General features: G+C 43.3%; 2 protein-coding genes and 1 long non-coding RNA gene across 5 annotated transcripts; 2 read left to right on the plus strand and 1 right to left on the minus strand.

Moving 5' to 3' along the window:
* Positions 1–28073: 28073 nt before the first annotated feature.
* On the minus strand, positions 28074–48865 carry LOC139539148 (uncharacterized). Its single transcript, XR_011667876.1, has 2 exons — positions 48507–48865; positions 28074–28359 (listed from the first exon to the last, which is right to left on the minus strand). It is a non-coding gene; the product is annotated as an uncharacterized lncRNA (long non-coding RNA).
* LOC139539146 (G-protein coupled receptor 183) lies at positions 28537–40913 on the plus strand. 2 transcript variants are annotated; one of them, XM_071341968.1, is made up of 2 exons: positions 28537–28673; positions 38950–40913. In XM_071341968.1, the coding sequence occupies exon 2, from the start codon at positions 38983–38985 to the stop codon at positions 40081–40083; it is 1101 nt and encodes a 366-aa protein (XP_071198069.1). In that variant the 5' UTR covers positions 28537–28673; positions 38950–38982; the 3' UTR covers positions 40084–40913. The 2 variants fall into 2 exon arrangements, with proteins under 2 accessions (XP_071198069.1, XP_071198070.1); XM_071341969.1 differs by lacking the exon at positions 28537–28673 and adding an exon at positions 37090–37451.
* gpr18 (G protein-coupled receptor 18) lies at positions 47584–53131 on the plus strand. 2 transcript variants are annotated; one of them, XM_071341971.1, is made up of 2 exons: positions 47584–47739; positions 50697–53131. In XM_071341971.1, exon 2 carries the CDS (start codon positions 50726–50728, stop codon positions 51770–51772), a length of 1047 nt encoding a protein of 348 aa, XP_071198072.1. In that variant the 5' UTR covers positions 47584–47739; positions 50697–50725; the 3' UTR covers positions 51773–53131. The 2 variants fall into 2 exon arrangements, with proteins under 2 accessions (XP_071198072.1, XP_071198071.1); XM_071341970.1 differs by having other exon boundaries at positions 47603–47739; positions 50694–53131.
* The last annotated feature ends 18958 nt before the right edge of the window (positions 53132–72089 follow it).

Consider the following 72089-nt stretch of genomic DNA (forward strand, 5'->3'; position numbering starts at 1 on the left):
TGCTTCTACACCTGCATTGCTTGCTGTTTGGGGTTTTAGGTTGGGTTTCTGTACAGCACTTTGAGATATCAGCTGATGTAAGAAGGGCTTTATAAATACATTTGATTTGATTTGATGTGTTATTATTTTGCTATCATCCCCTATTTTACGAGCGCCTTTCACTCATGTGTGCTGTGTTATTAACATCGATTGCCTTTCACTTATCTCCTTACTTTCTCACTTGTGAAATTGAATTGGATGAACTATTTGCTTACTTTGCATGGTGTGCTGTGATTCTACAGATTGGCATGGAGCATATTGGCTATGAGACATCGGTTGCCATTCCCTACCCACTCCTCCCTCTACAAAATAATTGATTAACACACCCCAGAACTAGAGACAAAAGGACACTTACCTTCAATGTGCTGTTCGACCAGAAACCTCTCCACGTGTGGACTCCTCGCTGCTTCCGCAAAGAGTCCATTGCAACGCTCTCTACAGCACTAGTAAAGGAAAGTGCATATTACGAATGTGTGAGTGTGACTCCCATTGTAGATCAGTACATACTCTAATTGTATGTGTGTTGTCCTCTGCGGCTACAGAGTAGAGCCGAACCAACGGACATCAACCAATGCTCTGAGTGAAGTAACTGCTGTGTTAGTTTTGCCTGCCCTGTGCTCATAGGGTAGCCTCTGGTCCTTTGAACCTTTGGTTGTACTTTGCATGTCTCCGTGGTTGTGTTTGCAGTGGGATCTTAGATTTTTTGACATTTGCCATAGATATATTCTTCCTTCCTTCTCTTCTTGATGTTACCATTGATAAGAGCTCTGGGGTTCCCCTTGGTATATAGGATCAGCTTCCTCTACCCCAATCTTAACCTTAACCATTATTGGGGGAAATGCTAAACAGTCTCATCAGTCCCATCAGCCTGTAGGGAAAGTTAACCCTAGTATAGAGCCCCACAGTGAAGGTGTCATAATACCCATAAAACCTAGCGGTCACACAGGGAAATGGTTGCAATAGTTCTTTCCACCATTCATTTTTCCATTAGGACATTTTAGAAACACTTAAAATAATGGCTGTGTTTCGGGTAGGCAGACCCTGGCATGACGTTTTGATAAACATGTAAATCTCTCTCGGACAAGGTGTGACCAACCGGCTCGATTCGGTCTTATTTAACAAAATTTGAAAATGTATTTCTTACATTAGATAGAAGTAGAGACTCAGAGCTAGAAAATGGTATATCACACAATACAGTTGAGGAACAATGGGAAAGTAATTCTGCTCTGAAAGTTTTGGTACACCTATTGGAGAGCTCTTCTTTCTCTACACCCATTCAGCATCGTTCACACCCTCTTAAGCTTTAGCCCCACCAGTCTCTTTAAGAGTTGATCCAAGCGTTCTGTCCTAACAGCAGTCAAACACCAAAGCTAACTGGATAATGTTGGCTAGCTTGCTAGCTACTTCCAGACACAAATGAGAGAAGAGCTCACTCTGACCATTTTACTCACCCTAGCAGAGCTGGTTAGGCTGTTTTTATGTTATCCAGTGCGTTGGTGACTGCGACTGTGCTGCTGGCAACAATTTCAGTATGCTTTTTTGCCAACGTTTACTGACACCGGCCATGTTCAACAGGTGTAGAACATTCGTAAATTCGTCATTTATTCTGTGCTCTGGCACACTCAGACGAGACTGCTCTGAAATCTGAGTAGATAGCCAGAGCGAATTTACCAACTACGTCTATCAACAGCTGTCATAGTGACATCATGAACATTGTATTGAAATTAATAGTTGCATATTGGAGTTTTTTGTTAAGATATGTAGCTAGCTATCTATACAATGAATCATAATCCCAACTCATGACGTTACTACCCTGCATGAATCTACAGGTAGCTAGCTAATATTAACTACCAAAGCAAATGGCTCTGAGATACGAGTAATATTACTATATACTAATAATACTACTATTACTACACAGATCATACATGTAACGTTAGCTAGCTACCTAACAGTACACTTTAGCTTGAAATGAAAACGACTTTCTGACAAAATTAGAAACGTGTAATATCTGAAAATGTAGCTAGCTAGACTCTGGATGGATGGACACATGGATGGACACTTCTCCCTCTCTGTCACGGATGCCATGGTTGCCCTTAGTTTGAAGATGTAATCCGGAGATAGTTGTTTTCTCCATCTCCTTCGCTATCATACACTGATTCCACTGATTTCAAAACTCGGTCCTCCTGAAAGTAGAGAGCAACACTTATGCAGTTGTAATGGATGTGAAATGGCTAGCTAGTTAGCGGGTACGCGCTAGTAGCGTTTCAATCAGTTACGTCACTTGCTCTGAAACCTAGAAGTAGTGTTGCACCTTGCTCTGCAAGGGCCGCGGCTTTTGTGGAGCGATGGGTAACGACGCTTCGTGGGCGACCGTTGTTGATGTGTGCAGTGGGTCCCTGGTTCGCGCCCGGGTCGGGGCGAGGGGACGCCTTAAAGTTATACTGTTACACAGTTCTACTACGCTATATATATATATATTAAAAAGCTGCGTTAGACAGGATTACCTACACATACTGAACAGCTCAAACAGACAGAAGCGAGCTACATGGCAGACCAATCCGAACTCATCTCTCGGCATGTCCAGCCCACTCATTATCTCAGCCAATCATGGCTAAGACGGTTGCTGAGGGAAGGTTGCTGACTTTTCCTGTGGCTAAACCAACTAGGCTCGTAATTTAACAATTGTTTTTGTATTTACAGATGGCATACAAGTTTGTTATTAAGGCACATGAATGGTCACATGAAAGTTCACATGTTCCAGAAGGCATTTCTGACAAAAACGATTTTGATTATTTTTTTTTATGTAAAAGTTTACGTTCAAATGGCTCTTATGTGAAGTAGTGACGCGTGACATAGGCCTAGTCTCCTGAAACGTGTCACATATATTCAGCTCTATTTATTCTCAGATTCGAAAATGCTAATTACATCATGCAAGACTACAAATCCCTGCATGCTCCTGCACTTCATCTCTAGCTGAAACCTTTGCTAACAGGTATTGTGTCAATTTTAAACTTGCACAAGACAATTCACAGAATTGTAAATTGAAAGAAATGTTGCCTATTTATTCCTTACTAAATTTAGCTACCATTAGTGTGACGACCCTCCCACTCTCTCTTTGTTCTTGTTTCCTTATTAGGATGCCGGTGGGCGGAGTTGGGAGGGTCGTCAGCTACATGGGAAACACCTGGGCCCGCTGTGTCATAGGATAAATACACCACTTCCCCATTCATGGGAGAGACTCTCTCCATGCAGACACCTTTACAGATTTTGTTGTGTATCTTGGTGTTTTTTTGGGTTGTTTGCTTTGGCACCTTTCAACACCCTGCATTATCACATTCATGCATTCAAAACACTCACTTACACTACTGATTACTGATTACACACACCATTGTATATTGTACTTAGTTAATAAATATATTTTGTTATTCCTTATCTCCACGTTGTCTCCCTTTTGTTACGGGCTTTGAGCCGGTTCGTGACATTAGATTGTTAATCCAGAGCTTCTTATCTTTGCCTCAATTCGGCACTCTCGTCCAGATCATCATGGCATTTGTAGTTCTTTATGATAGCTACATTAGCAGCTATTTAGCATTTCATTTTTGGGGGGTAAATACAGGCAAATATATTGATAAAAGTCCTAGAGACATTTACACGGTTATCAAAACGTAATGCCAGAGTAAGCCTACACAAAACACAGCCCTTATTTTAAGTGTTTTTAAAATCCCATATGTGAAAAATTAATGGTGGAAAAATTATTGGAATCATTTCCTTGTTTGACCGCTAGGTTTTGTGGGTATGATGACTTTGTGGTACTGTGGTACACTCTGTTATTCATTTGTTTTGTTGTAGTACTACTTTCCACCAGCAGAGAGAGGCATTGATTTGAACAGAAGGAATATGTGACATTATTTATTAGGTTGTCATCATTGCTGACCAATGGCCTGTTGATGAGAACCATTATGAATGTTCTATTGCTGAGTGCTATTCAACATGTATTTAAGCATGGCTTCCTTGAAAAGTAGATTTCCATGTCAATCACCAATAATCGAAAATATGCCTATGGTACAAATTTCAGACTGATTAACAGAATAAGGAAAATGCAACGTGTGTTTGACAGCTTGACGTGTCAACGTGTTAGTTTTTAAGAAGTCATCAAGAACAACCGCAGAGTTTCCTGTGAATGTGTTGCAATGTTTGCCACCTGTGCCTTCACAAAAACTGTCAAAACTGTTGTCACGCTTGCAGCACAGAGGCCAAAAGTATCAATGTTAAGACATACCAACACCAAACTGCACATAGTTGCCTACTTTCAGTTCAATACATGTCATTGTTCTGCTGTGGGTAGTTTTAAAGTGTATATCATAAGGTGCTATTTGGATCAAGGGATTAAAACAATGGGATGCTACACTTATATTCCACACTCTACGCAATGTACTGTTTCTGATTCAGAAAAAGGAAGGCCCTCTTGCCAGGACAATCAGATAGGTTCTAATTCAATGCAGATAAAAGACCACACTGCAGGCTAACTCAGAATGTTTGCGATGTATTTTACGGACAGGTGACGTTGGTGTTGGTTTATGAGCTGTCATCACAGCTCAATTCCAATGTATTCTGGTCTGATACACATAAACAAGACTGACAAATGTACAAACAGACCCCTTTCAATATTGCATGCAAACACAAGCAGGTGCAACAGATTTCAACACATACTGCTCAAGAGATAATCCTCCACGAACACACCCCTTTATAACTTCCTATGCAGGTTCTGCAGATCGCTGATTTGCTTATAGCTAAAAGTGTAGGTGATCAGCCGTGACTGTGAAGCATTTAGTTCTCTCCCTGTCAGGCCTAGAAGAGATAACGATTGCCATTAACTATGAAAATTGATCCATTTTGATCAACTCCTTATCAAAAGCCCTACATTGTCTTGTTTCCTTGTTAAAACTCAGGATAAAACTGGGCCTTCCTTCAGACTCCACCAATGTGGTCTATGAATAGCCGTGTGTGTGTGTGTGTGTGTGTGTGTGTGTGTGTGTGTGTGTGTGTGTGTGTGTGTGTGTGTGTGTGTGTGTGTGTGTGTGTGTGTGTGTGTGTGTGTGTGTGTGTGTGTGTGTGTGTGTGTGTGTGTGTGTGTTGATAAGTGAGTCAGACACATAAGGCCCGGGCAAAGGGAAGTTACCCGCTTCCTCTGCACCAAAACTAGACTTGTTTTCAAAGACACTTTCTAACGCAGCTTTTTTTTTTTAAGATATCAAGTAGTAGAACTTCAAAAGTGTTGCTCTCCACTTTCTGGAGGACCGAGTTTTGAAATCAGTGTAATGCCCGGTGGAATTAGAGAATGATAGCTAAGGAGTTAGAAAAAACACTGCAGTTTGATTGCAAATATGTCGAAAAGAGAACACACAAAAGGCTGTTGTATACAGTGCCTTGCAAAAGTATTCACCACCCTTGGCGTTTTTCCTATTTTGTTGCATTACAACCTGTAATTTAAATTGATTTTTATTTGGATTTCATGTAATGGACATACACAAAATAGTCCAAATTGGTGAAGTGAAATTAAAAAAATTACTTGTTTCAAAAAATACAAAACGGAAAAGAGGTGCGTGCATATGTATTCACCCCCTTTGCTATGAAACCCCTAAATAAGATCTGGTGCAACCAATTACCTTCAGAAGTCACATCATTAATTAAATAAAGTCCACCTGTGTGCAATCTAAGAGTCATTCATGTCTAAGGACATTAATCAGAGAGGCAACAAAGAGACCTAAGATAACCCTATAGGAGCTGCAAAGCTCCACAGCGGAGATTTGAGTATCTGTCCCAGTGTTGCCAACTCATTTTCAGGGGAAGTTGCTAGAGGCAGGTCGATTTGTTGCCAAAAGTTGCTAAATGACGTTGTGATGTCATTGCGTGATGACGTCATTACGTAATAACGTAAAACTGCGTCATTACGTAGAATACACAATAACGTTACTCAAATTGACTGGCCATCTTGGCGAAAAATATGATTTGACATTTGTTAGTTTAGATTGGTTTGTATATTATCATGTATTTTTATTTGTAAAAGTAATATAAACACAACACATTTTATATGATCACATTTTTATTTTTAAACACAACACATTGTCACGCCCTGACCTTAGAGAGCCGTTTTATTTCTCTATTTTGGTTAGGTCAGGGTGTGATTTGGGGTGGGCATTCTATGTGTTGTATTTCTTTGTGTTTGGCCGAGTGTGGTTCCCAATCAGAGGCAGCTGTCTATCGTTATCTCTGATTGGGAATCATACTTAGGCAGCCTGTTTTGCCACCTTAGTTGTGGGTAGTTGTCTTTGTTAGTGGGCTGTAAAGCCCTAGTAAGCTTCACGTTTGTTTTTGGTGTTTCTTGTTTTGTTGGCGACATTCTTAATAAAGACAAACGTACGCTCACCACGCTGCACCTTGTTCCGGTCATTTCCCTGACGACTTTCGTGACAGAACTACCCACCACAAACGGACCAAGCGACGTGGCCGGGAGGAGCAGCATTTTCTGGAGGAATGGACATGGGAGGAGATCTTGGAAGGCAAGGGACCCTGGGCAAAGGCTGGAGAGTATCGGCGTCCAAGGGAGGAGATAGAGGCGGCGAAAGCAGAGCGGAAACAGTACGAGGAGTTGGCACAGCGGAGCAGGCACGAGAGGCAGCCCCAAAAATTATTGGGTGGGGGGGGCACACGAGGAGATTGAATGAGTCAGGTTGAAGACCTGAGCCAACTCCCCGTGCTTACCGCGGGGAGCGAGTGACCGGGCAGGCACCGTGTTATGCGGGAAAGCGCACGGTGTCTCCAGTGCGCATGCACAGCCCGGTGCGCTCGGAGCCAGCTCTCCGCAAGTACCACGCTAGAGTGGGCATCCAGCCACGAGGAGCGGTGCAAGTTCTAAGCACCAGATCTCCAGTGCTCCCCCACAGCCCGGTTCGACCTGTGCCTGCGCTCTGGAGGTGTCGTGCTAAAGTGGGCATTCAGCCTGGAAGAGTGGTGCTAAGGATAAGCATCAGATCTCCAGTGCTCCCCCACAGCCCGGTTCATCCTGTGCCTACTCCACGGGTCAGTCCGGAGCCTGCAGCGACGGTCCCCAGTCTGGAGCCTCCAGCGGCGGTCCCCAGGCCGGAGCCTCCAGCGACGGTCCCCAGGCCGGAGCCTCCAGCGACGGTCCCCAGTCCGGAGCCTCCAGCGACGGTCCCCTGTCCGGAGCCTGCAGCGACGGTCCCCTGTCCGGAGCCTGCAGCGACGGTCCCCTGTCCGGAGCCTGCAGCGACGGTCCCCTGTCCGGAGCCTGCGACGAGGGTCCCCAGTCCGGGGCCTGCGACGAAGGTCCCCAGTCCGAGGCCTGTACTCTGGGGGCGGGATCGATTTGGAGGTGGAGGGTCCGTCATGGTCTGGGGCGGTGTGTCACAGCATCATCGGACTGAGCTTGTTGTCTTTGCAGGCAATCTCAACGCTGTGCATTACAGGGAAGACATCCTCCTCCCTCATATGGTACCCTTCCTGAGACAGGAACATCCTGACAAGACCCTCCAGCATGATAATGCCACCAGCCATACTGCTCGTTCTGTGCATAATTTCCTGCAAGACAGGAATGTCAGTGTTCTGCCATGGCCAGTGAAGAGCCCGTATCTCAATCCCATTGAGCACGTATGGGACCTGTTGGATCGGAGGGTGAGGGCTAGGGCCATTCCCTCCAGAAATGTCCTGGAACTTGCAGGTGCCTTGGTGGAAGAGTGGGGTAACATCTCACAGCAAGAACTGGCAAATCTGGTGCAGTCCATGAGGAGGAGATGCACTGCAGTACTTAATGCAGCTGGTGGCCACACCAGATACTGACTTTTGATTTTGACCTCCACTTTGTTCAGGGACACATTATTCAATTTCTGTTCGTTACATGTCTGTGGAACTTGTTCAGTTTATGTCTCAGTTTTTGAATCCTGTTATGTTCATACAAATATTTACACATGTTAAGTTTGCTGAAAATAAACACAGATGACAGTGAGAGGACGTTTTTTTTGTTGCCGAGTTTAGGAATGAGCAGATGTTTTAGTTAGTGTGGTCACGGGACGTTTCCAAGTATCTGAGCCAGGTAGCAAAAGTTTGCATTACGCATAAATGGTCCTAGGCCTTGCTTTGTCCCACCCAGGTCAACTGCACGCCTCTGGAAAGCCTATCTCATTGGGTACAAGACTGTCAAGCTGCCATAGTAGCCAATCCCCTGTGTAATGGATGCCTACAGTTCGTAAGCAGGCAACATCATATTTTTGATGCACAACGATATAGTCGCTCGGTGAACATTCGATTTTGCTATTAAATCATCATCAGATAACATTGGAAATACGGTAGATGTGTTCCTATCAACCTAAGTATACCTACATGTAGCTATAGCTCAAACACATACCAAATCAAAGCTTACCTTGTAAGAAGTTTGCTGTTTGGTGAAAAATATGGACTCTCGGGGCTGGTGATCAATGACGGTAGGTCACAGGCAGACAAATAACATATCCTCATGATCTGTAGAGTGCCGGCTTTCGGTGTGTATCAACGTATTGCCGTGTTTATTTTGATTATGCTTCACAACGCTAACCGGAATGTAGGTAGCAGCCATCTTGAAATGAGGACTTCGGCTTGGCCTGCCATTATACAGTTGAAGTCAGAAGTTTACATACACTTAGGTTGGAGTCATTAAAACTTGTTTTTCAACCACTCCACAAATTTGTTGTTAACAAACTATAGTTTTGGCAAGTCGGTTAGGACATCTACTTTGTGCATGGCACAATTCATTTTTCCAACAATTGTTTACAGACATATTATTTCACTTATAATTCACTGTATCACAATTCCAGTGGGTCAGAAGTTTACATACACTAAGTTGACTATGCCTTTAAACAGCTTGGAAAATTCCAGAAAATTATGTCATGGATTTAGCTTCTGATAGGCTAATAATTTGAGTCAATTGGCGGTGTACCTGTGGATATATTTCAAGGCCTACCTTCAAACTCAGTGCTATTTTGCTTGACATCATGGGAAAATCAAAAGAAATCAGCCAAGACCCGCCTGAAGGTCCCACGTTCATCTGTACAAACAATAGCATGCAAGTATAAACACCATGGGACCACGCAGCCATCATACCGCTCCGGAAGGAGACGCGTTCTGTCTCCAAGAGATGAACGGACTTTGGTGCGAAAAGTGCAAATCAATCCCAGAACAACAGCAAAGACCTTGTGAAGATGTTGGAGGAAACAGGTACAAAAGTATCTACACTGCTCAAAAAAATAAAGGGAACACTTAAACAACACAATGTAACTCCAAGTCAATCACACTTCTGTGAAATCAAACTGTCCACTTAGGAAGCAACACTGATTGACAATAAATTTCACATGCTGTTGTGCAAATGGAATAGACAAAAGGTGGAAATTATAGGCAATTAGCAAGACACCCCCAATAAAGGAATGATTCTGCAGGTGGTGACCACAGACCACTTCTCAGTTCCTATGCTTCCTGGCTGATGTTTTGGTCACTTTTGAATGCTGGCGGTGCTTTCACTCTAGTGGTAGCATGAGACGGAGTCTACAACCCACACAAGTGGCTCAGGTAGTGCAGTTCATCCAGGATGGCACATCAATGCGAGCTGTGGCAAAAAGGTTTGCTGTGTCTGTCAGCGTAGTGTCCAGAGCATGGAGGCGCTACCAGGAGACAGGCCAGTACATCAGGAGACGTGGAGGAGGCCGTAGGAGGGCAACAACCCAGCAGCAGGACCGCTACCTCCGCCTTTGTGCAAGGAGGTGCACTGCCAGAGCCCTGCAAAATGACCTCCAGCAGGCCACAAATGTGCATATATATCGGCTGAAAGATTGCTAGCTAGCTGAGACTGGCTGAGAACCAACTAACCAGCCACAGATGATTTATACACATTGAAAATTGCTACCTACACACAATCAGAGTGAGTTAGCTACAGTGCATTCGGAAAGTATTCAGACCCCTTGACTTTTTCCGCATTTTGTTGGGTTACAGCCTTATTCTAAAATCTACACACAATACCCCATAATGACAAAGCAAAAACAGGTTTTTAGACATTTTTGCAAATGTATAAAACATTTAAAAACGGAAATATAACATTTACATAAATATTCAGACATTTAAATCAGTAATTTGTTGAAGCTCCTTTGGCAGTGATTACAGCCTCGAGTCTTGTTGGGTATGACACTACAAGATTGGCACACTTGTCTTTGGGGAGTTTCTCCCATTCTTCTCTGCAGATCCTCTCAGGCTCTGTCAGGTTGGATGGGGAGCATCGCTGCACAGCTATTTTCAGTTCTCTTCAGAGATTTTCGATCGGTTCAAGTCCGGGCTCTGGCTGGGCCACTCAAGGACATTCAGAGACTTGTCCCAAAGCCACCTCTACATTGTCTTGGCTGTGAACCTTCGCCTCAGTCTGAGGTCTTGAGCGCTCTGGAGCAGGTTTTCATCAAGTATCTCACCAAAAAATGTAATCAAATCTCTGTACTTTCCCTGTTCATCTTTCCCTCAATCCTGCCTTGTCTCCCAGTCCCTGCCTCTGAAAAACATCCCCACAGCATGATGCTGCCACCACCATGCTTCACCGTAGGGATTGTGCAAGGTTTCCTACAGACATGACGCTTGGAATTCAGGCCAAAGAGTTCAATCTTGGTTTCATCAGATCAGAAAATCTTGTTTCTCATGGTCTGAGAGTCCTTTAGGAGCCTTTTGGCAAACTCCAAGCGGGCTGTCGTGTCTTTTACTGAGGAGTATTTTCCGTCTGGCCACTACAATAAAGGCCTGATTGGAGTGCTGCAGAGATGGAAGGTTCTCCCATATCCTCCAGAGGAACTCTGGAGCTCTGTCAGAGTGACCATCGTGTTCTTGGTCACCTCCCTGACCAAGGCCCTTCTCCACAGATTGCTTAGTTTGGCCGGGCGGCCAGCTCAAGGAAGAGTCTTGGTAGTTCCAAACTTCTTCCATTTAAGAATGATGGAGGCCACTGTGTTCTTGGGGACCTTCAATACTGCAGACATTTTTTGGTACCCTTCCCCAGATCTGTGCCTCGACACAATCCTGTCTCTGAACTTTACGGACAATTCCTTCAACCTCATGGCTTGGTTTTTGTTCTGACATGCACTGTCAAATGTGGGACCTTATATAGACAACTGTGCACTGTATATCTAGACATGGGTGGAATAGATGGCTACCAAATTGAGATACCAAATAAGAGTAACATTAGTTACTTTATGTTAGCTAACGTCAGTCAAAGATAGAACGAACAAACAAACATCTTTACTCTGCTGTAGGCATCTACCAGTCTAGCAGTGACTACCAGTACCATGGCATAAGCTAAACTGATTGACAGAGTGTATACCGAAAGATAGCTATATGATTTAGCTGATGGCTTTCTGAGTTCAATTCAGGACTGTAACGTTACCCAGCTAGTCCAGCTAGGCTAGCTAGCTAATTAACGTTAGTTTCTCTTTACTTGTGAAGGGAAAAAGTAATGGTATCACATCACTTCTCAGCTGTCATCAAAATGGATTCATCATCAGTTCAGCATGAAAATCCCTCTGATCATCTTTGGTCCCCGCCTCATTCTTGATAACCGGTAGGTAGAACGGTGAAAGGTAACACATTTTCGCACTTGTTTGTAATTAGCACAGTCAGGCAAGAAACACCACACAGGCATGATGACAAGCATTAGTGAAAAACAAGCGTTTCAGTCAAAAAAATGTGCCTCGGTCATTCGAAGTAAACAACATTATTCACATTTGTGGGCACCACCCCTCTACTTAGCGGTCGGTATCAGTATTCACTATAAATGCCAGACGATGTTGTTCACTGTGAGCAGACGATTACACAGGGAGTCAAAACTTTAAGATTCTACCAGTGAAATTAAAATGTGCGAGTTCTAGCTTGAGGTTAAAACAATTTGTAATTATGTTAATATAGTAATGACTATTTGCTGTGGCAGAGCCAGGGTGAAATTCCCCTTTAACGTCAGTCAAAAATAGACCCCTGTACCTGCATTTGCTTCTTCTTTCAAATACTTAATCTGCAATCTGCACCCCCAGGCAGGCTCAGTCAAACATTCAAAGTATTTGTATGGAAGAAAACAAATACGGTTAGAACCCAGGTCTGAACATGCTCAACATGCATGCTAATAACAAAGACTGTTATATACTCTACATGGAAAAGTATGTGGGCACTCCTTCGAATTAGTGGATTCGGCTATTTCAGTCACACCCGTTGCTGACCGGTGTGTAAAATCGAGCACACAGCCATGCAATCTCCATAGACAAACATTAGCAGTACAAGAACTGTTCGTCGAGAGCTTCATGAAATGGGTTTCCATGGCCGAGCAGCTGCACACAAGCCTAAGATCACCATGCCCAATGCCAAGTGTCGTCTGCAGTGGTGTAAAGCTCGCCACCATTGGACTCTTGGAGCCTTGGAAACGGGTTCCCTGGAGTGATGAATCACGCTTCATTATCTGGCAGTCCGGCGGACGAAACTGGGTTTGGCAGATGCCAGGAGAACGCTACCTGCCCGAGTGTATAGTGCCGACTGTAAAGTTTACTGGAGGAGGAATAAAGGTCTATACAGAAATGATTTGTCGAGATCGGTGTGGAAGAACTTGACTGGCCTGCACAGTGCCCTGACGTCAACCCCATTGAACACCTTTGGGATTATTTGGAACGCCTACTGCGAGCCAGGCCTAATCGCACAACATCAGTGCCTGACCACACTAATGCTCTTGTGGCTGAATGGAAGCAAGTCCCCAGAAGAGTGAAGGCTGTTATAGCAGCTAACGGGGGACCAACTCCATATTAATGCCTATGATTTTGGAATAAGATGTTTGGCGAGCAAAAGTATTTGGCTATGTAGTGTATGTCACATACTGTATGTGACCGACCGGCAGCTTGGTGGTCCAAAATAGCATAACTAATGTATTTTATCACCAATAAACCCACCCATTTAGGTGGCACCGGACAGGTGGCACCGGACTGTCACGGACTGTCACCGGACTGGTGACACGCACTTCAGGGCGAGTGCGGGGAGCAGGCACAGGACGTACCGGACTGGGGAGGTGCACTGGAGGCCTGGTGCGTGGAGCCGGCACAGGTGGTACCGGACTGGTGACATGCACCTCAGGGCGAGTGCGGGGAGCAGGCACAGGACGCACCTGACTGGGGAAGCGCTCTGGAGGCCAGAAGCGTGGAGCCGGCCCAAGTTGCACCAGACTGCTAACCGGATCCTCTGGTCGGATGTTGAGCAGAAAACACTTGCACACATCTCTCTCATCTCTGTCTCTCCCAACTTCCCCATTGCCTCCCTGACAGTCTCTGGCTCTTCTGGGCGAGTACAGGGAGCAGGCACAGGACGTACCGGGATGGGGAGGCGCACTGGTGGCCTGGTGCGTGGAGCTGGCACAGATGGTACCGGGCTGAGAAGGCGCTCTTCAGTGCGCCTGCGCTGCAGCATACTCCTTGCCAAAACCTCTCCGGTATCTCTTATTAGTTTCCTCTATCGACTCCCACACAGGCTCTGGCTGCTCGACCACTAGCTCCGCCGACCACCCCTCGTGCCCCCCCCCCAAAAAAGTATTGGGGTTGTCCTTGGGCTTTCTGTAGGTGCGAACCCTGGCGTCTTCGCTGTCCTCCATTTTCTCCTTCCGTCTGCCACCAAGGAAGGGTTATTACCAACGCGGTATTGTAAATACATCGTTCGTGGCCGGTGTTTGCTTGTTTGCAGATGTTTTTGTACAGCTTTGGAAGTGCTACTGGTAGTAGTGGTGACGCTTGGTTTGCAGACGTGTCAAATTAAAAGCTTATTTAACGCTTCAAATAGTGTTATGTATTCCTTTTGACACGCAAAGACCCAAACGGCGTTCCATAGGTTTTAGCCTTAACGCAATTGGTTATGGCATGAATTTTGACAGCGGAAACGCAGGCTATCCAGCCGTGAAGCACACTGCCCATATGCGAATGGAACAAGAGTAGGCTAATGTGCTTTTGGTGCCCATGTACTTCGTATTCAGAAACGTAAAAAACTCATGTTTTTTTCCCCATTTCGTTTTTATTTTGTTAAAACCAAGCATACTATCCTCTCACTTAAGGCTTTTTTGTCCTGCTCAAAGTAATCGTGATGTAGTCTAGACTGTCGATAAATGGTTTGGCTCCTGAGACCGCTTGGAAGTAAAGTTTAATCACCAAACCGTTATTAAAATATAAAGTTTGAGAGCAGTAAAACAGTGAGCTGACATTCCCTTTTATTATTATTTTAACCATTCAGATTCCGTTTGGACATGCGTCAAACTCCCTCCATGGTGTAGGCTATGCCCATCATGAAACATCGGTGAGCCTCGTATTTAGAAGTTATCTGTAACCTGTAACAATTGCTTGTTTTCCGTTGTATATGTTCAAAAACCAAGCGAAAGCTGGTTCAAGAGCAATGCGTGTATTTTTATCCTTGTGATTTTATGATGTCATTTCCTTTTACGTGTATGCATTGTTGTTGTTAAAACAGATTGGTTGAAATAAAATTAAACGAAATACAAGCAATCTTATTAGAATGTATCACCTTCCTTGTTTTACGGTTACAACGTAAATGCGATGCGACATCTGGAGATGTGTGAATGTGATCTGCTCTATTAAATGGTTCTGAGAATTGTTTATAAAACATAGGCCTAATTGGGAGCAGTATAACGGTGAGTTCACATTCTCCCTTTCTCATTGAATTGGATCTTGGTCCATCCACTGAGAAAAGTTTGGATGTGCGTAAAACACTCCGTTGTCTGCGTTGTGTTAACATTACATGCCCACGGGAATAAATGATGGTACCTGTAAGTGTGATATAGGCTTTTAAAAACAAGTTTCCTTTTTTAAACAATTTTTATTAGAATTATTCGTTCCATTTTTAGGCCTTGTCGATAATTAATGTTATCTTGCCTATTGGCAATGTTTGGCGTGTCCATGCTCAGCCATAATGACATTTACAGTAGGCCTACCCCATATATCAGTGTGAATGCTATTGAAGCCATGCAATTACTTAGAACAATATGGACTGCAAATTGGGTTCAAGTGAACGTATTTTGCAAAGATAGGTCTACATGTTGTTATTTCGTTTCTGTAAGATTTTTAACAAACTACAACGGACTAACGTTGGAATTGTGGTTGATTCCAAGCGATACATAAAAGACCGTACATACACAACGTGAAGCAACCACATATTTCGCCATGGAGCACGTTCTGATTGGCCAGTGAGGGGCTTTGACACACCCACAACTTGCTTATTCATCAAAACCAGGGCTTTCGTGCCAACACCAGCAAGTGCAAGGATAATTGTGTTAGTGAAAATTGAGAAAATATTTCTGACACATCCCTGAACCTATAGCGCTACCGCCTGCGGTTAGATTTACCGGTACATTAGGGCTCTATTTTAACAGAACTAAGTATTTCAAAGAAAACGAATACTATTTGAACCGAAATCTGAGGTTGATATTGTTTTTGGATAAGGTTGTTGACACTAAGTTGTTGCAAAGTGATGACTGCTGACGTAACAGGAAAATAATTAAGTTGTTCTTTCACATGCCCAATGGTTCTCACTAAGGGGACCCGAGTTATGCGTGCATAAATGAAACTTAATTCCCTTTTTATTAATTTTTCTCTCTACCCGTATTCTGGCCATGGATTTAGGCATGAGGTAACGCATGTTTCAGCCAGCTATTCATTCTATTCATTCTGGGTGGAGATCACAGACATGTGTGCAGAGATGCCTACGGATACGTCATAGCCTGATAATTCAACCAACTTTACGCGCAATGAATAAGGTCGAGCAACCTGTCTGTTCCAAGTGGAACAACATCTACTTATTTTTTCCCGATACAAATAAGACCATTCTCCATGCTCTGTAATTAACTAATTGATTAGAGCAAAAGATAAGAGCTATTTAAATGAGTATGCAGTTTGGATAAGAGGATTGTAAATATAAATTATAATTGTTTTAGATCTATTTTACCTTATGATCGCTGTTTTCTTGCGCAACCAGTCATATGCCAACAAACTGAAGCATATCAACATATCAACTTTACCTACCTTTCCCACAGTGATGTTTATGACATGTGCCATTGTGCAGAATTTGTATTGTATCCATGGCCGTTCAACTTGAAGGGATGAAGCTTGGAGAAGCAAGCCAAATGGGTACATGTGAGAATGTGATGACAATGCAAAGTATTGCAAAATGACAGCCGCGCCAAATTTAACCTTTGGGCACACCAATATTTTATTTTTATCCCCCTGACTTGCTATGTTTCCTATGTCTATCATGTTAAATATTAGCCACTATCAATATCGACAGTAGGCCTAATAACCACACATATTTAACTGCCCGTGTACTGTTAGCTCCCTTGGTATAGACTACATTTCTTATTCCATTGAATTACATTGTTTCGTTACCTTCATTTGCTACCTCTGTAAACGCCTTCACAGCCTTGTGGATGTTGCTGAGGATCACTAACAGTTGATGATATTTAATGTAAAAAAAAAATAATAGATGTAGGCTACATCATTATGGAGCTGAGCGCAGACCAAGCAGTTTGAACCTGAAGCCTGGCGCAATACTTCACTGTGTGATCACACAGTTCCATAGTCAGTGAGGGGTATTGTACACTATTCTCCCTATTACATACTGAATAAAATCAAAACTCAACATGCAACAATTTCAAAGATTTTACTGAGTTATAGTTCATATAAGGAAATCAGTCAATTGAAATAAATGCATTAGGTCCTAATCTATGGATTTCACATGACTGGGCAGGGGGGTTTATTACAGACAGAAATACTCCTCATTTGTCTGTGAACACATTTTTTAAGAAAGAACCTTTTTGTGCATATGGAACATTTATGGGGTTTTGTATTTCAGCTCTTGAAACATGGGACCAACACTTTACATGTTGCGTTTATATTTTGTTCAGTTTAATTCTATTAATCTTTTTTTTCTTGCATAAAGCCCATTTTCCACGAGTGCCTACAAATCATGAAAAATTCCCTAAACCTACATATTGTGAGAAATTAGTGTTTTTAAATCTACGCATGGGTTCTGAAACTGAGCTAAATATTATTATATTTTGATGACTATATTTAATTGATCTCTATTCTGAACGCGTTCTCCATAAGCTACATATAAGTTGCACCTTATGATCGCGGAGACAAATATATGGCAGCAAACTGAAGCATATCAACATATCTATTTCCCACAGTGAAGTAGACGTAGCCTTGTGGTTAGAGCGTTGGTCCAGTAACCGGAAGGTTGTTGAATCGAAGCCCCGAGCTGACAAGGTAAACATGTCGTTCTGCCCCCGAACAAGGCAGTTAACCCACTGTTCCCCGGTAGGCCGTCATTGTAAATAAGAATGTGTTCTTAACTGACTTGCCTAGTAAAACTATAAACTGCTGACCTAACTTGCAGGGGTGAAATTGAGACCCAAGCTATAGGCTTCAGTATGCGCAAATGACAGAATAGCGCCCGATTTACAGAGCTGTTTTATGATTTCTAGAATGTTTTAATTATATTCCCGAACTTTTCACTGTATTTTTTGCACTTTGCATCATGTTAAATATTAGCCACTATTGGTAGCCACCGTCAGTTATACCCACAAATACTGAATATACCAACCATTAGGAACACCTTTCTTCACCTCCCTCGGAACAGCCTTAATTCATCGGGGCATACTGTATACTTTACAAGGTGTCGAAAGCGTTCCGCAGGGATGCTGGTCTATGTTGACTCCAATACTTCCCACAGTTGTGTCAAGTTGGCTGGATGTCCTTTGGGAGGTGGACCATTCTTGATACACACTGGAAATTGTTAAGTGTGAAAAACCCAACAGCATTGCAGTTCTTTACACAAACCGGTGCACCTGGCACCTACTACCATACCCCAATCAAGAGCACTTAAATCATTTGTCTTGCCCATTCACCCTCTGAATGGTACACATACACAATCCACGTCTCGGTTGCCTCAAGGTTTAAAATCATTATTTAACCTGTCTGCTCCCCTTCATCTACACTGATTGAAGTGGATTTAACAAGTGAGATCAATAAGGGATCATATCTTTCACCGGGAATTACCTGGTCATTCTTTGTCATGTAAAGAGCAGGTGTTCTTAATGGTTTGTATACTCAGTGCATAACGGCCACTTTAGTGTTAGTTTAATGACATTTCGCGTCATTCTATTACATCGTTAGTTTACCTTTCTTTCCTCTGTCACGTTTGTCTGGTTGTTCCTGATGATTGCTAGCAATAGTGGATCATATTAGGCTAAGGTATTACAAGTCAAGGGTTGGACCTGGTTCAGGGAACACAAATGAAAACAGAATCAGAACCGTGAACAAAAGAGATATATACTCATTCCGGAACAGAAACTTTATTTTAAAAGCATGAGAACCGGTTAATAACATTATTTTATGTTCCAGGCCAGGAAGCATAGGTTACTGTAGCCTACTGTTGACGTTACAAGCATGATTTTTTTTAAATATTGGAGAAGAATGGATTCACTTTTTCAAAGCTAGTTAAGGATCAAATCAAAATAAAATAAAATGTTATTAGTCAAATGTGCCGAATACAACAGTGAAATGCTTACTTACGAGCCCCTAACCAACAATGCAGTTTCAAAAAAATATGGATAAGAATAAGAGATGAAAGTAACAAGTAATTAAAGAGCAGCAGTAAAATAACAATAGCGAGACTATATACAGGGGGGTACCGAATCAGAGTCAATGTGCAGGGGCACCGGTTAGTTGAGGTAGTATATACATGTAGGTAGAGTTATTAAAGTGACTATGCATAGATGACAACAGAGAGTAGCAGTAAAGAGGGGAGGGGGGATGGCAATGCAAATAGTCTGGGTAGCCATTTGACTAGATGTTCAGGAGTCTTATGGCTTGGGGGTAGAAGCTGTTTAGAAGCCTCTTGAACCTAGACTTGGCTCTCTGGTACCGCTTACCGTGCGGTAGCAGAGAGAACAGTCCATGACTAGGGTGGCTGGAGTCTTTGACAAATTTTAGGGCCTTCCTCTGACACCGCCTGGTATAGAGGTCCTAGATGGCAGGAAGCTTGGCCCCAGTCATGTACTGGGCCGTTTGCAGTGCCTTGCGGTCGGAGGCCGAGCAGTTGCCATACCAGACAGTATGCTCTCGATGGTGCAGCTGTAGCACCTTTTCAGGATCTGAAGATCCATACCAAATATTTTCAGTCTCCTGAGGGGGAATAGGTTTTGTCATGCCCTCCTCACGACTGTCTTGGTGTGCTTGGACCATGTTAGTTTGTTGGTGATGTGGACACCAAGGAACTTGAAGCTCTCAAGCTGCTCAATTGCAGCCCCGTCGATGAGAATGGGGGCGTGCTCGGTCCTCTTTTTCCTTTTGTCCACAATCATCTTCTTTGTCTTGATCACGTTGAGGCCAGTTGAGTCCAGTTCTCTGACCTCCTCCCTATAGGCTGTCTCGTCGTTGTCGGTGATCAGGCCTACCATTGTCGTGTCATCAGCAAATTTAATGATGGTGTTGGAGTTGTGCTTGGCCGTGCAGTCATGAGTGAACAGGGAGTAGAGGAGGGGACTGAGCACGCACCCCTGAGGGGTCCCTGTGTTGAGGATCAGAGTGTTGGATGTGTTGTTACCTAGCCTTACCACCTGGGGGCGGCCCGTCAGGAATTCCAGGATCCATTTGCAGAGGGAGGTGTTTAGTCCCAGTGTCCTTAGCTTAGTGATGAGCTTTCAGGGCACTATGGTGTTGAACGCTGAGCTGTAGTCAATGAATAGCATTCTCACAAAGGTGTTCCTTTAGTCCAGGTGGGAAAGGGCAGCGTGGAGTGCAATAGAGAATGCATCATCTGTGGATCTGTTGGGGCAGTATGTCAATTGGAGTGGGTCTAGGGTTTCTGGGATGATGGTGTTGATGTGAGCCATGACCAACCTTTCAAAGCACTTCATGGCTACAGACGTGAGTGCGACGGGTCGGTAGTCATTTAGGCAGGTTACCTTAGTGTTCTTGGGCACAGGCACTATGGTGGTCTGCTTAAAACATGTTGGTATTACAGACTCGGACAGGGAGAGGTTGAAAATGTCAGTGAAGACAAATGCCAGTTTGTCAGCGCATGTTCGCAGTACACATCCTGGTAATCCGTCTGGCCATGCAGCCTTGTGAATGTTGACCTGTTTAAAGGTCTTACTCACATTGGCTGCGGAGAGCGTGATCACACAGCCTTACGGAACAACTGGTGCTGTCATGCATGTTTCAGTATTATTTGCCTCGAAGCGAGCATGGAAGTAGTTTAGCTCGTCTGGTAGGCTCATGTCACTGGGAAACTCTCACCTGGGCTTCCCTTTGTACTGTAGTCTGATGGTTTGCAAGCCCTGCCACATCCGACGAGCGTCAGAGCCGGCGTAGTACGATTCGATCTTAGTCCTGTATTGATGCTTTGCCTGTTTGATGGTTCGTCGGAGGGCATAGCGGGATTTCTTATAGGGTTCCGGGTTAGAGTCCCGCTCCTTGAAAGTGGCAGCTCTAGCCTTTAGCTCAGTGCGAATGTTGCCTGCAATCCATGGCTTCTGGTTGGTGTATGTACGTACGGTCACTGTGGGGACGACGTCTTGGATGCCCTTATTGATGAAGCCAATGACTGATGTGGTGTACTCCTCAATGCCATCGGAAGAATCCCGGAACATGTTCCAGTCTGTGATAGCAAAACAGTCCTGTAGTTTAGCATCTGCTTCATTTGACCACTTTTTTATAGACCAAGTCACTGGTGCTTCCTGATTTCATTTTTGCTTGTAAGCAGGAATCAGGAGCATAGAGTTGTGGTCGGATTTACCAAATGGAGGGCGAGGGAGAGCTTTGTGCGCGTCCTGTTTGTGGAGGACAGGTGATCGAGAATTTTTTTCCCTCTGGTTGCACATTTAACATGTTGATAGAAATTTGGTTTAAAGCCTTCGGCCACTAGGAGCGCCGCCTCTTTGTGAGTGGTTTCCTGTTTGCTTATTTCCTTATACAGCTGACTGAGTGCGGTCTTAGTGCTACATAGCCCAAAGGACATCCTATTGAACTCAAATAAACAGAAAGCAGTTTTGTAACGGTCAGCTACTGGGACTTGGTTGTAACCACTGGCAAGATCTAGAGTAGAGAACTACTTGGCACCCGTTGGAGCATCCAATCATAGATAATGGGCATGCATCCTCCTTGCGAGTTTTGGCATTTAACTGGCTGTAGTTAACGCACATTCTTAGGGAGCCATCTTTCTTCTGAACCAGTATCAAAGGTGAACCGTAGGGGCTACAACCTTCCATGATGACATGCTCTTCTGACAGTTGTCTGATATGACCTGTAACAGCTTCAAACTGAGCTGGGGGAATGCGATGGTAAACGCTGCCTAGTTGTCTTCAAACATTGGGATCTGGTGCTCAATTAAGGATGTATAGCCAAGGTCACTATAATCTTTTGAGAACACATGTTTTAATTGCAACAGCATGTTCTTAACAGCAGTTTGTTTGTGAGGGGTCGAGCCAGATCGATCCATTTAATTCAACTCCAGTTAATTTGTCCCTACGACTGAAGTCTGGTGACATGTCACAAGTAATGGGACCTTGGGTGGTTGTGTCTTTGTTGAATGAGATGGTGGACTCTTGACGTTGGATTGTATCAACTGAGTAAAGCGATCCTTGTGTAATCCTAGGCTGTAGATGCAGAACCCTAGTGCTAACATTGACCACAGTAACATACGCCAACCCTTCTTCAAAGGTTAACAGAGCCGTTTCAACTAACAGGCCTGCCGGGAAATGGCTCTCGCCATTGTCTAGCTCGAGTAAAACTGCTGATGGTGTGCTGGCTTCCGGGTCCTAATGTCCCAGCCGCTATACTGAGATACCTCAGCATGTTTACAAGAGATCCTGATGATGGAAAACACCAGTGTCACACTTTTACGTTGATAAACGTTCATAATTGAATCATCCCAGTGTACAGTAGATAATGCTATATCATTGGTCTTACATAGTCGCTGTTGATATTTACCTTTTGTATTTGATGTGCTTTTGTTGATAGGATAGATGAGGACAGGAAAGACAGGAGGAGAGTATGTCAAACAGACAGTGGACTGGACACAACCCCACACACACGACACTGCACTAGCACTACACATTTGCTATTCTGTCTATCACGTTAAGCTACTCGACTTGGTGGAAACGGATCTGATTCTCTGCTATTTGGACATCAATGATTTAGCACCGCCACCTTAGATGTGATTCAATGGTCATATAGTAGAAAGTACAGAGAATGGGCATCCCATTGATACACATGTCATTCAGTGATATTTGAAGAGCAAAAAAGTCCTATAACTTTTCCCTTCAAAAGAAATGTTCATATTTGAAGTGTGAAGGGGGCCTTACAAGTGGCTTCTTCTTTGGTCGTCACTCGCAGATCAAATCGTCAGGTGGTGAAGAAAGACTGAAGTAGGTCAAATGGAACTGTGTCATCTCTAGACTCTTTGGTGAGGCCAGATGGTATCCACGAAGGCAGAATATCCTCAAGATATTTTGGGTTCTGATGGTTTACAACAGTTGAACTAAGCTCATGCAGCATTTATAAGTTCTATTCTTCAACAATAAATGGCTAAATATAATTACTTTAAATGTCCAAAAATGTATATACCAATTGCAGATTGACATTTTAAATTAATTTGGTAAATCTTCTCATTCTGAATCAGCTAATATGGCAGCTTAAATGATTTTTACCACTATGCTGTCATTGTAGCACCAGTAGGAGTAGTAATACCAATGATGGTAAAACAAATAACACATTTTTGGCAATACATTTTTTTCTAAAATGGAGGCCACAGATGCTCAAATGTAAGATCTTGAACCCTTTAAAAATAGTTTACTAGTGATATGATTAATCATTTTGCTCACAATTTAATTTCCCCTTAATTTAAATTGACTAACACCAATGACACTTTTATTTAGAAACACCAACTAAACAATGGCTCCCAAGTGGCGAAGCAGTCTAAGGTACTGCATCTCAGTGCAAGAGACATCACTACACTACCTGGTTCAAATCCAGGCTGCATCACATCCGGCCAAGATTGGGAGTCCCATAAGGCTGCGCACAATTGGCCCAGCGTCGTCCGGGTTTGGCTGGGGTAGGCCGTCATTGTAAATAAGAATTTGTTCTTAACTGACTTGCCTAGTTAAATAAAGGTACAATTTAAAATATGAAATCCTCGTGAAAGTCTACACATCCCCTCTTCACATTTAGAAAGACACACTACATGACCATTTCAGCCACAAGAGCATTAGTGAGGTTGGGTACTGATGTTGGGCGATTAGGCCTGGCTCGCAGTCGGTGTTCCAATTCATTCCGATGGGTCAAGGCTCTGTGCAAGCCAGTCAAGTTCTTCCATGTTGATCTCAACAAACCATTTCTGGATGAACCATGTTTTGTGCACAGGGGCATTGTCATGCTGAGCACAAAAGGGCCTTCCCCAATCTGTTGCCACAAAGGTTGAAGCACAGAATCATCTAGAATGTCCTTGTATGCTGTAGCTTTAAGATTTCCCTTCACTGGAATTAAGGGGCCTAGCCCAAACTGTGAAAAAAAGTCCCAGACCGTTATTCCTCCTCCACCAAACTTTACAGTTGACACTATGTATTAGGGGGAGATAGCGTTCTCCTGGCATCTGCCAAACCCAGATTCGTCCGTCGGACTGCCAGATGGTAAAGCATGACTCATCCCTCAAGAGAATGCATTTTTTACTGCTCCAGAGTCCAATGGTGGCGAGCTTTACACCACTCCAGCCGATGTTTGGCATTGCGCATGGTGATCTTAGGCTTGCTGTCCCATGGAAACACATTTGATAAAGCTCCCGACAGAGTTTTTATGCTGACTTTGCTTCCAGAGGGAGTTTGGAATTCGGTAGCGAGTGTTGCAACCGAGGACAGACACACTTCAGCACTTGGCGGTCCTATTCTTTGAGCTTGTGTGGCCTACCACTTCGCGGCTGAGCCGTTGTTGCTCCTCGACGTTTCCACTTCACAAACAGCACTTGCAGTTCTAGCAGGTCAGAAATTTGACAAACTGACATGTTGGAAAGGTTGCATCCTATGATGGTGCCACGTTGAAAGTCACCGAGCTCTTCAGTAAAGCCATTCTACTGCCAATGTGTGTCTATGGAGATTGCATGGCTTTGTACTCAATTTTATACACCTGTCAGCAACGGGTGTGGCTGAAATGGCCGAATCCACTCATTTGAAGGAGTGTCCACATACTTTTCTATATACAGTATAGTGTATCTCTAAATCCCCAAAACATATCACTACAACTCTACTTAATTTGCTTGCTCTAATTGAGTTTGCATGTCCTAAGTACTTAAAAAATGTTATAAAAATTAAGTGTTGCAGTATAGTGTTGCAGTGCATTATGTTTTATCATTGATAAATAACAGTTCAATATAAACAATAACATGTATGATGTGTAACTATTTCTCATATTAAAGTGCTTTTCATGGTTGCGAAGGCGAGGAATGCAAATGCCACTGCAATTCAAGAATTATCCATGTGTATGCATGCATACTTTCTTGTGTGTGTGACTTATTCTACATTTTGTTGTGTTACAGCCTGAATTCACAATTGATTAAATCATTTTTTTTCTTGGTAAGTCTCTAAGAGATTTCCACACCTGGAATGTGCAACATTTGTCCATTATTCTTTTTAAAATACTTCAAGCTTTGTCAAATTGGTTGTTGATCATTGCTAGAAAACCATTTTCAGGCCATAGATTTTTAAGCAGATTTCACTCAAAACTGAGACCCAGCCACTCAGGAACATTCACTGTCTTCTTGGTAAGCAACTCCAGTTTAGATTTGGCCTTGTGTTTTAGGTTATTGTCCTGCTGAAAGGTGAATTCATCTCCCAGTGTCTGGTAGAAAGCAGACTGAACCAGGTTTTCAAGCATACCCATAACATGATGCAGCCACAGCTATGCTTGACAATATGGAGAGTGGTACTCAGTAATGTGTTGTATTGGGTTTGCCCCAAAAATAACACTTTGTATTCAGGACAAAAATATAATGGCATTGCCACATTTTTTGCAGTAGTGCTTTAGTGTGTTGTTGCAAACATGATGCATGTTTTGGAATATTTGTATTCTGTACAGGCTTCCTTCTTTTCACTCTGACAATTAGGTTAGTAATTGTGGAGTAACTACAATGTTGTTGATCCATCCTCAGTTTTCTCCAATCGTAGTTAGAAGGACGCCTGTAACTTTCTAGTGACTAGGTGCATTGATACAACATCTAAAGTGTAATTAATAACTTCACCATGCTCAAAGGGATATTCATTGTCTGCTTTTTTTTTTTTTACCAGTCTACCAATAGGTGCCCTTCTTTACGAGGCATTTGAAAACCTCCCTGGTCTTTGTGGTTAAATCTGTGTTTGAAATTCACTACTCGACTGAGGGACCTCACAATTAACTGTATGTTAAACACTATTATTGCACACAGAGTGAGTCAATGCAGCTTATCATGGGACCTGTTAAGCAAATGTTTACTCCTGAATTTATTTAGGCTTGCCATAATGAAGGGGTTGAATACCTATTGATTCAAGACATTTCAGCTTTACATTATTTATTCATTTAAAAAATAGTCAAAAAACATAATTCCACTTTGATATTATGGGGTATTCTGTGCAGGTCAGTGACACAAAAACTCAAATGAATCCATTTTATTTTCATGCTGTAACACAGCAAAATGTTGACAAAGTGAAAGGGTGTAAGTATTCACACCCCTTCTGGAGGCCCTGTACGTTCGTGAAAGAGCACTCATACCAAACCACAAAACCAGAGCTTTACTGCGAAAGCAAAGAACAGCGAAAATAAGAAAATGTCAATGATTGCCATGATAAGAAACAGATAGAGGATGAGCACGCACGTGGCTGAAACCACATCCTCTCAAGGACACGCCCCGTTGCCAAGAGAACTTACAATGTAGCAACATTACCACAGTGCCTTCAGAAAGTATTCAAACCCCTCAACTTTTTCCTTATTTTGTTGTGTTACAGCCTGACCTTAAAATGGATTAAATGTATATTTTTTATTACTGGACTAGAAATACAGCATAATTTCAACATGTAATCATCTATGATTTTATTTTTTATTAATTAAAAAATAAAATAACAAATGTCTTCAGTCAATAAGTGTTCAACATATTTGTTATGGCAAGTTTTAATAAGTTCAGGAGTAAACATTTGCTTAAATAAGCTGCATGGACTCACTCTGTGTGCAATAATAGTGTTTAACATGATTTTTGAATGACTACCTCATCTCTGTACCCAACACATACAATTATCTGTAAGGTCCCTCAGTCGAGCAGTGAATTTCAAACACAGATTCAACCACAAAAACCACGTAGTTTTTCCAATGCCTCACAAAGACGAGCACCTATTGGTAAATGGATTTTTTTTAAAGCAGACATTGAATATCCCTTTGAGCATATTAGTTACACTTTGGATGGTGTATCAATATACCTAGTCACTACAAAGAGACAGGCGTCCTTACAAACTCAGTTGTTGGAGAGGAAGGAAATCGCTCAGGGATTTCACCATTAGGCCAATGGTGACTTTAAAACAGATACAGAGTTTAATGGCTGTGATACGAGAAAACTGAGGATGGATCAACAACATTGTAGTTACTCCACAATTACTAACCTAATTGTCAGAGTGAAAAGAAGGAAGCCTGTACAGAATACAAATATTCCAAAACATGCATCCTGTTTGCAACAACACACTAAAGCAATACTGAAAAAAATGTGGCATAGCAATTATCTTTTTGTCCTGAATACAAAGTGTTATGTTTGGGGCAAATCCAGTGCAAGACATTACTGAGTACCACTCCCCATAGTTTCAAGCATAGTGGTGGCTGCATCATGTTATGGGTATGCTTGTAATCGTTAAGGACAAGATAGTTTTTCAGGATAAAAAAAGAAACGGAATGGAGCTAAGTGCAGGAAAAATCCTTGCGGGAAAAACATGGTTCAGTCTGCTTTATACCAGACACAGCATGACAATAATCTAAAACACAAGGCCAGATCTACACTGGAGTTGCTTGCCAAGAAGACAGTGAATGTTCCTGAGTGGCCGAGTTACAGTTTGACTTAAATATGTTTAAAAATGTATGGCAAGACCTGAAAACAGTTGTCTAGCAATGATCAAAAAACAATTAGACAGAGCATGAAGAATTTAGAAAAAAAAAATGGGCAAATGTTGCACAATCCAGGTGTGGAAAGCTCTTAGAGTTACCCAGAAAGACTCACAGCTGTAATCACTGTCAAAGGTTATACTTATCTAATCAAGATATATTAGTGTGTTATTTTTCATGATTTTTTCAAACAAATATTTAAAAAATTATCCTACTTTGACATTAGAGTATTTTGTGTAGATCGCTGACAATATTTGTTTTCAATTAAATCCATTTTAATTCCACTTTGTAAAGCAACAGAATGTGGAAAAAGGCAAGAGGTGTGAATAATTTGACGGCAGTGTATGAACAAAAGAAACACCTAATGAGTTTGAGGGCGAGCGTATAGCAACATTGAACACTTATTGATCAGTTATCTATCATATGTAGCTAAATTGACATTCACTATTAAGTCATAATTATTAACATATGGGCAATCTGTTTGTTATTCTAAAAGAGATGGTTAACACAAGTAGTAAATTACTCAACTAAATCTGAGATTAAGTTCCCTGTCTATATTCTGTACAATATTCAAAATAGTCTTAACAGACAAAAAATGTTAAAAAATGACCGTGTAGATACAGTGGGGCAAAAAAGTATTTAGTCAGCCACCAATTGTGCAAGTTCTCCCACTTAAAAAGATGAGAGAGGCCTGTAATTTTCATCATAGGTACACTTCAACTATGACAGACAAAATGAGAGAGAAAAAATCCAGAAAATCACATTGTAGGATTTTTTATGAATTTATTTGCAAATTATGGTGGAAAATAAGTATTTGGTCAATAACAAAAGTTTATCTCAATACTTTGTTATATACCCTTTGTTGGCAATGACAGAGATCAAACGTTTTCTGTAAGTCTTCACAAGGTTTTCACACACTGTTGCTGGTATTTTGGCCCATTCCTCCATGCAGATCTCCTCTAGAGCAGTGATGTTTTGGGGCTGTTGCTGGGCAACACGGACTTTCAACTCCCTCCAAAGATTTTCTTGTGGGCATCAACAAGTGACAGTTTCACTAACCAAGAAAGGGAGAGAGAAAAAGAGACATGGGGGGTGGAGGGAGAGAATGCGGTCAGAGAGAGAGAGAGAGATCCACAAACTCAAGAACATAAAAGCAACACAGAATATTATAATGTCACCATGGTTACGAGAGCCTGCCCGCGCCTCAAACATAGTTCCCTATTTGTCACTCTGTGTCACTCTGTCCTAAAACCCTGGGGGAACACGGTCTCTGCTGAACTCTGAGAGGACAATTGTCTCGCGCCAAGGACGAACTATCCCGCTTTTACTCTGACACTTTGGAAGTATGCCATAATACCGCTGGTTTTGGTAGGTGCACATTTGTGTTTCGGTTTCTTCAATTGTTGATTGTGTATTCATTGTTTCAAGTAAAGCATTCGTTTGACTTGACATTTTAGGTAGAATTGGGAAAGTATTGGGAAGCGAAATTATAAACCCAACAATTGTTCCAAAACAAAAGTTGCGGTATTGAGAACTGTAAACTATGGCTAACAATATTTTGTTCTCAGGTTCAATGTACAATTGATTATTCATGATTAGGTTCACATCATCAAAACAACGTAGGCAGCTCATACCCAAGGGCACACCCTTGAGACCTGGCTGTTATACCAGGCCGATTTAGGACTTAGTAATATATAAATAAAAATGTAACCAGGTGGCTCACTGATACTGAAGCTATATAATTAAATGTTGTGGCTCAAATATCTAGTGGAGAGGTTGGGGCCCTTAATGCTTAAATGACTCATTCTTAAATGACCCATAGGAGAACCCTTTTTGGTTCCAGGTAGAACTATTTTGGCTTCCATGTAGAACCCTCTGTGGAAAGGGTTCTACATGGAACCCAAAATGGTTCTACCTGTAACAAAAAAGATTCGACCTGGAACCAAAAATGCTTCTTCAAAAGGTTCTCCTATGCGGACAGCCAAAAAACCTTTAAGATTCTAGATAGCACCTTCTGTAACACCTCACTCTAATGCTGTTGCCACCATAGAATTACATATAGAACAGCAAATTATAGGACCTCTAGTGGCCACACTGTTTTTACCATGTTCTTACTCCAGACAAAAGGCTATAGCACTTCTGCAAATATTTAAATATATATATATATATATATTAGAGAGAAAAAAAAACTTGTGTGAAGGTTGTAACTACAGATCACAATGAAATACAGCCCTGAGCCCTTGGATTTGACCTTGTGTTAACGAGTGAGGAAACATAGTTTATTAAAAACTTCACTGTGGAAAAGGTGATGTGTTGATATGCTTCAGTTTGCTGCCATGAGACTGGTTTCACAATTGTCTCCAGTGTAACAGTGGAGGCTCAGTAAAGGCTTGCTGCTCCAGACCAAAAAACAGATCTTGCCAAGGTCTGTCTTTACTGGGGTCAGGTCTACGGCCGAGTAACGTCTGGTAGGTTCCTGTCCCGTTGGGTTCGATATCCCTCTCCGTGCTGGAGGACTCTGCATGTCAGCTTTTGCTGCTCCAGACCAAAAACAGATCTGGCCAAAGCCAGGATAAACAGCTACCACCCAACCTCACCCCTAATTATATTCAGGTGTGTGTAACTAGGCTCTTACCCTTCCTGACCAGCAGATGTCGCCAACGAGCAGGAATATACCGACTATCACACACCCACCCTCTCACTCCATCACACCAGCGATCATACAGTAAAATAAGTATAAAACATTAGTAATTTATATCTACAGCCCCCTTATCCAAACGGCTCACTCATACGCCTAGCTCTTATTAATAGAGATGATCAATTTGTAAATTACAGTGCATGGAGAAAGAAATAACACCAATCAGAAAATATAAATATGTTTTTCCACTTGGATCCGACAGGTTGCTCAACTATTCATAATTGAATCGTGTGTAAAGGTGGTGGAATTATGAGGAAATTAAGTCAAGGTCAGAATCTGTAGACACGCCTCCACCACACATTAATTTCTTTGATGTCCACCCAAAACGAATAGCATGCTATTCTCATGTTTAAGTTCAAGGTCAGAATATGTGTAGAGAGAAAGGTGCACACAAAGGGAATTACGTTACATTTACGCATGCTTAACTCAGGTTGGAATTCCCCCCATATCTGCCTAAACCAAGACAGGAGGCTCACACAACTCTGAGGCCAACGGTTTTTAAAGATGAATCAAGAGTTGAGTTTGAATATGTTTCTCAGCATACTCATCCAAAAACATGCAACTTTATTTTATTTTAATTTTATTTCACCTTTATTTAACCAGGTAGGCAAGTTGAGAACAAGTTCTCATTTGCAACTGCGACCTGGCCAAGATAAAGCAAAGCAGTTCGACACATACAACAACACACAGTTACACATGGAGTAAAACAAACATACAGTCAATAATACAGTAGAATAATAAGTCTATATACAATGTGAGCAAGTGAGGTGAGGGAGGTGAAGGCAAAAAAAGGCCATGGTGGCAAGGTAAATACAATATAGCAAGTAAAACACTGGAATGGTTGATTTGCAGTGGAAGAATGTGCAAAGTAGAGATAGAAATAATGGGGTGCACAGGAGCAAAATAAATAAATAAATAAATAAATACAGTAGTGCAAGAGGTAGTTGTTTGGGCTAAATTATAGATGGGCTATGTACAGGTGCAGTAATCTATGAGCTGCTCTGACAGCTGGTGCTTAAAGCTAGTGAGGGAGATAAGTGTTTCCAGTTTCAGAGATTTTTGTAGTTCGTTCCAGTCATTGGCAGCAGAGAACTGGAAGGAGAGGCAGCCAAAGGAAGAATTGGTTTTGGGGGTGACCAAAGAGATATACCTGCTGGAGCGCGTGCTGCTATGGTGAACCTCGAGCTGAGATAAGGGGGGACTTTACCTAGCAGGGTCTTGTAGATGACCTGGAGCAAGTGGGTTTGGCAACGAGTATGAAGCGAGGGCCAGCCAACGAGAGCGTACAGGTCGCAGTGGTGGGTAGTATATGGGGCTTTGGTGACAAAATGGATGGCACTGTGATAGAATGCATCCAATTTATTGAGTAGGGTATTGGAGGCTATTTTGTAAATGACATCACCGAAGTCGAGGATTGGTAGGATGGTCAGTTTTACAAGGGTATGTTTGGCAGCATGAGTGAAGAATGCTGTGTTGTGGAATAGGAAGCCAATTCTAGATTTAACTTTGGATTGGAGATGTTTGATGTGAGTCTGGAAGGAGAGTTTACAGTCTAACCAGACACCTAGGTATTTGTAGTTGTCCACATATTCTAAGTCAGAGCCGTCCAGAGTAGTGATGTTGGACAGGCGGGCAGGTGCAGGCAGCGATCGGTTGAAGAGCATGCATTTAGTTTTACTTGTAGTTAAGAGCAATCGGAGGCCACGGAAGGAGAGTTGTATGGCATTGAAGCTCGCCTGGAGGGTTGTTAACACAAAGAGAAGGGCCAGAAGTATACAGAATGGTGTCGCCTGCGTAGAGGTGGATCAGAGACTCACCAGCAGCACGAGCGACATCATTGATGTATACAGAGAAGAGAGTCGGTCCAAGAATTGAACCCTGTGGCACCCCCATAGAGACTGCCAGAGGCCCGGACAACAGACCCTCCGATTTGACACACTGAACTCTATCAGAGAAGTAGTTGGTGAACCAGGCGAGGCAATCATTTGAGAAACCAAGGCTGTCGAGTCTGCCGATGAGGATGTGGGGATTGACAGAGTCAAAAGCCTTGGCCAGGTCAATGAATATGGCTGCACAGTATTGTTTCTTATCGATGGCGGTTAAGATGTCATTTAGGACCTAGAGCGTGGCTGAGGTGCACCCATGACCAGCTCTGAAACCAGATTGCATAGCAGAGAAGGTATGGTGGGATTCGAAATGGTCGGTAATCTGTTTTTTTTTTTTTTTTATTTATTATTATTTTTTTTTTTTTTTTATCCCCTTTTCTCCCCAATTTTTCGTGGTATCCAATCGCTAGTAATTACTATCTTGTCTCATCGCTACAACTCCCGTACGGGCTCGGGAGAGACGAAGGTCGAAAGTCATGCGTCCTCCGAAGCACAACCCAACCAGCCGCACTGCTTCTTAACACAGCGCGCCTCCAACCCGGAAGCCAGCCGCACCAATGTGTCGGAGGAAACACCGTGCACCCGCCCCCCTCAGTTAGCGCGCACTGCGCCCGGCCCGCCACAGGAGTCGCTGGAGCGCGATGAGACAAGGATATCCCTACCGGCCAAACCCTCCCTAACCCGGACGACGCTAAGCCAATTGTGCGTCGCCCCACGGACCTCCCGGTCGCGGCCGGCTGCGACAGAGCCTGGGCGCGAACCCAGACTCTGGTGGCGCAGCATAGCACTGCGATGCAGTGCCCTAGACCACTGCGCCACCCGGGAGGCCTATCTGTTTGTTGACTTGGCTTTCGAAGACCTTAGAAAGGCAGGGTAGGATAGATATGGGTCTGTAGCAGTTTGGGTCAAGAGTGTCCCCCCCCTCTGAAGAGGGGGATGACCGCAGCTGCTTTCCAATCTTTGGGAATCTCAGACGACACGAAAGAGAGGTTGAACAGGCTAGTAATAGGGGTGGCAACAATTTCAGCAGATAATTTTAGAAAGAAAGGGTCAAGATTATCTAGCCCGGCTGATTTGTAGGGGTCCAGATTTTGCAGCTCTTTCAGAACATCAGCTGACTGGATTTGGGAGAAGGAGAAATGGGGAAGGCTTGGGCGAGTAGCTGTGGGTGCATTTGACCAGGGTAGGGGTAGCCAGGTGGAAAGCATGGCCAACTTTTTTGAGTTTGTGTTGCAGGAAGCAAATTTCAGCTTGAAAAAGCTAGCCTTGGCTTTTCTAACTGCCTGTGTATATTGGTTTCTAGCTTCCCTGAAAAGTTGCATATCATGGGGGCTGTTCGGTGCTAATGCAGAACGCCATAGGATGTTTTTGTGTTGGTTAAGGGCAGTCAGGTCTGGAGAGAACCAAGGGCTATATCTGTTCCTGGTTCTAAATTTCTTGAATGGGGCATGCTTATTTAAGATTGTGAGGAAGTCATTTAAAAAAAAAAAACAGGCATCCTCTACTGACGGGATGAGATCAATATCCTTCCAGGATACCCCGGCCAGGTCGATTAGAAAGGCCTGCTCGCTGAAGTGTTTCAGGGAGCGTTTGACAGTGATGATTGGAGGTCGTTTGACCGCGGACCCGTTACGGATGCAGGCAATGAGGCAGCGATCGCTGAGATCTTGGTTGAAAACAGCAGAGGTGTATTTAGAGGGCAAGTTGGTTAAGATGATATCTATGAGGGTGCCTGTGTTTACGGCTTTGGGGTGGTACCTGGTATGATAATTTGTGTGAGATTGAGGGCATCAAGCTTAGATTGTAGGATGGCTGGGGTGTTAAGCATGTTCCAGTTTAGGTCGCCTAGCAGCACGAGTTCTGAAGATAGATGGGGTGCAATCAATTCACATATGGTGTCCAGGGCACAGCTGGGGGCAGAGGGTGGTCTATAGCAGGTGGCAAAGGTGAGAGACTTGTTTTTAGAGAGGTGGATTTTTAAAAGTAGAAGTTCAAATTGTTTGGGTACAGACCTGGATAGTAGGACAGAACTCTGCAGGTTATCTTTGCAGTAGATTGAAACACTGCCCCCTTTGGCCGTTCTATCTTGTCTGAAAAGGTAGTTAGGGTTGAAAATTTCAGAAATTTTGGTGGTCTTCCTAAGCCAGGATTCAGACACGGCTAGAACATCCAGGTTGGCAGAGTGTGCTAAAGCAGTGAATAAAACAAACTTAGGGAGGAAGCTTCTAATGTTAACATGCATGAAACCAAGGCTATTACAGTTACAGAAGTCATCAAAAGAGAGCGCCTGGGGAATAGGAATGGAGCTAGGCACTGCAGGGCCTGGATTCACCTCTACATCACCAGAGGAACAGAGGAGGAGTAGGATAAGGGTAAGGCTAAAAGCTATGAAAATTGGTCGTTTAGAACAGAGAGTAAAATTACGTTTTTGGGGGCGATAAAAAAGTTTCAAGGTATAATGTACAGACAAAGGTATGGTAGGATGTGAATACAGTGGAGGTAAACCTAGGTATTGAGTGATGATGAGAGAGATATTATCTCTAGAAACATAATTGAAACCAGGTGATGCCATCGCATGTGTGGGTGGTGGAACTGAAAGGTTGGATAAGGTATAGTGAGCAGGGCTAGTGGCTCACAGTGAAATAAGCCAATAAACACTAACCAGAACAGCAATGGACAAGGCATATTGACATTGAGGAGAGGCATGCTTAGTCAAGTGATCATAAGGGTCCAGTGAGTAGAGGTTGGTTTGGGGTCACGGCGAGTCAGACAGCTAGCCGGGCCATCGGTAGCAAGCTAGCATAGGATGGAGGTCTGTTTTTAGCCACCTCGTGCGTTTCCGTCGGTAGATTAGTGGGGTTCCGTGTGGTAGAGGGGATCAATCCAATTGGCAAAATAGATCTAATTATAGTGACCCAAGAAAAATTGTCCGATAGACTTATTCAGATAGCAGCCGATAAGACAGCTAACGATTAGCGGGCCGCAGATGGGCGTTCAGGTAACGTCGCGACGGAGGGGCCAGTTGGATAACTCCCTCGGGCAGATAACGTCGGTAGTCCAGTCGTGAAGGCCCGGTGGGGCTCTGCATTGGCAGTAAAACGGGTCCGGATAGGTGATTGTAGCCCAGGAGTGGCTGATGGAACTCTTCAGTTGGCTAGCTCCGGAATAATTGATGTTTGCTCCGGGATCGACGTAAGCCAATAGTCACACGGGTAGGAGCTAGCTAGCTGCGAAAACCAGGTGTAAATGTCCAGAGCTTGCGGTTGAAATCCGGGGATATGGAGAAAAATAGGTCCGGTATGTTCTGGTCTGAGTCGCGTTGTACAAAAGTGGCGATAGATTTTCGAGCTAAAGGAATAGCTGATGACCACAAACCGTGGTTAGATTGAAATACTAACGAGGTGAGCAACAAGGTGAGTAAAAAGATGCCTGGTTATTTCTCTCCAACTTGTTGCCTCTATATAGCCTATAAAAACAGTCACGAAAATTTACCCACAACGGCAGTTACAATGTCTGATTTGTGGCACCAGCAATCTAATATCTATGATGAACACTAGCCAAAATGACACATGATGGAAGGCATGTGATTTAATTTCAAAAAAATTATATTCTGTTTTCAAATAAGTCGAGATCATATCTATCTTGGCTAGAATTGTTATATTGTAGTCTACCATTCCTGTTTACAATTTTGTAGTAGTAAGCCTAAACAGTGTAATTCTCAAGAGTATATCAATGGAGGCTGGTGAGAGGAGCTATAGGAGGACGGCTCATTGTAATGGCCAGAATGTAATACATGGAATGGTATCAAACACGGTGGCCGACAGTTCGCTGGTTCCAGTCCCCGTTTTGACTTGGTGGGAGATCTGTCGACATGCCCTTGGGCGGGGTGCTTGACCCTGGTTGCTCCTGTGGACAGGAGATGGTTAGTTGACTGGATGTAATGTAAATGTTGACCGATTCTATGTTTTAATATTTCATTTAAAAAATAATAATTACAAAAGAATAACACATCCAATATATGTAAGAAAAAAGGTATGAAAATGATGCACTCAGTACTGTAAGTTGCTCTGGATAAGAGTGTCTGCTAAATGACTAACATGTAAATGTAAAATATGGAAACCACGTTTGACTGTTCCATTGATTCCATTCCAGCCATTACAATGAGCCCGTCTTCCTATATCTCCTCCCACCAGCCTCCACTGGAGTATAAGGGCTGTTCCAAGGGAGGCACAGTGGTGGATGACTGCATTTGAAGGCCGGACGGACGGAGTGGAGAGCGAACTTTAGGATGAGGAAGACAACATTCCTCAGTCTATGTGATATTGTCCAGCAACAGTGTCATTACAGGAAAGCACTGTCTGTGGAGCAGCCTGTTGCCATTTGTCTGTGGAGGCTTGCCACTAATGTAGAGTACCGAACAATCTCGTTATTGTTTGGTCTAGGTTTGTCAACTGCATGTACAGTCACTAATCAAATTGCCAGTCTCATCCGGGAGAAAATGTTATAGCTTCATATCAAGACACCAACCGAGGCTGAGTTCAGAGACATAGTAACAGATTCCTGGACCGTCAACCAGGATTACGTCAATTCTGTGGAGCAATCAATGACACATATACCCATCATAGCACCACCACAAGACAAGTGGGACTTCTATAACAGATGGTCCTACAAGGTTGTAGATCACAAATGAACGTTTTCGGACATCCACATTGGTTGGGTCGGCACAGTACATGATGCCCGTGTGCTGGCCAACTCAGCACGGTTTGCCAAGGGTCAGGAGGGCAGACTACTCCAAAGATGGACTGAGACCTTTCATGGTGCGAAAGTGCCACTTGAAATATTAGGAGACGCCGCATATCCTCTTCTTCCATGGGGGATGAAGCCCTACTCAGAGAGCAATCACACCTGTGTAGATCAACTTTAATGAGAGGATCAGTAAGTTCTCACATGACTTTAGAGAGGGCTTTTGGTCGACTGAAGGGAAGATGGAGGCGTTTGCTTAAACGCAATGACTCTCACATTGACATAATGAACACACTAATTACGGCAGTCTGTGTGCTGCATCGTTTTTGGTGAAATTTATAATGAGTCTTTTGAGGAGGATGAAGTACAACAACAAAGAATTCCCAGCAATGCAACTGGAAGGGAGCACCTGGCACCATCTCTACGGTGAAGCATGGGGGTGGCAGCATCATGCTGTGGGGATGTTTTTCCGTGGCAGGGACTGGGAGACTAGTCAGGATCGAGGGAAAGATGAACGGAGCAAAGTACAGAGAGATCCTTGATGACAACCTGCTCCAGAGCACTCAGGACCTCAGACTGGGGCAAAGGTTCACCTTCCAACAGGACAACAACCCTAAGCACATAACCAAGACAACGCAGGAGTGTCTCTGAATGTCCTTGAGTGGCCAAGCCAGAGCGGCCAAGCCAGAGCCTGAACTTGAACCCAATCGAACATCTCTGGAGAGACCTGAAAATTGCTGTGCAGCGACAGTCCCCATCGAACCTGACAGAGCTTGAGAGGATATGCAGAGAAGAATGGGAGAAACTCCCCAAATACAGGTGTGCAAGCTTATAGCATCATACCCAAGTAGACTCGAGACTGTAATCGCTGCCAAAGGTGCTTCAACAAAGTACTGAGTAAAGGGTCTGAATACTTATGTAAATGTCATATTTCAGTTTTTTTCTTTGTCATTATGGGGTATTGTGTGTAGATTGAAGAGGAAAATAAATAATGTAATCAATGTTAGAATAAGGCTGTAACGTGACAAAATGTGTAAAAAGTCAAGGGCTCTGAATACTTTCAGAATGAACATAAAGTGTAATATTGGGATGCAATCTCAACTCTATATCTGTTTTAAAACTACCAAGAAACAGTCTTTGTGACACAGATTTAGCCCCCTGCAGTAAAAGGTTAAATAGCCTTTTGCCCCCTTACGCTCACAAATATTCCCATAAACGACTGTATTGTGGGTGTTTGTCAATTCCACTAATATCCCAGATCTCCAATAAGGTATCAGTTTCACAGAAAGTTTATGTCTCCCCTTTGCCCTTATTTGAACTCATTTTGTTGTTTCTCAGCTAATTTAGCTAATTAAGTTAGTCAATAGTATGTCAAGCTAACGTTAGCTGGCTAACAAAAGTTTAATGACCAACGGAAAATAACAAAAATCACTTGGTTGCAACTTCGTATGTTAAAGTTTTTTGCATGCGAACATCAGCAAAGGATGTTGCCGCGTCACAATACCTCGTACCCTGGTCCTGGATCTTGGACCCACAGCCTGGGCAGGGTCCAGGATATGTGAAAGCGCCCGTAGAGTGTAGGGATGCAGACTTCCTAGTGTATGAGTGCCCTGTAGGGATGCAGACTTCCTAGTGTGCCTTTTAACACAAATACTTTCCTGTGATGTGACCACCGCAGGTGTGTGCAGTGGAATGGGTCATTTAGCATGTACTTTATGTGCACAAAACATTATGAACACCTTCCTAATTTTGAGTTGCACCCTCTCCCCCCTTTTGCCCTCAGAACAGATTCAATTTATTAGGGCATTGACTCTAAAAGGTGTCGAAAGCATTCCACTGGAATGTTGGTCCATGTTGACTCCAATGCTTATCACAGTTGTGTCAAGTAGGCTGGATGTCGTTTGGGTGGTGGACCATTCTTGATACAAACTGGAAATTGTTGAGCGTGAAAGACCCAGCAGCGCTGCAGTTCTTAAAAGAAAACGGTGCGCCTGGCACCTACTACCATACCCCGTTCAAAGGCATTTAAATATTGTCTTGCCCACTCACCCTCTGAATGGCACACATATACAATCCATGTCTCAATTGTTTCAAAGCTTAAAAATCCTTCTTTAACCTGTGTGGATTTATCAATATGTGATTGTAGCTTTCAACTGGATTCACCTTGTCAGTCTATTTCATGGAAAGTACAGTTGTTCTTAATGATTTGTACACTCAGTGTACATCTACATCCATTCAGTCAATAGTGATGTGTACTACTAACTGCAAACATGAACATTTTGGCATTGACAAAGCTGCATTTTTCTTATTTTTACAGATATAGCTAGCTTCCCTCTCCACTGGCCCCAAGATGGAGGGGATGAGGACCTTCAACCAGCCTCCAACCTCCAGCCATCCAGCCCCCACCATTAACGACTCAGACACCTGCATTACCCTGTACAACCACCGGGGGTACGCACGAGTCCTCATGCCCCTCTTCTACTGCATCGTCTTCTCCGTGGGGTTGCTGGGCAACGCCCTGGCCTTCCACATCATCCGCCCCAACGTGAGGAAGATGAACTCCACCACACTCTACTCTGCCAACCTGGTCATTTCTGACATCCTGTTCACACTGTCACTACCGTTACGGATAATCTACTACGCACTGGGCTTCCACTGGCCTCTGGGGGAGACCCTGTGTAAGATCACAGGGCTGATCTTCTACATCAACACTTACGCCGGGGTCAACTTCATGACCTGCCTCAGTGTGGACCGGTTCATTGCTGTTGTCTTGCCGCTCCGATTCGCACGCTTCCGTAAGGTCTCCAATGTCCGGTACATTTGTGTCGGGGTGTGGTTGCTGGTCTTAATGCAAACTCTGCCCCTCCTCGCCATGCCCATGACTAACGAGGAACCTGATGGCTTCATCACCTGTATGGAGTATCCCAACTTCGAACCGGTGCCCAACATCTCCTATATCCTGATTGGCGCCGTATTCCTAGGCTACGGAGTCCCCGTGGTGGCCATCCTGGTGAGCTACTCCATATTGTGTTATAAACTCCGCCTCGCCGCCAAGGCCAATCAGCTGACGGACAAGTCGGGGCGCAGCCAAAAAGCCATCGGGGTGATCTGCTGCGTCTCCCTGGTGTTCGTGGTCTGTTTCAGCCCCTATCACATCAACCTCCTCCAATACATGATCCGAAAGCTGATCTACACACCAGACTGTGCTGAACTCACAGCCTTCCAGATCTCCTTACACTTCACTGTGTGTCTGATGAACCTCAACTCCTGTCTGGATCCATTCATCTACTTCTTTGCCTGTAAGGGTTACAAGACGAAGTTGCTGAAAATCCTGAAGAGGCAGGTGAGCGTGTCCTTCTCTAGCGCAGCACGGACATTGCCCGAGGGGTCGTCCAGAGACTTCAGCAATGGTAATAAGATCCACCTCAACAGCACCAGACACAAACAGTGAGAGAATGGTGAAAGGTGAGCCGACGACCAACCAACAGACTGGTGAGCCAAAGACAAACCAACAGATTGGAGAGCCGACAACCATCAATCAGACCGGTGAGCCAACGATTAGCCAACAGACCGGTGAGCCAATGACCAGTCAACAACCAGTGAGAATGATGAGCCAATGACCAACAGTTCAGCAGCCAACAATCAGTTACAGCAGTGAGCAAGAAACCAGCAAATTGCCAGAGGATCTCTGAGGAGAACTATAACTGTATAACTGATTACAAGTTTAAAGAGGCATCTCACACCCTCTGGAAATAGAGCCTCTGATCTAGGACAGCCCAGGCAGCAGACTGTTTCTGGATCCAACAAAGTGTTTGCCTATACAGTGACAAGTTGATCAAAAGCGGAAACACATAAACACATAAGAACATTATTAAACAGCATGGACAGCTGAATATTACTTAATGGTTTCAGAGACTCTGACCAAAGAATAGAAAGCTTTGGGACGTTACAATGCTGAGGAATGAAGATTATAAACCATGTGGATTATACTTTTTGTATATACACTTAATGAATTATTCTTCAACATAACCTTGGGATTATTGTTAAATGTAAAATATTTCAACACCATGTACTAAATGTAACCACGTCCTTCAATTAATTGAATCAGGATCAATTACATTTTTTACCAAGATGTTCAAATGAATAAGTATGAATAAGTTTGAATTAGTTTGAATTAGTTTGTTCACAATGAAGGTTTCCCTCTGTTCTTGATTAATGTGATTGTTGTATGTGGCTATCAAACCATGTCATTTTAAATAAATAAGAAATAGAAATAAATGATCCCGTGGTGTTCAAGGTCATGTGGTATTTCTCAGAAAGATACAATGAATATCTGTCGACATTGGTAATGTTGACCTGACTTCACTGTAGGCCCACAACGCTTGCCCAACACAACGCAGTAACTTTGCTGAGCCACAAGAGGGCAGTGTTACATAGAATACAGTAGAAAATGAACTTGTAAAGTAGATTGCAAATATAGATTGATTGTTTTATAACACGATTGTGTCCTTTATTTACCAGATGCTTGTTTGTAAAGTCATTTCTAAATTAGCCTGGGGACATGCCTTAGAAAGGTATGTTTTATTAGTTTGGAATGATCAACCCACAGGCCTATATTCGCCTGTCCACCAAAACATTTACACCTGCTAGACTAACCTACATTGATAGGCCTACATTCCTCTGTCCACCAAAACATTTACACCTACTAGACTAACCTGTATTGATAGGCCTACATTTGTCTGTCCACCAAAACATTTACACCTGCTAGACTAATCTACATTGATAGGCCTACATTCGTCTGTCCACCAAAACATTTACACCTGCTAGACTAATCTATATTGATAGGTCTACATTCGTCTGTCCACCAAAACATTTACATCTGCTAGACTAACCTATATTTATAGGCCTACATTCGTCTGTCCACCAAAACATTTAAACCTGCTAGACTAACCTATATTGATAGGTCTACATTTGTCTGTCCACCAAAACATTTACACCTGCTAGACTAACCTATATTGATAGGTCTACATTTGTCTGTCCACCAAAACATTTACACCTGCTAGACTAACCTATATTGATAGGCCAACATTCGTCTGTCCACCAAAACATTTACACCTGCTAGACTAACCTATATTGATAGGCCAACATTCGTCTGTCCACCAAAACATTTACACCTGCTAGACTAATCTATATTGATAGGTCTACATTCGTCTGTCCACCAAAACATTTACACCTGCTAGACTAATCTATATTGATAGGTCTACATTTGTCTGTCCACCAAAACATTTACTCCTGCTAGACTAACCTATATTGATAGGCCTACATTCGTCTGTCCACCAAAACATTTACTCCTGCTAGACTAACCTTTATTGATAGGCCTACATTTGTCTGTCCACCAAAACATTTACACCTGCTAGACTAACCTATATTGTTGTTTTCTGAGGGTGCTGTATGGAGTGATATTAGTGGCACCACAAATTGAATCGGAATTATTTTGAACTTGTATTAAGAATCAGAATAATTGAATTCTCTAATATAATTCCATAGTCCTGGGCTCCATAGGCCTATAGCAGGTGATTGAACAGATAAGTAATGAGTCCGACTCCAACCTAAAAGAAGTGCTGACAAACACAGACAACCACATGATGGCGGTCCCAGGAAGACATAACATCCGGCGCCGACACGAGATGGCCGCCTCGCTTCGCGTTCCTTGGAAAATATGCAGTATTTTGTCTTTTTATGTGTTATTTCTTACATCGGTACCCCAGGTAATCTTAGGTTTCATTACATACAGTCGGGAGGAACTACTGAATATACGATTAACGTCAACTCATCATCGTTCCTACCAGGAATATGACTTTCCCGAAACGGATCCAGTGTTTTGCCTTCCACCCAATACAATGGATCTGATCCCAGCCGGCGACCCTGTGCGACGCCGTAAAAGGGGCAAACGAGGCGGTCTCCTGGTCAGGCTTCGGAGACGGGCACATCGCGCTCCACTCGCCAATGTCCAGTCTCTTGACAATAAGGTTGATGAAATCCGAGCACGGGTAGCATTCCAGAGAGACATCAGGGATTGCAACGTGCTCTGCTTCACGGAAACATGGCTAACTCAAGAGACGCTAACGGAGTCGGTGCAGCCAGCTGGTTTCTTCATGCATGGCGCCGACAGAAACAAACATCTTTCTGGTAAGAAGAGGGGCGGGGGGGTATGCCTTATGATTAACGAGACGTGGTGTGATCATCATAACAACACACAGGAACTCAAGTCATTCTGTTCACCTGATCTAGAACTCCTCACAATCAAATGTCGACCGCATTATCTACCAAGGGAATTCTCTTCGATCATAATCACAGCCGTATATATTCCCCCCCAAGCAGACACATCGATGGCCCTGAACGAACTTTATCTGACTCTTTGTAAACTGGAAACCACACACCCTGAGGCTGCATTCATCGTAGCTGGGGATTTTAACAAGGCTAATCTAAAAACAAAACTCCCTAAATTCTATCAGCATATCGATTGTGCTACCAGGGCTGGAAAAACCCTAGATCATTGTTATACTAATTTCCGCGACGCATATAAGGCCCTCCCCCGCCCCCCTTTCGGAAAAGCTGACCACGACTCCATTTTGTTGATTCCAGCCTACAAACAGAAACTAAAACAACAAGCTCCCGCGCTCAGGTCTGTTCAACGCTGGTCCGACCAATCTGATTCCACGCTTCAAGACTGCTTCGATCACGCGGATTGGAATATGTTCCGCATTGCGTCCAACAACAATATTGACGAATATGCTGATTCGGTGAGCGAGTTCATTAGGAAGTGCATTGACGATGTCGTACCCACAGCAACGATTAAAACATTCCCAAACCAGAAACCGTGGATTGACGGCAGCATTGGCGTGAAACTGAAAGCGCGAACCACTGCTTTTAACCAGGGCAAGGTGACCGGAAGCATGACCGAATACAAACAGTGTAGCTATTCTCTCCGCAAGGCAATCAAACAGGCTAAGTCCCAGTACAGAGACAAAATCGAGTCGCAATTCAACAGCTCAGACACAAGAGGTATGTGGCAGGGTCTACAGTCAATCACGGATTACAAAAAGAAAACCAGCCCCGTCGCGGACCAGGATGTCTTGCTCCCAGACAGGCTAAACAACTTTTTTGCCCGCTTTGAGGACAATACAGTGCCACTGACACGGCCCCCTACCAAAACCTGCGGGCTCTCCTTCACTGCAGCCGAGGTGAGTAAAACATTTAAACGTGTTAACCCTCGCAAGGCTGCAGGCCCAGACGGCATTCCCAGCCGCGTCCTCAGAGCATGCGCAGACCAGCTGGCTGGTGTGTTTACGGACATATTCAATCAATCCTTATCCCAGTCTGCTGTTCCCACATGCTTCAAGAGGGCCACCATTGTTCCTGTTCCCAAGAAAGCTAAGGTAACTGAGCTAAACGACTACCGCCCCGTAGCACTCACTTCCGTCATCATGAAGTGCTTTGAGAGACTAGTCAAGGACCATATCACCTCCACCCTACCGGACACCCTAGACCCACTCCAATTTGCTTACCGACCCAATAGGTCCACAGACGACGCAATCGCAACCACACTGCACACTGCCCTAACCCATCTGGACAAGAGGAATACCCATGTGAGAATGCTGTTCATCGATTACAGCTCAGCATTTAACACCATAGTACCCTCCAAACTCGTCATCAAGCTCGAGACCCTGGGTCTCGACCCCGCCCTGTGCAACTGGGTCCTGGACTTCCTGACGGGCCGCCCCCAGGTGGTGAGGGTAGGTAACAACATCTCCACCCCGCTGATCCTCAACACTGGGGCCCCACAAGGGTGCGTTCTGAGCCCTCTCCTGTACTCCCTGTTCACCCACGACTGCGTGGCCATGCACGCCTCCAACTCAATCATCAAGTTTGCGGATGACACTACAGTGGTAGGCTTGATTACCAACAACGACGAGACGGCCTACAGGGAGGAGGTGAGGGCCCTCGGAGTGTGGTGTCAGGAAAATAACCTCACACTCAACGTCAACAAAACAAAGGAGATGATTGTGGACCTCAGGAAACAGCAGAGGGAGCACCCCCCTATCCACATCGACGGGTCAGTAGTGGAGAAGGTGGAAAGTTTTAAGTTCCTCGGTGTACACATCACGGACAAACTGAATTGGTCCACCCACACAGACAGCGTCGTGAAGAAGGCGCAGCAGCGCCTCTTCAACCTCAGGAGGCTGAAGAAATTCGGCTTGTCACCAAAAGCACTCACAAACTTCTACAGATGCACAATCGAGAGCATCCTGTCGGGCTGTATCACCGCCTGGTACGGCAACTGCTCCGCCCACAACCGTAAGGCTCTCCAGAGGGTAGTGAGGTCTGCAGAACGCATCACCGGGGGCAAACTACCTGCCCTCCAGGACACCTACACCACCCGATGTCACAGGAAGGCCATAAAGATCATCAAGGACAACAACCACCCAAGCCACTGCCTGTTCACCCCGCTATCATCCAGAAGGCGAGGTCAGTACAGGTGCATCAAAGCAGGGACCGAGAGACTGAAAAACAGCTTCTATCTCAAGGCCATCAGACTGTTAAACAGCCACCACTAACATTTAGCGGCCGCTGCCAACATACTGACTCAACTCCAGCCACTTTAAAAATGGGAATTGATGGAAATTATGTAAAAATGTACCACTAGCCACTTTAAACAATGCCACTTAATATAATGTTTACATACCCTACATTACCCATCTCATATGTATATACTGTACTCTATATCATCTACTGCATCTTGCCATCTTTATGTAATACATGTACCACTAGCCACTTTAAACTATGCCACTTTATGTTTACATACCCTACAGTACTCATCTCATATGTATATACCGTACTCTATACCATCTACTGCATCTTGCCTATGCCGTTCTGTACCACCACTCATTCATATATCTTTATGTACATATTCTTTATCCCTTTACACTTGTGTGTGTATAAGGTAGTAGTTGTGGAATTGTTAGGTTAGATTACTTGTTGGTTATTACTGCATTGTCGGAACTAGAAGCACAAGCATTTCGCTACACTCGCATTAACATCTGCTAACCATGTGTATGTGACTAATAAAATTTGATTTGATTTAATAAAATTTGATTTGATTTGATCACACAGACTGTTGTCACAACAACATATTACTAAGAACACACCACACCATCTGGCATAGACAGCAGACTGAGGGAAAAAGAGATTTAGAACTATGTTTTTACAACTAAGAGATGTACAACTATGTACAACTATACTTCAGAAGCAAAGCATATAACATATATATATTAATATCAACTAACTCATTGATATGGTTTACAGTATATGACTGTATTCACTATGTTTAGGCATTTTAATCCACCCTTAATGCATAGAGGGGTATCATATTGTCCCTACTCTGGATTGAGATGACACCCTGACATGGTTAATATCAGTACCACACACTAATCAGCTCACAAACTAACCGACTCATCATAACAAAACATGCAACACATTTCATCTTTGAGGAGATCATAGAAATGGGGGAAGCAGCCACATGATGCCGCAGCCACGTGTTGCAGCAGACACGTGTTGCAGCATAGTTTCCTTGAGTGTAGGAAACTTTACCAAGTGTGGGAAAGTGTTACAGGTGCTTCTCTCCATTGTGTCTCAATCCTCCGTGGCGGAGATGATTTATGATGATAATGGAAAAGATGAGTCTGCATGGAGAGAACAAGCCCTTACGACCCTCAAGACTTGTGATTTGCTGTGTCCACTTTGTAATCCACTAAAGCTTGTTCATAAAAATCTTATTCGCACGCACACACACACACACACACACACACACACACACACACACACACACACACACACACACACACACACACACACACACACACACACACACACACACACACACACACACACACACACACACACACACACACACACACACACACACACACACACACACACACACACACACACACAAACAACATCCCCTGCTATGTTTTCATGTCACGGTCCATCCTTGACCTTGAGGAATCTCACTCAAGGTGTGCAGACAGTTTGCATCCATTAAAAAGCTGTGGCTCTGTAAAAACCATCTCCCGGCATCAGCGTGTATTAAGTGTATTACCACCCGTTCTTATTTCCTGTTTATATGGCGACTACCTCAACATCCTGTTTTTAATTACTTCTCTCCGGCAGCATATGCTTCTGGTGGCAATCTGCTGCGGATTACTCCCCCAAGAGCTAATGCGCTGTGACAGACCCCACTTTTCCAATCAATAACTCTCCCTAAATCTGCCATCTTCTCCGCCTGCCAAAAGCACTACCCACTTCTAATCGCACATCATTTTCTTTAAGGGTGTCTAATTGCAGATTGAAGCTGTAGATCTTTCTTGAGTTCCCTGATAAAGAAAAGAGAGTCCGCACACACAGCAATAATGTGCGGGAATATAATCTCTGTATCTAAGTATACTTTTTGTCCAGCACCGGCTAACTAAAGTTTAGGAAATGCAAATCACTTTCTAGTGTTTCTTCCATAACTAACTACTAAACTCTTTAACAAAATATGCTATCTAGAGCCTAAAACGGTTCTTCAGCTGTTCCAATAGGACAACCCTTTGAAGAACCCTTTTTGATTCCAGGTTGAACCCTTTGAGTTCCATGTAAAACCCTTTCCACAAAATAGTTCTACCTGGAACCAAAAATGGTTCCACCTAGAACCAAAAAGGTTTTTTCAAAGGGTTCTCCTATGGGGACTGCCAAAAAAAAACGTTTGGAACACTTTTTTCTAAGTGTATATCAACAGTGAAAACAATACAACACAGGAAGTGAAGGGGGTTTTACACTGTTGCACTGTAGCAACCAATAAAACGGTACTTCTGAAATAGCACTGTTTTCACTTCCCCCTTTGTGTGTTGAGCTCAACACTCCGAGAGAGAGAGACAGAAAGAGAGAGAGAGAGAGAGAGAGATATGGCTGCATGCCTCATCGTTTCACAAGTGTCTTGAAGTGCTTGTGAGGCCTCTTTGGTAGAATGCTGAGAGAGAGAGAGGACATGATGCAAATAAATGAGGTAAGTAGCTGCCTTTTTACTGAGCTCCCAGCGCTATCTAGATCTAGCTAATCTCTTCTGAAGAAATGCACTACATTTAGTTTTGAGATTAAATGGTACTTTTTGGGAATGTTTTAAAAAGATAAACAGAACGTATTGGTTGAACAAACACACATACGATTATAGGGAGAAGCATCTGTTTCTCGATTTTGTCTGTTGTCTCAGATGAAACCACACTGAGTGAAATCTTGATACATAAAAGTATAATTACAGTTGAATAATATAACATGCTATAATATGATTATTGTCGTAATAATCAGACTTTTGGGCCTGCAGACCAGTTCTACTAAGCTATTCATTCTCGACACCAGCTCAATTTACAGATCTATCTTCAAACTCAAAGGGGAAGTTAAAGACATGCTCTGGAATTTGGCAAATAATTAGGGCTCTATTCAAATCAGATTCGCTTTAGCCAACATCTGCATAGTAGTTGTTTTAGCAGAACTGTGTTAGAGCTGTCAAATCCACAAGTGGCTCCATGCATTATACCTAAAGCGGAGTCACATTAACAGAAATCCTATGCAGCATATGTTTACCAGTTTGAACAACGGAATGTGAGATGTAATCTACACCTTTGATTGGGATGATAGAAATCCTCGTTATTTTGTTGAATGATTTTTCAATTTGGGTCGAATTATTTCTATATAGCCTACACTTTCTTGCGCGGAACTTCTAAAGCAAGTGGGGCCGGTGTGGCTTCGTAACAACGCGCAAGAGCAGCTACTCACCAATTTGACGGCTTCAACGCAGTTCCACCACCGACATGCCAAAACATCTGCTATGCAGGTGTTCAATCTGGTCCTATTGCCGGTTAACGCTTGATCTGATTGAATCTAGGCCTTGGTGTTTTCTAAAACCTCCCGCTTTTGGGCTGGATGTTTCTATGTGTAGTTTATACATGCATCATCTATCTACTTTCAGAACTACTGGCTAAAAAGTATACGAAAGTCCTGGATAATCTCTTTAAGTGAGAGAGGGTTGCTAAACCATTTACAGTAAATGGTCCTCAAGGGTTTTCCAGTCAAGATAATCAAGTACTGTACTTTCACTTCTTTATCTCTTGTACTCTCTTCTCCTTTTCTGCTCTGATTCAAAACCCAGATTTCTCTCGTAAGCTTGTAAAAAGGGAACAGGGCTCAATGTCACGTGGATGTCTGTCTCTGTGCTCTGTATCTGTTACTGTAAGACGTATACACATGTTTACAGTAAGACAATTGTACACTCAAATTGTCACCTTCCTCTTCATCTACTGTTGATACTGCAGGTGCACAGCTGGGCCATTCTATAAATAGAGTGCCTTTTATGGTAGTGCAATTTTGTAAAAAAAACAAAACGATTTATTTCAACAAATTTTAACATTTTGCCATAAAGAGCACATGTTCAACTTCATAACAAAATGTTTTCCCATCTCAAGAAGTTAAATTAAGAAAAATGACTATAAAAGTGATAGGGTTGGCTGTAACAGGGTTGACGATTTCAACTGGTTTCAACCGGTTCAAACGGTGCCCCGGGGCCCCAAATGCAGTACTCTGGCCCTGACTACAACCAGCTCACCTGCTTAAACACTATGGTTTGACCAGGCCTATTCAATGCTCTTTTGAAGAAGAAAAATTAAGGAATGGTTTTACCATATTAAAACGACAAATATAAATGAATAACTAATCATATTAAATACATCCTTATAAGTTACTTTCCCAAAGAAACCAAAGAATGATGAAAACTGGGTTAAAATCTTCCCAGAAGTTGGTAAAACATGATGTGGGACATTCCAAAATGGGGATTTTTTTCGATTTATTTTATATATCTTTATGAAAACACACTGTTATTGGATTTTTTTACTTGGGAATAGTTTTGTTAGAGTGAAGATGTCTGTGATCCAACTGGTGTCACGTTCCTGACCTATTTATGTTAGTTGTTATGTGTGTTAGTTGGTCAGGACGTGAGGTTGGGTGGGCATTCTATGTTTTCTGTTTCTGTGTTGGTTTTGGGTTACCTGGTATGGCTCTTAATTAGAGGCAGGTGTTTGGCGTTCCTCTAATTAAGAGTCATATTTAGGTAGGGCGTTCTCACTGTTTGTTTGTGGGTGATTGTCTCCTATGTCTGTATGTATGTTCGTACCACATGGGACTGTAGCGTTTGTTTGTTTCGTTTCGTTTCGATGTCGTCCGTTTCCTGTACGTAAGTTTATGTTGAGTTATGTAAGTTTATGTTCAGGTTGCGTCAACGTCGTTTTCTTATTTTGTAGTTTGGAAAGTGTTTTGGTTTCGTTTCGTGTGCCATCGTAATTTATAATAAAGATGGCTTATTTCCCTGAGCCTGCGTTTTGGTCTGATGATCCTTCTCTCCTCTCCTCGTCCGAGGATGAGGAGGGAGACAGCCGTTACAACTGGTTGAGTGTTTTATCAAAATTTACACACAATGTCTGAGGGACATGAAAAGGAACTCTATTCCTGGAATGACCCAGCTATTTTAAAGAAACATTCAAATGACCTAACAGCACAGACTGTGAATAACAGACACACATGAAGAATTCCGCCTTTCAAGATGCATCCTGTAAACTACCCTTGTATTTTGACTGCTCTAATCTCTTATTTTTATGTTTCTTTACATACATTAACCAATTGGCTCGATATTTCATGTGTTATTTTTCTGCAGACAGTATTTCGATAAGTCAGCAGACATATTATACGATTATTGCCACATTTATTTGATCATGTGACTTATGTGGTCTAGTGGTTTGTGTCACAGAGCATTGCACATGCATACCAGAGTTTACCAAGGGTTTGAATCCGACCCACTGCCCTTCTGAATCCCAACCTTTCCTGTCTTCTGTTCGGGTCCTAGTTGTTAAATAAAACTACAAAATCTGTATGTGTTAATGTTCATCCATTTACTTATCATGTGCTCTTTTTCAGCAGTACCATTTCACAAGGTAGTTAGATGCATCATGGGAGTGGATCAGAACTTATCTACAGTAGTGGACCTGAACACATCTAATATAACCATGGAGTACAGCTCAGCCCGCTCAGTGGAACAGGTCCCTACAGAATACCGCATCACAGGCCTGGTCTTCTACTGTGTCATCTTCACCATTGGCATAGTGGTCAACGTCACCGCATTATGGGTATTTGCCTTGACCACCAAGAGGAGGAACTCCGTCTCGGTCTACATGATCAACGTGGCCATAGTGGATCTCGTCTTTATCATCCTTCTCCCCTTCCGGATGGTTTACTATGGCCAGGACTACTGGCCGTTCGGAGACATCTTCTGTCGGGTCAGCGCGGCTCTGACTGTCTTCTACCCCTGCATGGCCCTGTGGCTCTTTGCCCTGATCAGCACTGACCGCTACGTGGCCATCATCCAGCCCAAACACAGCAAGGAGCTCAAGAACATCCCCAAAGCCCTGGTAGCATGCATCGGGGTGTGGATCATGACCCTGGGTAGCACTGTCCCCTTGCTCTTCCCAGACCACGACCCGGATCGCTCCTCCAACTTCACCACCTGCATCAAGATGCGTGACATCATCCACCTGCGAACGGACAACCCCGTCCACTTCACACGCCTGTTCTTCTTCTTCCTGGTGCCGACCTGTATCATGATTGGTTGCTATGTGGTCATCGTGGATAATCTCGTCCACGGACGGACTTCCAAGCTCAAGCCCAAGGTCAAGCAGAAGTCCATCAGGATCATCATCACGCTCATCGTCCAAGTGCTGGTGTGTTTCGTGCCCTTCCACATTTGTTTGGTGGTTCTGTTGCTGGAAGGTGGTGATGGTTCGGACTACAGCACGTGGGGGGCCTTTACAACATTCCTGATGAACCTGAGTACAGTTCTGGACATTATTCTTTACTACATTGTCTCCAAGCAGTTCCAAGATAGAGTGATCAGTGTGATTCTGTATAGGAACTACCTGCGTAGCGTACGGAGGAAGAGCAGACGCACACACACAGGAAGTGTGAGGTCGTTCAGTAACTTGACCAGCGCCATGATCTGAAGGTGGAAACCAAACTCAACTGTGCAAAATAAGGTGACCCAGGGACTTTACAGATGCATATCTGGCAGACAGTGGCGGTCGGTGACATTTACAATGAGGGAGGACAATACATTTTTTTATGAGCATGGCCTTATTTCTATTACAGCATATTGGATGATTGTCATTCATATACCATTCACCCAGCTCAATGTAACATCGATAGGTTTAGGCTACATCCTACATGATATTCACATTTTCCTATCATGAGGTTGGTACAGCCTAGCCTATGAATGAAAGTTTACAACCACAGGTCAAGAGAAAGATTTGAGTTATCAAGGTGGCAGACAGTGACATATTCAATACCGTCTCGCACACTCTTGCCCACATCTAGCTGATCTATGGTGTAATCATTAGTCCAACAGTTGCAAACAAAAGTTTCTATTGGACATATGCCAGTACGTTTTTCCCCATTTCGTTCTGTTTGCTTCTGTTTAAGAAATGTTTTTCAACAGAATCGGCGGAAGGAATTACACCCCTGATCACACGCAAACACAGTTCACTTCACAGCAGCCACATACAAAGAGCATGAGCACAACACAACACATCAGCTGTCTGTGACCAGGTGAAAAAACCTTCCCAAGCCAAAATGTCATATCATAACCGCTAACCGCTACACACAGCCTACATCGTTGTCACCATATTAGCTAACGTCATAGTCAACATAGCTACTACAACTAACATGTTAGTAAAATCATAGTACAATCATGCAGTGCGGTGTACAGTCAGCAAACTTGCTTCTCCTTCATTTTTAAAGAAATGAATGTGTTCAAAATTGTTAAACTATTGTCTTTCTTTCTCTTTGAGTCAGCTACTCACCACATTGTATGCACTGCAGTGCTAGGTAGCTGTAGCTTATGCTTTCAGTACTAGATTCATTCTCTGATCCTTTGATTGGGTGAACAACATGTCAGTTCATGCTGCAAGAGCTCTGATCGGTTGGAGGCAGTCCCCCAGAAGTTCATAATTACTGTGTAAGTCTATGGAAGGGGGTGACGACCATCAGCCTCCTAGGTTTTGTATTGAAGTCAATGTACCCAGAGGAGGACGGAAACTAGCTGTCCTCTCGCTACACCATGGTGCTACCCCAGAGAGTGCTGTTAAGGCTACTGTAGACCTTTGCAAAACAGTGTGTTTTAATAAATTATTTGGTGACGTGAATATATTTTGTATAGTTTTATCTAAAAAGGATAACTTTTTAATGTTTCACTTATTTCTATTTTCATGAAATTTGTTGAGGAGGATGGTCCTTCCCTTCCTCCTCTGAGGAGCCTCCACTGCTGGCAGAGTGTTCTAACATTGAATAAAGTATACATGTGTGTTCAGGTGTGTTCAGACTGGTGATTCAGTAACTTAATCCTCATTTACATTTGAAATTGTGGGTTGGAAGGGGGGTTAAGGGTCATGGCGAAGACTGGGTACAGGCCAGATACATAAACTCACCTGCCAAGGACTACTCTTCCCAAAATGGAAAGTGATAGCATTGGAAGGGGGGTTAAGGGTCATCGTGGGTTGGAAGGGGGGTTAAGGGTCATGGCGAAAGACTAGGTACAGGCCAGATACATAAACTCACCTACCAAGGACTACTCTTCCCAAAATGGAAAGTGATAGCATGCAAATGACTTACACACACTTGGCATGGTGTGTCAAACCTAACTAAATTGACCCATATGGTAAGGATCTACAGTGGGGAGAACAAGTATTTGATACACTGCTGATTTTGCAGGTTTTCCTACTTACAAAGCATGTAGAGGTCTGTAATTTTTATCAAAGGTACACTTCAACTGTGAGAGACGGAATCTAAAACAAAAATCCAGAAAATCACATTGTATGATTTTTAAGTAATTAATTTGCATTTTATTGCATGACATAAGTATTTGATACATCAGAAAAGCAGAACTTAATATTTGGTACAGAAACCTTTGTTTGCAATTACAGAGATCATACGTTTCCTGTAGTTCTTGACTAGGTTTGCACACACTGCAGCAGGGATTTTGGCCCACTCCTCCCTACAGATCTTCTCCAGATCCTTCAGGTTTCGGGGCTGTCGCTGGGCAATACGGACTTTCAGCTCCCTCCAAAGATTTTCTATTGGGTTCAGGTCTGGAGACTGGCTAGGCCACTCCAGGACCTTGAGATGCTTCTTACGGAGCCACTCCTTAGTTGCCATGGCTGTGTGCTTCGTGTCGTTGTCATGCTGGAAGACCCAGCCACGACCCATCTTCAATGCTCTTACTGAGGGAAGGAGGTTGTTGGCCAAGATCTCGCGATACATGGCCCCATCCATCCTCCCCTCAATACGGTGCAGTCGTCCTGTCCCCTTTGCAGAAAAGCATCCCCAAAGAATGATGTTTCCACCTCCATGCTTCACGGTTGGGATGGTGTTCTTGGGGTTGTACTCATACTTCTTCTTCCTCCAAACACGGCGAGTGGAGTTAGACCAAAAAGCTCTATTTTTGTCTCATCAGACCACATGACCTTCTCCCATTCCTCCTCTGGATCATCCAGATGGTCATTGGCAAACTTCAGACAGGCCTGGACATGCACTGGCTTAAGCAGGGGGACCTTGCGTGCGCTGCAGGATTTTAATCCATGACGGCGTAGTGTGTTACTAATGGTTTTCTTTGAGACTGTGGTCCCAGCTCTCTTCAGGTCATTGACCAGGTCCTGCCGTGTAGTTCTGGGCTGATCCCTCACCTTCCTCATGATCATTGATGCCCCACGAGGTGAAATCTTGCATGGAGCCCCAGACCGAGGGTGATTGACCGTCATCTTGAACTTCTTCCATTTTCTAATAATTGCGCCAACAGTTGTTTCCTTCTCACCAAGCTGCTTGCCTATTGTCCTGTAGCCCATCCCAGCCTTGTGCAGGTCTACAATTTTATCCCTGATGTCCTTACACAGCTCTCTGGTCTTGGCCATTGTGGAGAGGTTGGAATCTGTTTGATTGTGTGTGGACAGGTGTCTTTTATACAGGTAACGAGTTCAAACAGGTGCAGTTAATACAGGTAATGAGTGGAGAACAGGAGGGCTTCTTAAAGAAAAACTAACAGGTCTGTGAGAGCCGGAATTCTTACTGGTTGGTAGGTGATCAAATACTTATGTCATGCAATAAAATGCAAATTAATTATTTAAAAATCATACAATGTGATTTTCTGGATTTTTGTTTTAGATTCCGTCTCTCACAGTTGAAGTGTACCTATGATAAAAATTACAGACCTCTACATGCTTTGTAAGTAGGAAAACCTGCAAAATCGGCAGTGTATCAAATACTTGTTCTCCCCACTGTATATGAATCATATAATGATTCGTATATGGGTACACCTGAAACATGTCTTCTAAGAAGTAGTCCACATTCATACAAAGGCATAATATAAGAACCATAACTGTTTTACTTACATGTTGTCACATATACAGTGTATGTGAGAAACACAAGAATCATGTGTGTTTTCTTCTAAGAAGTAGGCCATAGATTTACTTATAACATTTCATTAAATCTTTGTGTGTGTGTTCGCTGTGGGCTTCATGTTCAACTCATTAAAAAAACGGATTTGAATTCACACTCACTGTACGGGAGCATTGTTTTACCATAAACATCTCGGAATAGTCAAGACTAATTGAATTACCCTGAGACTACTATACAGCAAATGTACACATCAAGGTTATTAGAGTAAACTAAAACTGAAACTAAAATAAAAACGAATCATGAAAAAAATATTTATTAAAGTGAAATAAAATAATTAACAAACCCGTTTGAAAAAGTAAAACTATACTGGGAATTATGATCCGTTTATTTACAGTATATATGTTATTCTACATTTTGGGAAAAAAATCTAATGGGGTTTTCAAACTTTTATTTCATATGTGGTTTTCAAGCTTCTGAATCTGACAGGTCACATTGAGATTGACTTGTATTTAAAGGTAGACTCAGCGAGATGACGTTGCCATGAGTAGCACCACAGACATTGGTCGCATTTCCCTACTCAGACGTTGCATAAGTCATCCAATGGTTGCGTGCCACCGTCTTCGACTGTGCAGTCGGGCACCAGATTGCAATAACATGTCGGTAGTGTTACTCTACTCCGATGTTGCTCATGCTTTCCAGATCTTACAACGCCCGGATAGGTGTTTTAATTATCAGCTAACCACATCATATGGTATAGCAGTCTGGTACCTTACTGCACAGTTGATGACATGGCACACAACCATTGGTTGACGCATGCAACGTCTGAGCAGAGGAACACCACCATGACGTGCTTAGCTGATACGTAAAATGACTATCCAGGCGTTGTAAGATCTGGCACACGTCAGGAACATCTGAGCAGAGTAACAGTGAGATGAGCTTGATGCAATACTTTGTCCTCAAACAGTCACACAGTATCTGTGAATGTACACGGGTGCACTTCACGCTGCTACAATGTGACAGCTATGGGACCAGAACAGTTGAGAAGTTTAGCCTCGCGCTTCAACGCTCCTGGTTGTTGCAGAAATTGACCCACTTCTAGTGTTTACTTCCTGCGTCTACGGCATCTCGCTGAGTCTACCTTTCAACCGAACCTGTGACCTGATCCATCACCTTATGCATTAGTGCTCCACAGTGGCAAGAAGTTACATCCCAAAAAAACACTAACGTCTCCTAGCCTACCACGCAAAGGCAACTTTCTGTCCCCAATACTAAAACAAAAACTGAAACTAAACAAGAACTAGTAAATCATATCTGACAACTAACAAACTAAACCGAATTTCAAATAAAAATCTTCAAACTTCAAAAAACCAAATACAATAACACAAACCTTGGTACACATCACATGAGACAGGGAGGTGTCTCATTTGTATTCTGTCAATCTGGTTATCCTAACCATCTCCATTTAAAATCGAACATTTGCGGAACTACTGAATTTGATCACTGTAAAAGGACAGTAAGAGTATGTGTGTATTATACACTATATATACAAACGTATGTGGACACCACTTCAAATTAATGGATTGGGCTATTTCAGCCACACCCGTTGCTGACAGGTATATAAAATCAAGCACACAGCCATGCAATCTCCACAGACAAACATTGGCAGTAGAATGGCCTTACTGAAGAGCTCAGTGACGTTCAACGTGGCATGGTCATAGGATGCCACCTTTCCAACAAGTCAGTTCGTAAAATGTCTGCCTTGCTAGAGCTGCCCCGGTCAACTGTAAGTGCTGTTATTGTGAAGTGGAAATGTTTAGGAGCAACAACGGCTGAGCTGCAAAGGGGTAGGCCACACAAACTCACAGAACTGGACCACCGAGTGCTGAAGCGCGTTACACGTAAAAATCATCTGTCCTCGGTTGCAACACTCACTAACAAGTTCCAAACTGCCTCTGCAAGCAACTTCAGCACAATAACTGTTCTTCGGGAGCTTCATGAAATGGGTTTTCATGGCCGAGTAGCCAAGCCTAAAATCACCATCCGCAATGCCAAGCGTCGGCTGGAGTGGTGGTAATTGCGCCGCCATTGGACTGGACCATTAGAAATGCGTTCTCTGGAGTGATGAATCACGCTTTACCACCACGCAGTCCAAAGGACGAATCTGGGTTTGGCGGATGCCAGGTGAACGCTAAACTGCCCAAATGCGTAGTGCCAACTGTAAAGTTTGGTGGAGGAGGAATAATGGTCTGGCGCTGTTTTTCATGGTTCGGGCTAGGCCCCTTAGTTCCAGTGAAGGGACATTTTAAAGATACAGCATACAATGACATTGTAGACGATTCTGTGCTTCCAACTTTGTGGCAACAGTTTGGGGAAGGCCCTTTTCTGTTTCAGCACCCCCCCCCCCCCCCGTGGCACAAAGCGAGGTCCATAACAGAAATAGTTTGTCGAGGTTGGTGTGAAATAATTTTACTGGCCTGCATAGAGCCCTGACGTCAACCCCATCGAACACCTTTGGGATGAATTGGAACGCCGACTGAGAGCCAGGCCTAATCGCCCAACATCAGTGCCCGACCTCACTCATGCTCTTGTGGCTGAATGGAAACGAAGTTCAAAACATAGAGTGGAAAGCCTTCCCAGAAGAGTGGGGGCTGTTATATCATATTAATGCACATGATTTTGCAATGAGATGTTCTACGAGCAGGTGTCCACATACCATTGGCCGCATAGTATAGCGTCTTAAGGCTTAACAGGAAAGTCAGCATAAATAGTCTGTCATCTCTGAGCGGTGTTACATCTCGAACAGGAAACAGTGGCGGAAGTCAGTGAAAGGTTAGAGGGTCTGTGTTCTTAGGCCTTTGCTTGTGGTTTTGTATCATAACTACAGTACATTGTTTATAGTATCTTCTGTTATGACCAAACATGATCTTAATCTCCTCAAAGTAACCATTTAAAAATGCTAAACAAAATGCTCCATGTAACGATATAATAATCAAGGGGAGGCGCTATAATACAGGAAATTACAAGTATTCTCTTCTTCTGAGCTGCTGTTTCATAGCACGACCAGATAGTGGCAGTGTAAATGTACCACAGAAAATGACAATAGAGCCACATGTCCAGCACAAGGAAAATGTAAGGAATTTCAATAGAAATAGATGACAATCCTGTTCAAAGACTGAAATTATCCAACTTGTTCAATCTTTTTTAATCAATGCTTACAATGCTTAATATTTCATACCAAAAAGGCCATTATTTCAACACACGTGTAGTACAGTATGTCCAAACATTGATCTGGCTACAGCTCAATTAATTTGTGTGGAGAAGTCCAAGCATGTCAGGAAGTTTTAAGCAACATTTTGGTTGAAAATATGACGTCATGGTCAGGTTTTATACCGATTGCAAAATCTAGTTTTATTTTGCATTTCCACATGACCAGACACATGTTTTTCTTCAATGACAAGACAAATGTTTTAAATTAACTTGAGATACGGAATAGTGGAAGTTAACCAATATATTACTTTACCAGGCATCTTAATGTAGCAAGGAAAATACATTGGTTGTACAGTAAGTTGGTTATCTAATGTAGCTTCAACCAGAAAAAACTATTAAAGACAGAAAATTACATCATTATGACATCCCATGCCAAATTTGGCTCACTGGGAAATAGAACCAAAGATAGACCATTACAGAATACAGGGTAGCCTACAGTGATGGAAATAATGAAACAGAAGAATAGTGTAGGGGGGGACATTGTACAAAACATTCAGAAATGTCATGAACAAAGATACATGCTGTATATGATGCAGATAAGAAAATACATCAAATGTGTTTCTATTTCACATTTCTATTATACTGTATACTGCACCACATTAAGGGCAGATGGAATGGCGTTTCCATGTGGGTTTATTATACTATGCCCAAATCCTAGACAAACGGCAATTTTGCAGTAAACATTAAAATGTCCATATTGATGAATGTCATTTAAAGGAATAGATTACCCAAATTAGAAATGTACTTGCTTTTTAATTGATAATATGCAAGTCCTGTATTGACCCTGAGAGTCAGTGGCCAATTGCTTACAGGTAGCATTAACATGGTTGTAATCAAGACAATGGCCGAAACGACCTAAGTCGGTATCTTGAGGGTTAACAGCTCATGTCATGAATGTAATGTTAGTCACTGTATGACTGAATATCATTCATCCTGGTGATTATCCTGGGCCCTGTAGTAGTCTATATGAGTACACACAGGTCTCTTTCAGCCTCGAAATGACATCGCAGACCTGAATATCCACAGACCTCATTTTACTTAGCAAGGGGCTGTTTTAATCCCCAGTCACGGATACTGTGAAGCATCGTCTCATTAGAACTGGAGTTTGTTCGGTCATTCAACATGATAGCTACGTGACAATCAATGCTAATAGCCTCTCGCTTCATACTCTTTGTGTGGGAAGTCACTCCGCTATTTATGGTAATAGCACATCGCTGAATCTGTCTTAAAAGGTGCAATACTTAGAAATCGCTCCGCCCTTTCCCAGTTGCTAAAATTGTAATAGTCCGCCTAGTTTCAGGCAATGTATAGTATAGAGAATCATTGCACCATCTAAACCGCTGTGAAATATCTTTTCAATACCCCAAAATATTGTATTTTCAGCTGTTAGAAGCTGGTCTTCAAAACCGAAAGCAAAAGACACAAAAACAAAATGTAAGAACGGGAAGCATAGAAAAACTTGCTTTCAATGAGAATGACAGATCTATAACTCACATCTATGTGAATTTGGTTGAGTTGCCCAAAAAGTTACATATTGCCACTTTAATCCAGATATATTACACAGCGAATTTTGGGTACTGTAGTTCACCACACTATGATATGTTTATAGGCCACACTAATACAGCCTTTGGTGGTGTTTTAGGTCAACTATATGCAGTTGGGCATCAGATTGCTTGATTATATGATGTGGTTGGCTGATATGTTAAACACCTATCTAGGCATTGTGAGGTCTGGAAAGCATCCTTGAGGATGACTCACTGAAGAGGTAAAAAACATATAATTTTACTCTTAGAAAACAGGCACAGTTTGGGCTAAACAGTTATATTAGTTACATACTGTATCCTCATGTGTGATGTCTCCAAACTTTCCTTATAACAATGTCCAGGAGAAGGTGGAGATTAGTTATGTAGATATTATGTAAACAGTGCAAATTAAGTGTTACATGTGATACCTGCAATCTGCAGTGTTCCAAATTAGTTTTTGAATGACAGTCGCATCCTGTCAAATTAAAATGTTACAGATTTTTGGTGCAATGCCCGGGTTGTGCTGCAATTGTAAAATATAGGCCATGGCCAAGTGGTTGATTGAACTTGCCTATAATAAGAATTTGTTCTTAATTGACTTACCTAAATAAATAAAGTTGGGGAAAAATGGAATCAATGGAATCCCAGTGAGCAAAACTGGTTGAAAATATATAATTTAAACTGCAAAACTGGCTGAAATTAGGACTTTTCAAACAGTTTTGCTAACTGGGATAGTCCTGTAGTGCAAACCCCACCCATCTGGCACTCCAGACAGGCTCAATCAAACACTCAAACTATTTCAAGAAAATAAATACTATTTGAACCCAGGTCATAGATCAGTATCTTCTTAGAGATCAGATACGGCAGAAGTGCTTTATACATGATTTGGTTTGGACTACCACTGATAAAGTACTAAAGGTACTACAGCTTGACTAGAGGTCAAAGGTGAAGGTGAAGTACCAGAGGGTCGTCTGTCTGTGCTACATGTTCCACATCAAAGAGAAACTCCCCACCGCCTCGCCTCTCCAAACAGCAAAATTACATTTAAAACAATTACGCTTCCTGTCGAGACTCCTGTGATGAATTATCTGGAAGCTTCCCTCTCAGTAATTCCGAATCTTCACAACAAGTGCTTTTGTTGTCGAGAAATTAATGAAAACAAAATTGTCTTTCACTTCGAGCTGATCTAAGAGTGCGACAGCCAGATGCTCGGCTCGAGGAGTAGAAAAACAGTCAGCATTAAACGAAGCTCTGTGAAAATACTATTTTTTTCCCGCCGCTCGTGTGGAAAACAAATCAGGCGCCGGGCGCAGTGGCCATCTGTTTTGTGATTTGATATGTGTGAATACATGTTGTAATGACTTTGTTTGTGAATCGCGCGGCACGGCGGAACACACAAGAGCTCTCAAAGTGCTGGAGTGTTCAAAGCTAATCATATAATTGGACACAATATTCGATGACAAATGGAGACGTGCAGAGTCAGCCAGCTGGGGATGTGAATATGTAATCATTGTAAAATCATATAATTTTGCATATTTGAAGACGGCTTAATAGAGTTTGTGTGTCAGCAGACTATCAAGTGATGATCAGAGACTCCGTTACCGTATTTCTTTTCAACATGATGCTTGGTTGGACTATCCGTCATGGCGGATTCTGTGTGTGACTAAACATTTTAAATCATCACTGATTTTAGTAGCATTTTACTTGACTTTACTACTGTAGATTTCTCGACATTAGTTAGTCATGTGTAAATGCTACTGGGTATCAGTGAGTCTTAGACATACTGTACATGTGGGAATCACCAACATGAAGGTGCTCTGAAGTAAGATAACAGTTGGGTGTTGGCCATTGTTGCAGAAACGATGTAACCTTCACTTTTAGAACGTAAACGGCGGATAGGGTGACTTTGTCCTTTACAGTATAAAAGTGCTATGGACATCTGGAAAACCAAACATGAATCAATTAATATTAAGAAATCAATTAATACACAAAGGTAAATTAGGCATTGAATACAGTGAACACATGAATTCAGTTAAAGTACACTTTGCAGCTATCCAAAATTAGGCAATTTCTCAACAAGATTTGAATTCATGCTTGACAACACACAGAGCATATTCCTAGCGACGGTTCCACACACATTTACCGTACAGTCAGAGTTGTCAAATTGTTCCCACGAAAACCTAAGGCAAAATGGTAAACCTACAGTAACAAAACACTGCTCTACTCCTACAGTACTCTGCTGGGTCTGTGTCTGTGGCATTAGCATCAAGCAGCTGCCTGTGTTTATGGCACATCATTTAGGACTTTCTCCTGGGGCACTTTAATACACAGAGCCTCTCCCCTGGTAAAGTTTACAATATGATGTTGAAAGATACCATATGAAATGAGAGGCACGTGTGTGGATTAAATGGTGTACTGTACACACATACTGTAACAATGGCAACCCCCTGTGAGGAGCTGTTTAGGACACTGAGAATGGTAATGGTTCCTTTTATCTCAGATTACACCATGGCTGCATAGTACATACACTAGATCTTGCTTTGTTTTCTGATGTAAAGCTGCTGCAGTGGGGGAGTGCTCCACCCCCCTCCTCAGATTGTGCCAAGTGTATAGTTACATGACACACCTCTGACCTCTAACGGGTCCTTTGACCTGTCAATCACCACCTCTGCCCTGCCTCAATCACAAGGTTAGGCGGGACCATTATATAATGTAAGAGGTGAGCCGGCCCATGCTGGGTTTAGATTCAGTATAACCTTAAACTTGAGTCCTAGATTCAGTGTAACCTTGAACGTGAGTCCGTGTCCTGTTTGTCATTGTGCCTCTTACCGGGTACCCAGAGCGATTGTTCCTCAACTAAAGAAGCACCTAGATTTTCCATCAACAGTTGGTGGCGCTCTATTATTCAGAAGGTATTGTTGTTTATCTGTGATAGCTAGAATTTCAGAGCTGGAATTCAATCAGAGAGCAACGTTAAGGTAGTGTCTTTACTCACAAACTGCTCTCTGCATGCAGATACGCACACGTACTGTATGCACGTGCACCCATACACACACAAGTACACATACGCACATTCTACAAACTTGAATCATGTATCGGTAAAGGGAATCTACTTGGTGACAGAGTTTTTACACCAGGGGGGGAAATAACTACAGTGAGCTACAGTACTACCACTGATACAGAAGGAATTCTCACTTGTGTTTGCTGTTCATTCAGAATGTCAGCGCTCACCCAGTAATGCCCCCCTCTACAAGCTCTGTGATGTACGTTACATTACAATGGTATTTACTTTCAGTCTCTTACACACCAATATGGCATCTGTTCCTTTGGCAAATGAAACCAACTCTCAATATCCATAAAATAAATATATTCTGTCGTAAAGAGTTCTCTGCGCTATCAAACTGACTACAATTGACCTAGTCGTTAGCAATGGGAGAGAGAGAGAGAGAGAGAGAGAGAGAGAGAGAGAGAGAGAGAGAGAGAGAGAGAGAGAGAGAGAGAGAGAGAGAGAGAGAGAGAGAGAGAGAGAGAGAGAGAGAGAGAGAGAGAGAGAGAGAGAGAGAGAGAGAGAGAGAGAGAGAGAGAGAGAGAGAGAGAGAGAGAGAGAGAGAGAGAGAGAGAGAGAGAGAGAGAGAGAGAGAGAGAGAGAGAGAGAGAGAGAGAGAGAGAGAGAGGAGAAATGTATGGCATTGATTACAGCTGTGTGTCTATTTTAGTAGATTGATTGTGATGAAGCAAGGTGATTCACACACACAGTGAATCGTTGCACCATTATAATGTAAGGGAGCTTTCTTTTTCACCTCTACTCAGCTAGGAGCCTGGAAAACTTTGGAGCCTCGCTCTTGTCAGGCCCTCCATTGATTATTACAATACTTATTTTAAGTCGCCATAAAGTGGCTTGTTCCTGACAGTGTACAGAGGGAATCGGGTGTTCCGCCCGCTGCATAGGGGAATGTTTTTAATTGTATCCTGTGAATTGGGATAGAAGGGACTGTGTCAGGGGAGTTCATATTCCATCGTGTCTCACACTTCTCATTATCCGTGGTATCGCGCTGGCGAACGTGGAGGGCTACGTTACGAGACGGCTAAAGGGACACGGGTAGAGGCATTGTAATTCCTAAACGCGGCCTCGAATGGGATGCTGTACTGAGAGGAAGACATGAGTAGGACTGTTGTTAAACAGCATTGAACAAACGACAGAGAGAGAGAGAGCTGAGTGCAGAGAACCACTTTGGCAGCACTGTGTTACCCTGCTGAGGCAAATATGATTTGATATTCACCTCAGTGTTTGTGTCAGGGTTTGTTAGAACTGAATTATCTTACTGCTTACACTTTGAATTTAACACAGAGTTTGGGGCCCCATGTGTTAGCGGCAAGCCCTTCAGTACAACAGCATGAGGTGGTGTATGCATGTGTATGCATGCAGGAGGGTATGCACACAGTATGTGTTTGTGCACGTCATTATGTTTTTGTACTGGTATGAACACGTGTCTGTCTGTGTGTGTGTGTGTGTGATCTGCCAGTCCGAGGCGTCCCTCTGTATGAATGGATAATGGTGTCGGAGGGGATGGCTGCCGTTTTACGGGCTCCTGACCAACTGTGCTATTTTGTTAGTTTTTTCGCGTTGTTTGTAACTTATGTTGTACCTAATGTTAACCTCTCTTTGGTAGGGAACAGTATTTTCACGTCCGGATGAAAAGCATGCCCAAAGTAAACTGCCTATTACTCAGGCCCAGAAGCTAGGATATGCATATAATTGGTAGACTTGGATAGAAAACATTCTACAGTTTCTAAAACTGTTAACACTATGTCTGTGAGTATAACAGAACTGATATGGCAGGCGAAACCCCGAGGACAAACAATCCCCCAAAAAACTATTTTCAGCCTACCACTGTTTTCAATGGCTGTCACTTTTATTATAAGGCGAAATCCTCCCAGATTGCAGTTCCTAGGGCTTCCACTAGATGTCAACAGTCTTTAGAAAGAGATTCACGCTGGTTTTTGGAAAAAGTTTTTCTAGGTGGCTCTCATTTTGGCTGTAGTGTTTCCAAGCGTGTGGAAGAGAGCGCGTTCTTTGGTATTTTTCTCCGGTAAAGATAATAACGATTCTTTGTCTTAAATTTGATAGTTTATTTATGTATTAGGGTACCTAAGGTTTGATTATAAACGTTGTTTGACTTGTTTGGAAAAGTTTATTAGTTAGTTAGCTGATGTACGAAGGGCTATATAAAATAAACTTGAAACTTGATTTGATTTATTAGTAACGTTTGGGATTCATTTTGTATGCATTTTGATGGAGGGAAACTGGGTGGATTATTGACTGAAGTGCGCCAGCTAAACTGAGTTTTTATGGATATAAAGAAGGACATTATCGAACAAAAGGACCATTTGTGATCTATCTGGGACCTTTTGGAGTGCCAACAGAAGAAGATCATCAAAGGTAAGGCATTTATTATATCACTATTTCTGACTTTCGTGGCGCACCTGCCTGGTTGAAATATGTTTTTCATGGTTTTGTATGCGGGGCGCTGTCCTCAGATAATCGCATGGTGTGCTTTCGCCGTAAAGCCTTTTTGAAATCTAACACAGCGGTTGGATTAACAAGGTTAAGCTTTATTTTGATGTATTACACTTGTGATTTTATGAAAGTTAAATATTTATAATTCTGTAGTTTGAATTTCGCGCTCTGCAATTTCACAGGATGTTGGCCAGGTGGGACACTACCGTCCCAACTGCCCATAAGAAGCTAATGCAACTGTCTCTTATGACCAAAAATACCTGGATATCAGAACAGTGATTACTCACCTCGAACTGGAGGAAGATATTTCCTTTAATGAGTCCGATGCGAAGGATATACTGCTTCCCCGAGACCAGTGAATCAAAGACGGAAATACAGGGGGTGGAGATCGGGGTGCCTTGTGAGAATTCGTTGGCGAGTGGGTAACCCGCCTCTACCATCCATTCCATTGGCCAACCTGCAATCAGTGGAAAATAAACTTGATGATCTCTGTTCGAGATTATCCTATCATAAGGACATTAAAAACTGTAATATCTTATGTTTCACCGAGTCATGGCTGAACGAAGACACGGATAAGAAACAGATGGCTGGGTTTTCCGTGTGTCACGATCTTCGAAATGAGCGGACCAAGGCGAGTATAGTTCCACATATTTATTTAAGTGAAACTAACAAAACCAAAATAACAAAACTTACAAAGACCGTGAGGAAGTAGTGCCCAAACACACTAACAAACAATCAATATCCCACAAAACACAGGTGGGGAAATAGCTACCTAAATATGATCCCCAATCAGAGGCAACGATAAACAGCTGCCTCTAATTGGGAACCACACTAGCACCAACATAGAAATAGATATACTAGATCACCCCCTAGTCACGCCCTGACTTACTACATCACCAAGGGCTCTCTATGGTCAGGGCGTGACAGTACCCCCCACCCCCCCCCCCCCCCCAAAGGTGCGGCCGCAAAACCTGAAACCAAATGGGGAGGGTAGGGGGGTGATTAGTGGCGGTGGCGGCTCCGGTGCAGGTTGTAGCCCCTGCCCAGACCCCGGATCCGGCCATGGCGCCGGGCTGAACACCGTGCCTGAACTGAGCACCGGCGCAGTAGAAAGCTCCGGCCATGGAGCTGGACTGGACGCCGTACCTGGACTGGCCATCGACGCAGAGGAAAGCTCCTGCCCTGGAGCTGGACTGGATGTTGTGCCTGGACTGGGCACCGGCGCAGAAGAAGGCTCCGGCCATGGAGCGGGACTGGACACGTGCCTGGACTGGGCACCAGTGCAGAGGTAGCCTCCGGCCTTGGAGCTGGACTGGACACCTTTTCTGGAAGGTGTCCAGGCACGACGTTCACCGTCGCAGGAGGTTCCGGACCGTGGACCGTCGCTGGAGGTTCCACACTGTGGACCGTTGCAGGAGGTTCCGGACTGTGGACCATCGCGGGAGGTTCCGGACTTTGGACCATCGCAGGAGGTTCCGGACTGTGGACCGTCGCAGGACGCTCTGGACTGTGGACCGTCGCAGGAGGTTCCGGACTGTGGACCGTCGCAGGAGGTTCCGGACTGTGGACCGTCGTAGGAAGTTCCGGACTGTGAACCGTCGCCGGAAGCTCTGGACTGTGAACCGTCACCGGAGGCTCTGGACTGTGGACCGTCGCGGGAAGCTCTGGACTGGGGACCGTCGCCGGAAGCTCTGGACTGGGGACCATTGCCGGAAGCTCTGGACTGGGGACCGTCGCCGGAAGCTCTGGACTGTGAATGTTGCCGGAAGCTCTGGACTGTGAACCGTCGCCTGAAGCTCTGGACTGGGGACCGTCGCCGGAAGCTCTGGACTGGGGACCGTCGCCGGAAGCTCTGGACTGTGAATGTTGCCGGAAGCTCTGGACTGTGAACCGTCGCCGGAAGCTCTGGACTGTGAATGTTGCCGGAAGCTCTGGACTGTGAACCGTCGCCTGAAGCTCTGGACTGTGGACCGTCGCCGGAAGCTCTCGACTGGGGACCGTTGCTGGAAGCTCTGGACTGTGAACCATTGCCAGAAGCTCTGGACTGTGAACCGTCGCCGGAAGCTCTGGCCTGTGAACCGTCGCCGGAAGCTCTGGACTGTGAACCGTCGCCGGAAGCTCTGGACTGTGAATTCGCACTGGAGGCCTAGTGCGTGGAGCCGGTACAGGTGGCACGCACTTCAGGGCGAGTGCAGGGAGCAGGCACAGGACGCACCGGACTGTGGTGGCGCACCGGAGGCCTGGTGCATGGAGCCGGCACAGGTGGCACCGGACTGGTGACACGCACTTCAGGGCAGGTGCGGGGAGCTGGCACCGGACATAGCGGGCTGGGGAGGCGCACTGGAGGCCTGATGCGTGGATCCGGCACAGGTGGCACCGGATTGGTGACACGCTCTTGACAGGCCCGTCATACATTCCATTCCTCCATAGTGAGAGGACAAAGGAATTTTGTCTGCTGCCTTGAGATGTACAATGGGCGTGAGGTGTCATAAAACCCCCCCACCTCCATACCTCTCAATCTCTCCCCGTCTGGTGGGTGTGAAAGATCTCTCTGTAGGATTGGGGTCCATGTTAACCTGACCCTAGCAGGGCAGTCATGACATATGCGTATGTGACCAATACCATTTGATTTGATTTGATTTATTGTTATTTTATTGTGTTTTATTTTATTTTTCACTTTAGTTTATTTCGTAAATATTGTCTTAACTCTATTTCTTGAATTGCGTTGTTGGTTATTAAGATCTTGTAAGTAAGCATTTCCCGGTAAAGTCTAAACATGTTGTATTCAGCGCGTGACAAATCAAATTTGAATTGAGTTAATGTCACGTCCTCCCTCCCTGAGCTCAGTTACATGATGGATACTCGGAGGAAACTTCATCATGTTGCACAGATGTCTTCACTGAGCGAGAGAGACCGAGAGAGAGAGAATGAAAGCGCGAGAGAGAGAGACCGAGAGAGAGAATGAAAGCGCGAGAGAGAGAGACCGAGAGAGAGAATGAAAGCGCGGGAGAGAGAGACCGAGAGAGAATGAAAGCGCGGGAGAGAGAGACCGAGAGAGAATGAAAGCGAGAGAGAGACCGAGAGAGAATGAAAGCGGAGAGAGAGACCGAGAGAGAGAATGAAAGCGCGGGAGAGAGAGACCGAGAGAGAGAGAATGAAAGCGAGAGCGCATAGGTTCGTTGACAAGATCTCCCTCTTTCGACAATTAAACAGACAGACCCGCAATTGGACACTGTATTGTTTCTCGTTCATTGACAAATGAAGAACACGGAGGATTGATGTACAATTGATAATGTGTGGTCAGGGCAATGGCACATACCTTTTCATAGAAGCCACAGAATGTCTTGAAATTAAAGCTTTCTTGTCCGTTCTTAAAAAACAATAAATAGTACCAAACAATGTGAAATATAACCCAATCACCCTGATCACTGTCTGTGAACACAGGTCTGTATTGCCATGTTTCATTCTTTTTTTTATTTCAAACACGACACAACCAGAGAACACACAATCCACAACAGCAATAACCCGTCTCGTTATCATTTGATATCGGTTTCCTCTCAACAAGCATTTTGTTTTACAGTCAATGCATTTTTCCACAAACGTTGGGTAAACTGTTGAGCAAAAATGTGAAAGGGGAGTAAACTGCATTTACCTTCCACTACCCCACTAGCTTCCTTGGCTCGAAGCCCATATTTATTCCGCTAAAAGGTAGAAAAACACAACACAAGTGGGAGAACAAAACAAAGCGACAACAAGCAAAGCCTTAGCTCTTGTCTCATTCACATAGAGGTTTAGCCATATGTCATCGACTAAATAGAGAGATGTGCCTGTGTGTTTGTCTGGGGGGCTGAAAAGATCCACGCTGCTCGGGGTTTGTTTCTTCGTTGAGAGAGCTGTAAAGGCGAATGGAACAGATGGCGGCTGGCCCGCTATGTACTGCATCCTCTCACAACTGCCACACTTCCTGTGCATCCATTAATCTTCTTCCCACTTCTCCTGCAGCAGCACAACTTTATTAAACTAACACAGGAGAGAGCGAACAACGAGCAGCCCAATGCAGCTGTCAGAAGCTAAAGAGAGAGCCATCTGTCCATGATAGACTAGACTTGTTTTCGCAAAGCATCTGTACTAAAGTAGATGGTTTTCAACTTGAACCCAGCCATATAAAAGTGGTAGCTGTCGTAGAGATACAATAAGTACCAAGCTGTAGAAGATACTGTTGATGGCTTCATAGGCCCAAGATTGAGAAAAAGATGTGAATTTCAAACTGGCAGATCCCTAACCTTAAAGGCCCAGTGCAGTCAAAAATGGGATTTACCGGTGTTTAATATATATTTCCACACTATGAGTTCGAACACTGGAATATGAGATATAATTAACATCTAAATTAGCATGATAGAAATCCTCATTATTTTAGTTTAATGATTTTTCCATTTGAGCGTAATTATTTCTATACAGCCTGCAATTTCTCGTTGTGAACTTCTAACGTGAGTGGGGCGGGTGTGGTTTTGTGATAATGATCGCAAGAGCAGCAGCTCACAGCGACACCGCCAAAAACATCATCCCTAAGAAGTTATTTTTGTTTCTTTTTGACCATCTTAATTGAAAACAATCACAGTGAGGTACACCATTGTTACCCAGAAAAGATTTGATATTGATGTAGCCAGGTGGTAAAAGCATTTATGTCCACTAGATCTATAAATAAAAATGTGTGCAAGCATTTATGGGATCGTAAGAGTGAGAGCAATTACACTGGAGAGCTGTTGAAATCCATTGTGGGTCCAGCATTAATTTAGATGGGTAAATAACACTTTTTATCTCACTCTTGTACCGGAATATAACATATTTTGCATAATCTACAGTGTATAAGAGTTTGTTTTTGTAAAATGCATGCCAGATGGTCATGTTAGCCTGATGATACTTGTTCTTGCTAGTTGAATACCAGTTCTCTCAGAACCACATTGTGAAGTTGATGCTAACATTATTTGAAGCGTGAGTAAATATCACAATGCTCTTCTATTTCATATAAAGCTTCAGGGTGTTGTATTTTGTTTCATTTTTTAGTTGTACCATCTGTTGATATGACATTTCTCCCAGTGTTCCATGTGGGGTTAAGGCATCACGTGGACAGTGTGTTTGTAACTCGTCATATTGCTTTATGACAACATGTATTTTGGTTTTTCAGGCACAATGTCATTTTGTTCATGGACATCTTGTACTCAGACATTTGAAATGTTAGAAAGCAGAGCCACTACTGTTTATGCATTTACCTTTGTACTTGATGTACTCAGATTGTTTTTTATGCACTTTACTAACAGATTTATTTCACTTGATTGTTATTTAGACTGACATTTACTTTATGGTGACTTCACCTTGCGGTGATTTCCCTCCTACATGATCTCATTTTAAATTTAAGCCTCGACGGAATAAACAACCCCAAATTAGTTTGTGTCCTGTGCTGGGTCTACTTTCGCTAGTCTACACATTTTAGTACCAGGAGTGGGGTTCTGATAGCTTTGTTAGGGTAGCGAAGTGCATAATTACGGTAGTGGTGAGGAGTGCTACAGGGCCAGAGAGATTTGACGAGGGACGGTGCGTGGGGGGATCTGAAAACGGGCAGTGAGGCCTGCCTGGGGTTGCTGTGGAACTTCATTAACCAGAGAACGGCGTGAACCACTGTAGCTCATCGCAGACCACCGCGGACCCTCACAGACGACCATCTGCCATCATCTCTATCCATCCAGCAACTTTCAGAGACTGTTTCTACAGTTTATCGTTGAACTGAGTTTGAGTACAAACATTTCACAATGTCAGTTCCAGCATGCTATGGTGACACCTCCTCTGGTGGTGAGGGTAACCGTGTAGTTGACTTACAGTCACAGATTGCAGAGCTAAATAGGAAACATATGACGAAGCAATGGCAACTATTGCCGATCTGGGGAATGGGTCATAAAGGTCATGTGTACAGTGCCTTCGGAAAGTATTCAGACCCCTGACTTTTTCCACATGTGGTTACGTTACAGCCTTATTCTCAAATGGATTAAATAAAATAATTCAATCTACACACAATACCCCAAAATTAAAAAGCGAAAACAGGTTTTTAGAATTCTTTGCAAATGTATTAAAAAAAGTATTCAGACCTTTTGCTATGAGACTCGGAATTGAGCTCAAGTGCATCCTGTTTCCACTGATCATCCTTGAGATGTTTCTACAACTTGATTGGAATTCAATTGATGAGACATGATTTGGAAAGGCACACACCTGTCTTTATAAGGCACAGATCTGGGAAAGGGTACCAAAACATTTCTGTAGCATTGAAGGACCCCAAGAACACAGTGGCCTCAATCATTATTTAATGAAAAAAGTTTGGAACTACCAAGACTCTTCGTAGAGCTGGCCACCCGGCCAAACTGAGCAATCGGGGGAGAAGGGGCTTGGTCAGGGGAAGTGACCAAGAACTCGAATGTCACCCTGACAAAGCTCTAGAGTTCCTCAGTGGAGATGGGAGAACCTTCCAGAAGGACAACCCTCTCTGCAGCACTCCACCAATCACGCCTTTATGGTAGA

Source organism: Salvelinus alpinus, chromosome 14 (genome assembly GCF_045679555.1).
Source record: "Salvelinus alpinus chromosome 14, SLU_Salpinus.1, whole genome shotgun sequence".
Classification (NCBI taxonomy): domain Eukaryota; kingdom Metazoa; phylum Chordata; class Actinopteri; order Salmoniformes; family Salmonidae; genus Salvelinus; species Salvelinus alpinus.

Excerpts from the sequence above, each read along its gene's own strand:
- LOC139539146 (XM_071341968.1), top strand. The coding sequence starts at position 38,983 with ATGGAGGGGATGAGGACCTTCAACCAGCCTCCAACCTCCAGCCATCCA.
- gpr18 (XM_071341971.1), top strand. The coding sequence starts at position 50,726 with ATGGGAGTGGATCAGAACTTATCTACAGTAGTGGACCTGAACACATCT.